Source organism: Denticeps clupeoides, chromosome 11 (assembly GCF_900700375.1).
Source record: "Denticeps clupeoides chromosome 11, fDenClu1.1, whole genome shotgun sequence".
NCBI lineage: Eukaryota > Metazoa > Chordata > Actinopteri > Clupeiformes > Denticipitidae > Denticeps > Denticeps clupeoides.
In genome coordinates, this window is record NC_041717.1 from 4,588,068 (window position 1) to 4,659,638 (window position 71,571).

The following is a 71,571-nucleotide window of genomic DNA, read 5'->3' on the forward strand; positions in this document are numbered from 1 at the left end:
GACGGTGTGTGTTTTGTCTTGAAAATAATGAAATCATTTTTTCCCATCTATTATAAATAAACATTTTATTCGCCAATACATATTCGTTGCTGTTCGATTATATTTTTAAAATCGTCCTATACATTTTCATTACATCTTCAGATAGAATATTTCTTTAAAGCCATAAAGAAGTGCTGTCCAAAACAAGTATAAGTCAATATAAAAAGCTCTTATAGGTTTTTAATAAGGTTTGTCGGGGTCGGTAAAGGCTTTAAAAACTCGAAGGTAGGGCCAAGTCCTTTTATCCCAGAATATTATAACTCTTCGCTCTCGAGATGACGGAGTGGCGGCAGGGGGGGGGCGGTTGCGCCTTCACGGTTCTCACCGCGCCTTTATCAGTCGGACCCGCGACCCCGCGCCCCGAATACCGGACCATGGCAGACGCGGCTCCAGCCCCGCCCGGGAAGAGACGCTCCACGGTGTCGGACCGCGTCCTGAGGGCGGTGGCGGCCTCCCAGGCCCGCGGCGGGGTGTCTCTGGTGGCCCTGAAGAAGGGCCTGGTCGCTGGCGGCTACGACGCGGAGTCGAACAAGGCGCGCGTCCGCCTGGCGCTCAGGCGCCTGCTGGCGAACGGGAGTCTTCTTCAGACCAAAGGCTCCTTCACAATCGGCGAGAAGAAAGCTGCGTCTCCAAAGAAAGCCAGGAAGCCGCGGACCAAGAAAGTCCCGAGGAAACCCAAACGGCCAGCCGCGGCCAAGAAAGCCAAAAGCCCGAAGAAGGCGTCCAAAGGGAAGGTCAGGGCCAGGAGGGCCAAGGCTGGGAAGAAATAAGGAGGACTTTACTTCGGCACCTTGGCACGTGACTGCGATTTAAAATGGAACATTTTAAAATGAAAAGAGACATGTTACCAATTCAGATCGACGAATCGAATCATTCCAGAAGAATAATAAAGAGCTAAATTCAATTCACTCTGTTGTTGCGTTGGTCTTGGGTATCACCACTGCACACCACGCACAGGCACAATTTAGGGATTTAATCAATTACTACACGAATTTGATTGGTTTGACTTGTATTATACATCTCTGGGTAATTTCTTTGACGATACTGGTCATTTTCTCCATGTCTAGAAAAATTCACAGAACCGGTAGACACTTACATTTTTTCGAGGGTTGGGGGTTAACGCCTTTGCGTCGCACGTCAGCAGCTAGGAAGTGAATGATAGTCTACTAGACTGCTTCAATGTGTAGATAAGCAGCGATACAGACATCTGCATGAACTGCAGATAAAAAGTCCAGAGTTCAAAAAGGTCGTTTCGTGCCGTGCACACTGAAACACTGTCAAGATTCTGAAGACTGAAAGAGGGTGTTGAGCTTCATTTTGGTCCATGCCACAGCAACAAACAGATATGATTTTAAATGGTTTTATCAAGTCAGACTGCTTCTCAGTATTATGCTGTTTAGCAGGGCTATGAACAAAGTTCCATTTTTGGTGGTTCATTTTTTATTTTATTTCAGGAAAGTGTCCAAGTCCACACCCAACACCCACAATCTTCAGGCTCAGCCTATACCAGGCGCTGGATTACTTTCCCAAGGAACAAGAATGTACATGTATACACTCTACTTCACCACTGAATGCAGGACCCTGGACAGCGTAATTCACACACTTGACCCGTCCATTATGTTACGATAGGGTCGGCTTATTTTCTACAGTATACAAATGATGAAACTTTATTGCTAATAAATATGATAGTTGATTTTTTTTTTAACAAATCTTGACTATCAACTCTGTGCTATGAGCATTAACGGTGCAACACTGAGGACTTTTTGCACAGACAATAACAGCTTGATACCCCAATACAAATGTTAAAACCAACTGTGAAACACAACTGGTTGTGTTCCTGCCACACCGGAATCTAACTATTTCCGTATTTCCTGAATGTTTTGCCATGTTGCTGGTTGCCAGGTGCCTGGGAAACTTCACTGGCATGAAGACTGAAGTCTGATGCAAGGTTCGCTGTTGTCGACCTTACTGTCTGCTGTGCTGCTTGACGTGTGAGCTGTGAACAATGCAATGCATAACATACAAGTTCTAGCTTGCTAACCATTTAATGCTTGCATTTAAGCTGATATAAAAATTAACATTGTTGAATATTATACTAATGTTGAAATGTATTATACTAATTTCTGACTATTTGAATTCCCTGTTACATGCTCCTAAACAGGTTTATTTAAACAAACAAACAGAAGAAATACAAAATTGGCCATCATAGGCATCAATATACACACACACACACACACACACACACACATATATATATATATATTTACAAAAGATAATAAGCTGCTGCAACAAAGCCATACACAGAGTCAACCAAACAACCATCTTGTCACACGCGCATTTGATTCTTTCATCCCAACCACTGTAAAGCTCTGTAGTCAGTCGCGACTTGAAAGAGTCCAAAGCCCACTGTACTGCCAGGCACTCTAGATCCACCACCGAGTACCTGGTCTCATGTGGACAGAGCTTGTGCTTATGTAAGCCACAGGCTTCTGCTCAACACCTACCTGCTGAATGAGGTCTGCCAGAGGCTCCACTCCACTTTAGTCTGTAAAGTACAACACATGGTCTACAGATTAAAGCCCCCTTGAGGTCCTTGAATGCCTTCTCTTGTACCTCACCCCACTGAATCTGACTGGTATCAGACTTCTGGGCCAGGCAAAGTTGGGAATAAAACGTCTGTACCAACTCACAAGCCCCAGAAAGGAACGCACCGCCTTCTTGGTCTATCGCCTGCATCCACCTTGTCCCTTTGTAGACGGCCCACACCACTCCCCAAGTAGTGTTGCTCCCATGTGGCACTGTATATAACTACACTGTCCAGGTAGGCCGCTGCAAAGGCACAAGTACAGGCTAATACCTGGTCCATTAGCCTCTGAAAAGAGGTGGGTGCCCCTTGCAGGCCAATCGGCAGTCATGTAAAAAAAAATAAAAAATCACCGCTGCCGCAACCCAGCGGCACACAGATGAATTGCAGCCAGTGAAAATTTGAGAACTATGGTTTGGAGGGCTATGGTCGCCAAAGTTAAATAAATCAACAGAAGTGGGACAAAGTCATTGCTTTTCAAGTCCCAAGTCAAGTGCCAAGTCAAGACAGGCAAGTGTCGAGTCAAGTCCAAAGTCAAGACTGATAAGTCTCAAGTCAAGTCCTAAGTCCTGCAGTTTGAGTTTCGAGTCCTTTCAAGTCTTTTCAACCGCAGAATAATAATATATTTTCACCGATCGTGTATGCTTTTAAAATCTATTGTTTTATTAAAACAAGTGCAATTGAAACTGCAGAAATAAATAGTGCTGACATTGCACTATTAACTTCATTTTTAACATTTAACTCATATTTTTTAAGAATATTCTTCATTTTAAACCACTGCTTTACAGAATAAACGCATCTGAAAAAACAAGTGCAACAGTAATTATTTGAACAAAAAGTGCTAACATTGTATTTCCATGACATATTGCATTTCAATGAGTTCCACAGCAGTTTGTCCTGTCCTGTAACAAACACATGAACATAACAGACTTAACTGCGGGAAGTGGAAAATAAGATGTACTTGTGTTTATCAACTGTTTATTCAGTTAAATAGCTGCATCCATGTTACACGTCACGTTTGATGTGGTAATTTCACAGTTTGAAGACTCGTTCTCGCCCCCTACAGTGCAATTTGGCTAGGTATACATCCGCGCTAAAATATCAAGGTGAAAGTCATCATAGTGTAGCGGTTCTTCTTCTGCGTTGTGGAACTTTTTGATTTCGTTTCTTGATGAGCTGACACCCAAGAGATTTTCTGTGCAAAGTGTATTCTGTACAAAAAGCAAGAGCGCATCGGAACATCGCGTCACACATCGCGTCTTTCTGCACCTCTCTCTACAATATACAGTATTAAAAGAACATAAAAAATATTCACAAAATAACACACATGCAAAATATTCCTAATATGTACATAAATTAAAATGAAAGAAATAACTTTTTGCACACAAACCCCACGCACCTCTCACAGCTCACGCCATGTGTCCAAGATAACCGGGTCTCAAAAACAAAATAAAAGTCTTTAGAAAATAAGAACATAAAAGACACAAGAAAGAAGAAATATACTTCTAAATCTAGTGTAACCATTTAACTCCGGCACAATAGCTTTCGTAGTATAGACCCAGCTCCCAACACAACTTTGTGAATAGATTAACGGCAATATTTTTTTATCACCAATAAGAGTCTCACGTTAACGCAGATAAGAGTCCCACACAGCACGTTGGTGTATTTTGAAGACCTGGTGGTAAGAGTCAATAGCTGACTCCCTGTTTCTCAGATAACATCTGTAATCTGTGGTGTTTGGCAGTGGAAAGGCTGAGGAAAACTTACAGTTACAGTTTTGAAAAGCAATGATCAAGAATGTTCAAAGTAGACCACAAGTTATCACACACAAATATCCAAACATTTACTTATGAGACAACCAGAACTGGCGTTTAATACTCAGATATGCACAGAGACACCGAGTTTTATAAGAAATTAAATAAACATTTTTGTGAAAAAGTATATGTAATTTTACCTCAACTATAAATATATTCAGCAAGCTTTAAAGGCCACACAAACATACGAAGACATTAGATAATGACAATTAGCTGGATCTCAGTTACAATATTTGAGCTGTATTGTAGACATTGTCCTGACGGCTGTAGGAAGCGCAGAGGCGGGACATACTGGGGACAAGGATTTATTAATAAACACAAATAATCAAGGCACGATGGCCGACAAGGGAAATAAAGGGGATCAACATAAACAAACCCGCAGGCGTGTGGCGATTGCCAGAACTCAAAAGCAAAGTTGCTCCAGAGGGGCGGAAATCACCTGCTTATTAAAAGATGTCCTGATTGGCTGTGGCCAATCCTGACAGTATGGCATTTGATGGTGCTGACGCCTTTCAGTAGAATATTGTGAATGCACAATCCTGTATTAAAATAGACTGGGACACTATATAAATAAAAAAGATTGATGTTGATATAGCAATGATTTTCATCATTTCAGAATTCCAGAATTTCATTCCAGTTACACTGGCACTGTGCATCCTACCCATCACTGCCCTGCAATATGTCTTTTTAACTTAACATTCACATTCTACTTCATTGTCATTGGTGTATGCATAGCCACTGCCCAGTGATGTCTGTGTCTTTTGTTCTCTTTGAACATAAATATTTGCATTTCTAGCTTACTTCCCTTTTTTACTGGCCTTGTTCCTTTTTATTCTGTTTTTATTTTATATCCTTTATTTATTTTATATCCTCTATCTACACACAGCCAAAAATCAGGATCATTTCACTGCATGTTGTACTGGTATAAATATGCATGTGATTAATACAATATTGACTCTTAATCCATTTACAGTTTGAATTCCTGTGTTTTTGAGTCTAAAATATTAAATAATACACACAGTAATTTGTAATTATAATTAGCTGGATCTCAATTATTGTAGACAATGATAGTGCATTTGAGGCAGCTGACGTCCTTTTATGGCTGGGAATTTCATAAGATTTAGCCTTTCAATGGAATAAATTGAATACATGCAGTGATCTGATGCCCCGCCCTGGAAGAGCACCCATCATGCACCCAGTGTCCTGAGATGAGCTCTGGAAGCCAAGAACCAGTCTTGGATTCAGCAGTAAAATATAGTATCTGAGTGAGAAATCATTGTCTGAAACAGACAATGTCTGTGATTGTCTTCATGATTTCACATAAAAGCAGTAACCTGTCTGCAGTGATGCTTCAAAATTTGTCAAACACTTTTTCCTAAAATGACATTAGAGCTGAACTCATGATTCTTGGACCCAGTGTTGTCTCCTCTCCGTCTCGAACCCCCCATGCCACTAAAGGCCACCATCTGCACACTGCATGTATAGACAGTGTGGGCCTTTTCTGCATGTGGTTGTTTTGTAGAAGCACCTGAATGAGCTCCATTGTTCTTCTCCTGTACTTTATAATGCATTCAGCAGTCAACACCGGTTCTACATTCAGAGACACTTGCTGATCATCAATCTTACCAAATAAAAAGCTATGTACGTAATTTCACTTTTTGGTATGTTTTTTATGATATATGTATGCTTTCTGAATGTCCTGAATGTGTTTTGTCTTTTTTATGATGTGCCATAATTGCCTAATTATGAACTAAGACTGTTATACACAACACACAAACACTTTAAAAACTAACATAAGACACTTGGGTGTTTGTTATATGTGTTTACTGCCTGGCATTCTTTTTTTGTGTTTTAGTTTTTTTCCGCATAAATAGCCTGTGTTAGTGAAACCATATATAAAATCATCAGTTGGTTCCTTGTTTCCCCAGATGAAAACTGATCTCGAGTTAATATGACATCATAATCTGCCATAGATCTTGTTTTTTTAGGATAGCCATTCTGATATAACAACAATGGAATGAAATGGATGGGCTGGACGCTATCTTCAAATTCATCTAAACCCCCAGAAACACACCCACACCCACACACCAAGGCCACATGAATATGGGAGGCAGCATAGCTCACCACTGCACTACCAAGCAACTATAGTAATTAAGTTCTTTATTTTTCCATATTAAAATGGCTCAAAACAATGTTATCAACGTTAAAAGCAGAACAGGAACATGAACACATTAACCTCACATGGGAAACTTTTTGTTCAGTGAAGTGAAAGTAGTGACTGTCAAAGAGGAAGTGAAACAGAAAGACCATGACGACCCAGCCTCATGACTTGTTTCGACTTGTCTCAGTAAAAAGCAGCCATGGAGCAGGGAGGAATTACCTTCCTGCTGCTCTCTGCTCTCACCTATGGCAGCACTCACCCTCTTGCTCGTCCCAACAATGGGCTTCGAGAGTGCAAGAAAACCTCACCAATCCCAGCTCTGGAAGTTCTCCCGGGAGGAGGCTGGGACAATCTGCGGAATTTGGACATGGGACGGGTCATGAACTTCAGTTACTCCCTGTGCCAGACTACAGAGGACGGCGTCTACCTCATCCCGGACGAGGTCTTTGTCATTCCACAGAAGGTGAGCGGTGTAGAGGCAAACTCCGAAATCATCTCCTCGTGGCTGGATCAGCGCAGCTCGACGTCGCATTCCATCAACATGGACGCGTCCTTCTTCTCCGTGCTCAATGCAAAGTTTTCCGCGGAAAACAAGCGAACCAAGACTCATCAAGTCAAAGAAAGTTCTGTCACTACTCGTGTGCAGGTGAGCTTCATATATATTGATTTACTGAAATGCAACTTTTTTAACATTTACATTTAGAACCAGCCATTCTGTCCGGTCTTTGTCCTCAGGTGCGCAACCACTTGTACACCGTAAAATCGTATCCAGACTTCACGCTAGACTCCAGATTTGCGCACCAAGCAGAGGAAATTGCCGACGCACTGGAAAACAACCAGACCCGACAAGCGGCGTACCTCTCGGAGAAGCTGGTGTTTGACTACGGAACCCATGTGGTGACGAGCATCGACGCCGGGGCTTCTTTGGTGCAGGAGGACTACGTGAGGGCATCGTATGTGTCCGACGGTGAGACGACGCAGTCTTCAGTCACGGCCTCGGCGGGAGTCAACTTTTTCAACAAGGTCAACTTCAACTTTGGCAGCAAGGACGCGCAGGAGACGTCTGAGACTCGGAGTTACGAGGGAAACATCACCTACTCTCTCATCCAGAGCCACGGCGGGGCTCTGTTCTACCCGGGAATCACGCTGCAGAAGTGGCAGGAGAGCACGCTCAACAACCTGGTGGCCATCGACCGCGCCGGCCTCCCCCTGCACTACTTCCTCAACCGCGCGGCGCTCCCTGACCTGCCAGAACCGACCGTCCGCAAGCTGGCGCGCTCTGTGCGCAATGCCGTGGAGCGATACTACACCATCAACACCCGTCCGGGGTGCGTCAAGCCCGACTCCAAGAACTTCAACTTTCAGGCCAATGTCGACGACGACTCCTGCGAAGGTCCAGCAACGAATCTCAGCTTTGGTGGGGTTTATCAAACCTGCTCCAAGCTTACCACGGACGCCGGACCAATCTGTGAGCAGCAGGCCCAGAAGAACCCAGACACGGGTGACTTCTCTTGCCGCGCGCCTTTTCAGCCCACGCTTCTACAGTCTCAAATGCAGGAGGAAGGCTACAGCCAGTACGAATGTCACCAAAGCTGCCATGGATGCTGGCTGTTTTTCGAATGCTGTCATCAAGTTTGCGGCGACTCCTACCACGTCAGGCGGGCTAAACTCGACACTTACTGGTGCGCAACCAGTCAAAAGGTTCCAGACTATTCAGGGTACTTGTTTGGAGGGCTTTACAGCCCAAATCTACAGAACCCTACGACGAAGTCTACAAGCTGCCCACCCAACTTCTTTCCCCTTAAAATGCTGGCCAATGGCATGATGGTTTGCGTGAGCAACGATTATGAGATGGCAACCAGGTTTTCTGTGCCTTTTGGGGGTTTCTTCAGTTGCAAGGCCAACAACCCTCTGGCACGTTATCAGCCTCACTGTCCACCAGGATTCAGCCAGCACTTAGCTGCTATTAGTGATGGCTGTCAGGTTCTGTACTGCGTTCAGTCTGGGATTTTTACAGGCGGAGAGCTGTTGCCCATCCATCTACCACCCTTCACACGATCTCCGGTGATGGCCATGGTTGCCACCAACACTGTGGCTGTGATGACCCAAGAAGACAAAGCCTGGGTTCGGATCAGCGGGACGAAGATGTGGAAGCTGGCAAAGCCAGAAGAAATCAACAAGTTATCTGATCAGTTTGGGAAGGAGATGTCTGGTGGACAGAAGCTTGGCACCACTTTTGGTGTTATTGCCTTTGTAGCCCTGGTGATTGGGGTTGCTGTTGTCATTGCAGTGAAGAAACGGAAGAAGGGATATAAGGAGATCGACAAGGAGGAAGAGGTGGAATCTCAGACTGAGTCTGAACCACAAAATCCATCCCAGCCTCTTCTGCCATAAAGCCATACTTCTAACTCCTACTGAATTTAGATTATTCCTCTGTGCATTGTATTCTACTCATGCAATGAGAGATCCCACAAATGTAGTGGATGAAGATTTTAGATAAAAAGTTTCATGTATTTCCTGTAAATGTCTTGAGTTTCCTGCCTTACATAGATGGCCCTGCTAGAAAGTTATATCACTGTACCTTCATTACATTCATAAAAATGTTAATGTTATTGTTAAATAAAACATTACCAATTTTTTCAGCACCCAGTGGTGGTAAAATCATATCTGTGGTTCAGTAAATATTCTATAAAACAGACTAGCATGTCAAAAACCTCTACAAAGAAGCTTGTTCTCATTGTTCTCATTTCAAATATTTAACAATGTATGCTGTCCATCTTAATAAAGGGTTTACACATTGCAGTGGTTAAAACATAGTTTACCCACAGTGCAGTGCTAATCTGAGATTTTCTCAAACTTTTAATTATGCATTTATTAGAATGTATAATGTGTATATGTACAAAGGAATCTTAACTCCGGGCTAAACGTATTCAGTGTCATATAAAGAAGCTCTATTGAATTGGGACTGCATGGTTGTGAACATGTTGTCAAGTGTTGACTGTACAGCTTGGCAGCAGTGAGCAAACAGAAGAAAAAAAAATATCTGCAGGCGACGTATAACTTGACGTATAACAACAGTGTAGTTGACTTTGAGCAGTGATAATGAAAGTAATTTCCTGTGCTTGTCTATGGGGTGGAACGCCGTCTTTCTCTTACTTGCTCTGCTTTGACTCGGGTTTTCTCAGCATGTGACATTTGCTGCTAACATTTACATTTACATTTACAGCATTTATCAGACGCCCTTATCCAGAGTGACTTACAATCAGTAGTTACAGATACAGTCCCCCCTGGAGCAACTTAGGGTTAAGTGTCTTGCTCAGGGACACAATGGTAGTAAGTGGGCTTTGAACCCGGGTCTTCTGGTTCATAGGCAAGTGTGTTACCCACTAGGATACTATCACCCAGTGATGCTTTCAGTCCAGTACAACTTTCGCTTTTAAGGCCAAGAATTACTGTCAGGGCCCATAAATTATTTACACAGTTACAGGCTTTAATCCACAGACTGCTGGATATGAATCTGTGTATTTAAAGTAAAATCTCTACTAAATACAGACAGATGAAATGGAATTAAAATAAATATGTGTGTCTGTATTATGATAGTTACTTATATTAACGATATTAGTGACTGAACAGCTTTTAATGTGAGATGAAACCTAAATCCAGCACTAATTCAACCTAGCCCTATACTTAAGAACCTCCCCCACAGCTCTGCGGGAGCTGATACATTCATTCCACGGCCATCAAAACAAGGCCACTGAGGCGAGGAGTACTGCCTGACCACAGAAAGAAGCGAGGCAGAGGACAACGCTCCGCTCCCAACACAGAAGACATTACCTCTCGCACCACACAGACCATCTGCAGCCGCAGCCTTTCTGCAAGGTCACCGATTCCAGAGAGAACAAGAAGGGAACGCACTGAGCGGGTAACTGAGAATGCATTTCTGAAAAACATGGTGTAAGAAAAATATAGATATCTTTTTTTTTGTGGATGTGTTCATTTCTATAAGCTATTTTCCCATGCATTTCCCTATGTATTTATTGAGAGTTGATATGAATATTGTTTTGACTGCTTATTATTCCGATTATGGCTGTGATTATAAATAATAGCATACATAATTCAGACTACAAAACAAAGCACAAAGGCACGTCCTCAGCAGGATGTTGTTCCTTCGGCCCCCGGCGGTTGGAATGTGATTTTTTTTAGGCCTCTTTAAAAAAATGTGAAACAAGTGGGTGTTCAGCTCCAAAGTAAAGGGGGAAAAAAGTCCTCTTGCTAACAAAGGTTGAAACACATATACCCTCACATAGAATTAACATTCCAATTTTACAGCAATCCAAATAAAGGAATGAAATGATGGAGTTAAGGTGTCTGTGGTTATATAGCTCTTCTGCTGTTTTTTTTGCACTACCTGCTAATGATTCTGTTCCTTGGCTCTGACATACCCTGAGCTTAGCACCAGTCACAAATTCATCCAGACTGGTGACAAATTTGGGGGCTAAATTGAAATGCAATATAATAGGGAGTAATTGTGGGTGATCACCCTCATCCTGTGATGAGTGTTGACGATGATGCCAAGTATGTGAGTGAACAAATACAAGAAATCAACCGTCCAGTTGACAGTTTATACAACAGTATAACAACAATAATAGTTCTTAATAGTCTAATCTCATATACAGGAAATATAAAAATTATAGTATACAGGGCAGTTGCAATGCAGTAGGTGTTTAGCAGTGTGACAGTTCAGCTGTTTAGGTGATGGCAAGGGAAAAGATACTGGTCCTGAGATGGCTGAACTTGGTCTGCAGGGTTCTAGATTGACTGCCAAGTGGGTCAAAAGTCTGTATCCAGGGTGTGACTTTCCTTGCCTTCCTGTCCTGTTTAGTGGCGATTGAAGTGATTGTTAAACACTGAGGCCATTATGTGATTCCCCAACCAGCAGCCATCTTATTGCACCGTTTTCATAATACCAGCTGTGGCATAATGACATTAATTCTAAAAATCTCCAAAAGCCAAAGTGAAAGAGAAGTGATTGTCATTGTCAAACGCAGCACAGCACACAGTGACATAACGAAATGTGTCCTCTGTATTTAACCATCACCCTTAGTGAGCAGCCATGACAGGCGCCAAGGTGCCACTGAGGTACCACTGAGCAAAGCACAATCCCCACACACTGCTCCCCGGGCGCCTGTCATGGCTGCCCACTGCTCACCAAGGGTGATGGTTAAAAGCAGAGGACACATTTTGTTGTGTCACCGTGTTCTGTGCTACGTTTCACAATGACAATCACTTCACTTTCACTTTGGCTTTTAGAGATTTTTAGAATCAATGTCATTATGCCACATATTTTAAAAACGGTGCAATAAGATGGCTGCTAATTGGGGAATCACATAATGGAAGAATTAAGCACCAGAAATTCCAGAAGCACTTGTGTATAAAAAATATAGTTTTTTTTTATTTAATATCAAATAATATTTTTCCTTTTCATACAGAATCATGTACATGCTGACGTTCCAGCCGATTCTAAGTATCCTCTCATTAGCAGTCTTGAAAGCATCCATGGCCTGCAGCACAGGCTCTGCTTCTGAGTGTGAGAAAGCTCCGTTTGTGCCGGGATACAACCTGGCGGGGGAGGGATTCGACGTGGTGAAGATGCGTCGCACCGGGGCCTACCTGATCAATGTGAAGGCTCACATGAGGGAAAACCAGACCTGCACGCTGTGCCAGAACCGCTTCAATGGCCAGGTACAGAAGCTGCCCTCCGCCGTTCTGGACTGGCGCTCATTCAGCCGCTGCAGCAAGCAGATGTCCAGCGCCCTGCACCACTCGGTCAGGTCCCTGGTCCGCAGCTCCTCCTCTGTCATCAGCAACAACTGGAGGATGGACCTTAGCCTGGACAACATTGGCCAGGGGCTTCTGGGTGGCAGTAGATCTGACATTGCCATGTTTGCCATGTCTCAGAACTCTGTAGACAAAGCAACCTTCGCCCAACATGAGATAAGCTGCACGTATTACAGGTAAATAATTACAGGTAAAAAAATTAAGAAATATCTTTGCTATGCACTGTAACATGTAAAATAATATGTACTCTTGCCTTTAAAACCTGTCAATCCTGTCAATTCCAGCCAATCCTGACAAAACCATTCAGAAATAACTAGGACTATCAGCTGAAGAACACCAAGGGAACATGAATAAACAATAAAGTTCTGCAATCAGTGGGGTCGTAGTAGCCTATTGGGTCACACACTAGAAGATCCAGGTTCAGGCCCCACTTACTACCATTGTGTCCCTGAGAAAGACACTTAACCCTAAGTTGCTCCAGGGAGACTGTCCCTGTAACTACTGATTGTAAGTCGCTCTGGATAAGGGCGTCTGGTAAATGCTGTAAATGTAAATGTAAATGTAAACAACATCAAACATGTCAAGATATAGTATATTTATGCAGAGAGGTGCAGAATCTGGGGTTCAACTCCTGTGCAGTTCGCATCATTCTCCATGTTGACGTTCCTCCAGGTTCACAGGTTTCCTCCCGCCATCGAGTGGCATGCATGCTAGGTGGACTGGAGACTCTTAATTGTCCGTAAGTGTGAGTGACAGGTGACTGACTGGTGTGTGTGTGTGTGTGTGTCTGGAAGCGGGATGGCACCTGCCCTGGGTGAGTCCTTCCTCCATCACCCACAACCCCAGTGCGGATTAGGCTGGTATTGATATATCCATTAATAACCGTCCTTTTTTCACTTCAAATCTGATGGCAAGCTTCATTTCAGTTCAAATCACAGCAATTTGTGGACTCAGTATAATTTCCTAACAACTTTCTGGGCTCAGATGTACCATGTTTCCTCTGCAGCGCATGTGATTCAGTGAAATAAAGCAAGCAGATATAGAAAGAAGGCAGTTCTGCAATCAGAACTAGGTCATAGAATGTTATTTAGGGTGAATGAACAGGAAACTGCTGATTTCAATATCATTTGATTATGGTGAAGTGAAACCTGCAGTCAGAGAGGAAGTGACCACAGGGCAGTCAATAATGGAAATTTTGTTTTTTTATCATTATATGTACCTGAGAGGGGTACATATCTAGAAGCAAATATACGTTTGATTTAGTTTGCCTCCTGCCTTTTATAATTTCTCCTGTTACCACCCTTGAAAGTACAATTTGAAACAGGTGACAGGTAGGTGGTTTGGAAAGTCCCTTTTTGGATAAACAATGATATGCTGGTCCAATGGCCTTTCCCAACCAGACAAATAATAAGCAAATTATATTGTTCAGTAATGTCCTAATGACTGTTTGTGCTAATAGGCATGCTAGATAGGGATTTGGAAGAAAGATCTAATTCAATCCACTATTGTCTGCAGTTACAGGCTAATGGATCAGCCAGAGCTGAGCTCTGAGTTCAGCAAGAACATCCAGAGACTGCCGCAGCAGTATGATGAGAAAACCCAAGCAGTGTACCGTAGGACAATTGACACCTACGGCACACATTATATCCGCCACGTGCACTTGGGAGGGAAACTCAGACGAATCACTTCCTTCCGGACGTGCCTGGCAACACTCAAGGGCTTCACTGAGACTGAGATCAAGAACTGCCTCAACCTGGAACTGAAACTGGTGCTGGGATTCCTCCCAGCCAACACTTCCTTTTCCAATAAGTGCCTTGACATTCTGAAGGACAACATGAGCATGGGATTTTACCAGGGCTTCATGACGCACAAGATCGAGGTTCTGGGTGGAGAAAACTACATCCCCGACATCCTGGTTCCTCAAAGTTCGTCAGATGCGTACGCCAGCTGGATGAACAGCCTGCAGGAGAATCCAGAAGTAATCTCCTATGCCATCTTCTCCCTGCATCATCTGGTGAAGGACCTAGAAATCCGTGCCAACCTCAAGGCAGCCATTTCTGATTACATACACGAGAACATGCTTCCCCTGGACCGCAAACAAGACCAGTGTGTACAGTCACCGAACCTGGACCACAATTGCTGTCCTCTTCGGGCTGGCAGAGCCTCTTTGTTCGTGGAGGTGCACAGAGCCTCAGGCCTAAAGGCGGACACCTTCACCGATACAGACGCCTATGTGAAGGTCTGGTACAACCAGATGTACCAGGAGACCGAGGTCATTGAGAACAACAATAACCCCATGTGGAATGCCAGCTATGACTTTGGACCAATCGACCTTGGTCACCAGTTGGTGTTGGAGGTGTGGGACACTGATGTGATTTACAACGACATGGCAGGGAGATGTGTGGTGTTCCCTGAAAACGGAAGTTACTCGCATGGTTGCAAGCTGAAGAGAGGAGTCCTGTACTTCACCTACAGCGCTCAATGTGACGCCTATCTGACAGGATACAGGTGTGAGAAATACTCACCCAAACCATAACAGGTTATGGACCGTCTCTTCAGAGACTTGCATTAGCCAGGAAGGGTCTCAACATTTGTTCCATGATAAAAGGTTGCAAATTGATGTATGAGGATTTTATTGCAGATTTTAACATTTTATTGCAGTTTCAAACATTTGGTTAAAAATTAGATTTCCTAGAGAAATTTGTGCTACAAGCTCAAACATGACCAGAATTGCCAAATGTCAAAAACATTTGAAAAAATGCCTTGAAGAGGGCACAAGGGTTAACCATGGAGGATGTGATACTTCATTGGATTCATTGCAAGTTGTATGGAAGATTTTAAGCACAAAAATTCAAATGGCAATTCAGTTGGCAACTGGCAATGCAATATTCAATCAGAGCATGCAACTGTCAATTCTATATTCAATCTGAGCATGTAATTTGATGTTTCGTTTTGCAATTCAATGTGCAAAATGCTGATGTAATCCTTAGTTAATTTTAGTATTTTGAATAAAAATAGAATAACAAATCACTGAATTGCATTCCGTCATGCCATGGGTTTTCTGAACATTTATTCAAATTCAATGTCCAATTTTAACATTTTTAATAATAAATAGAATAACGAATGACCGAATTGCAATTCCTTTTGCAACTGTCACTGTTCATCAAGGCGTGCCTTCACTAACTATGTCACTTCCTTGTTCACGGCCTCACCACTAGAACCCATTCAACAGAGTGATTTGTTCATTTAGTGATTTTTGATTCTCAAAGTGAGGACGCGAGAGACCTTGGGTAAAGTCATACAGAATCAATGTTTAACATCCGAATTATTTCCACAGTGGAACAAAGAATTTGCAAAAAACTGAATACTGGGAGAGGTGGTGGTACTGGCCTCTTACTGTCTCAAATTGGTCCTTCACTTTACTGCCTCTCACACATCTTAAAATTTCTTCCTTTGAGTTCCATAAGTCTCAGTTTATTCTCAGGTGAACATCCTTCTAATCGCCCTCTGGGGTCACATGGAACCTTTATTGGTGACTTCAACACTCTGTTCAGCAATCTCTCCATTTAACTCTCCTAGCTGACTTCAACCTTCCAGTTGACAAACTTGAATCCTCAACTTCATTGACACAAATTCATGTTCCATGACAAACTGGTGAATTCTGCAGAACATGTTAATGGATGGTGCCGTTTGCACTATATTTCTGCCCGTGCCCACCTTGCTCAGCAGCAGTCATGCACTGTTCCAGTTCCAGCTTCTCCTCGCCCACGCGCAGCATGCAGTCCTCAGTCGTATCCTTACTCACCAGCTTTATTACCTGCACTGTTCTGAAACACACAGCAGTATACTTTGAAATCCAGAACACATATTTTTAAAACAATTAACATAAAAATGATGTCAAATGATGTCACACAATGGAAAACGTCACAAGTTCTCCAGCACCAACATGGCCTGCTTGTCATTGTACAGGTTGCAGTCGATGTCGTGCAGGATCACAATATTGGCTATCGCCAGGTTGATTCCCTGGCCTCCAGCTCGAGTTGAGCAGGAACACAAAGATCTCCTTGTCATTGTTGAAGCTGTCAATGAGTCCAATCCTGGGTAAACAGGTGGAGACTTTACTTTACTTCATTTTGCAGACGCTTTTATCCAAAGCGACTTACAGGAGGAAGACACCAGCAATTCTCGTTCTATTTCTATAGATTTTGAGTTTACAAAAACTAAGAGCCCCGATAAGGCCTAACTTGTCAGCAAAGATCATGCTCGGAGATTGTTAAGTGCTAGACAAAGAAAAAATGTATATATATTATTATTATTATTATTTTGTGCTGTGTGTAAGTGTTAGATTTGTCTCAAATACTTTTTGAATAAGTGTGTTTTCAACTGCTTCTTAAAGGTGGTGGTAGTCTCGGCTAGTCGAATGGAGCCGGGCAAATTATTCCACCAGCCAGGGACAACAACGGAGAACAGAGTTGATTGGGATCGGAGACCCCGTGAAGAGGGAATTTTCAGTCTCATTTAATTTGGAGATCTGAGAGGAGCTAGCTAGTAGTGTATAGGAGGGTGCAGTTCCATTTACAGCCCTGTAGGCAGCATCAAGGATTTGAACTCAATGTGAGCAGCTACCGGGAGCCAGTGGAGAGGGGTGAGAAGAGGCGTAACATGGGTGTATTTTGGCTGATTGAAGATGAGGCGGGCTGCCATATTTTGGATCATCTGGAGTGGTTTTATGGTGACTGCAGAGGCTCCAGCCAAGAGAGAGTTACAATAGTCGAGTTTCGAGATGACCATTGCCTGGACGAGGAGACCTCGTGGAGACATTTAAAAGCTTCCATACAGAAAATCTGAACTCATCCTACTGAGTCACATCAGGTCTGTGCACGAAAATGAAAAGAAACAGCAAATGAAGCTTTGATGAAAGATGGTATGCTTAAATGGATTAAACTGGTTAACAAATGAGTTTACTTTACTATGCTGCATATGTATGTATGCCTGTGCACAAACCGAATAAATCAGATTGACTAATAAGAACTTGTATTTGCATAAATTCAGAAGAAAGAAACCAGATATCTATACATATTGCTGTCATGTGTTTCCACATTTCTGTAAGTCAGGAACTTGCTGTGTGTTTTTAGTTTTGACCCGTTCCATTTTTATTAAGAATAATGGCCTTTTGCAGAATGTACTGGAGTAAAAAGTAAGATATTAAAAATGCTTATAAAACTCTTGAGTACAGTAGTCTTGAACTGAGGCATCTTTACTCACCTGTCGGCCATGGGCGTGGATCCATCCAGCAGGACATACTGATGCTTCATGAAGATTTCTCTGATGTCCAGCACCATTGTAAACTGGCTGAAGAGAACCACTTTGTCTCCCTGTGGATCAAACACTCTAAGGTTCCCAAGCTAACAGGAAAATGCGTGCACATAAGGATAAAACAGGAGTCCTTCATACCTTCATATAGTTCAGTTTGGACTCACCTTCTCATTCAATGTGTTTTCTTTATTTTCATGACCATTTACGTTGGTAGATTCTCACTGAAGGCATAAAAACTATGAATGAACACATGTGGAGTTATGTACTTGACAAAAAAAGGTGAAATAACTGAAAACATGTTTTATATTCTAGTTTCTTTGCTCTGATTACTGCTTTGCACACTCTTGGCATTCTCTCGATGAGCTTCAAGAGGTCGTCACCTGAAATGGTTTTCCAACAGTCTTGAAGGAGTTCCCAGAGGTGTTTAGCACTTGTTGGCCCCTTTGCCTTCACTCTGCGGTCCAGCTCACCCCAAACCATCTTGACTGGGTTCAGGTCCGGTGACTGTGGAGGCCAGGTCTCCCCTTTTTGTTAAGTACATAACTCCACATGTGATCATTCATAGTTTCCTTCAGTCTTGCTGGATTTGAGCTTTCTGTACAAAGATGAGTAGAGCTGCTTCTGTCTGTCACTCATACCACACAATTCCACTCTTCTCCTTTGGTGGCAGCTGCTTCAGAACCTGACAGAATAACAAAAAGGCACAGGAGGTATAAAATATAATGAAGCAGAGCAAAAATGAGCGTGCAGATGGACGAGAACGTGAAGAGAACCACATGTAGGATGAGGACCGGCTCTTACTTGCTAAGGATGAAGGGCTTCATGATGAACTTGGCCTGGGTGATGCGGTCCTTGTGAAAGCTGCTTTCCTCCTCTGGATATTTCTGAGAAACAACCACCATTGACAGGAAGTTACAGGGCAGTCCTCAGAAAAACTGTGCTCTTACCGACGAGAACATCTTTGCAAGCTGACTGGTGCTGCTGGAGAACGTGGACGGCATGATAAAGTTGAGCAGAGACATGAGCCCCAGGAGATTGTTCTGCACTGGCGTCCCCATCAACAGCAGCCTGTGCTGTGCCTGCAGACAGACATGGTGAAACGAACCCAACGTCTCACACAGGAGCTTTTACTGTAACCCGGTAAGATTGTTTCCCAGATTTCCCAGTTTTTTTTATTAATTGACATTTTTATTGCACTTTCTATTTTAAAACAAACAGTAAATGAACAAGGCCTCAAATAAAAATCTCATAAATAATACAGCAAAATTTACCCAAGACAAAGGGCTGACAAAAAATAAATAGCAATTGCAGAGTACAATGATAAAGTGCAAAAATGACGGGTCGGGTCACTTTTATATTTAGTAAGAAGATCCATTTACCTGCTCATTTGGAAAAGATAATTATAGAGAGGGCAGGTCCATACACTGAGGCATTTTGTATAGAATTTATCAAGAACTATAGACAATGAACTAAATATACAATATATATGGGGTGGGAAGACAGATCCTCTGGTCTGTAACATGAATAACGTTATTTGTCAAAATAAATTTCGTAGAATACAAGATGCTAAAATAAAATCTAACTTAATTCTATGCATTGAATCTTCTTTCGCTCGTTATTACAGCCACACGTGGCACAAAAAAAAATCTATTTTTGCTCGTACCTTCAGAGAAGCTGGTTGAATGAGTTTGGAACTAGAGCTGTAATTCTTTGGCCGCTGGTGCTTGGCTGATTATTGGTTGAGAAAGTGCTTGATTTGATATGCAGCAGAGCCGCTATTCATATGTTAATATCACCGACGATCATCTTAATTTAATAATTCCTAGGACTAGATTTGTAGTTTTAAGAAGGTCAAAAAGAAATGAATTAAAGTGCAACCCCTTATGCCTGTAAAATCATTCATTGTTATTGTCCAGTAGCTCAGCCTGCACACACATGCACTTACACTAACGCAACGAGCTCATATTCTTCAGCATGTGACCTTCATCAAATACGGCGTAGCTCATCTTGAGGAAGAGACTGCGGTCACTTTCATTCCCGATGGTGAGGTAATACCTGCAAAGAGGAAATTAAATACATACAAGCTTGTCAGTTTTATACTATGGATGATACGTTATGAACAGCTCAACAGTGATAAAGTGAAGTGATTGTCACTTGTGATACACAGCAGCAAAGCACACGGTGCACACAGTGAAATTTGTCCTCTGTATTTAACCATCACCCTGAGTGAGCAGTGGGCAGCCATGACAGGCGCCCGGGGAGCAGTGTGTGGGGACGGTGCTTTGCTCAGTGGCACCTCAGTGGCACCTTGGCGGATCAGGACTCGAACCGGCAACCTTCTGATTATGGGGCCGCTTCCTTAACCGCTAGGCCACCCTGACATCGATATTCAGGAAGTATTTATTCAGGCCTATTATTCGGATTAAACAAATCCATGTATTTGATTTTATATTAAAATTTCTGTATGCATTTGAACACATGTTTGTAATGAATTAATAATGGGAGTAGCATTATTCCCAAAAACATAAAAAAAAAACCTCACCATCTCATCTGCTAGTATGCCACTCAACTTGTTCTGATGAAGGAGAATGAGCCACTTTAGACCAATGAGCTGGTAAGGCTGCATCTTGAAGCTGGCAAAGTTATTTAAAATAATTATAAATTTGCCAGACCATCTATCGTCAAGATTAGAAATGATTGCATCTGAAAAAGACATATTTGTTCTACTGACTCCGTCCAAACTGACACGACTTCCTGCTTCACCAAACATGAGCGGCATCAGAGATCAACAGGACACAAGTGGACTCATACCTGCGATTGAGGACTGATAGCTGTTTAATGGAGCACAAGCCCCTCTTGATGACCCCAGATTCCCTCACACTTGCCCATCAGCTGGCGCACCACCTGCCTCTCTTTCTGCACCACCTGACAGCCTGACACAGGTCCAGGGACAGGCCGTTCTCCTTATCAAACACAGACTCCTGAGGGCAACACATGGAGGGACGAGACGGGGCAGCAATCCCTAGCAGTCCCTAGACCAGTGCTCCCAGATCTTCTTTCCCCTGAATCTGGGCAGAGTCTCTGGAAAAGTGGGTGTGGAAAGTATTCAGACAAAAGTATTTCATATTTTGTCAGCAGATAACATTCACGTAATGTGTAAAAGTAGAATCAACTCAGTTGAAGTGCTTTTGCAGTTAATGTATATTCATGTCACAGGGTGACTTTGGGGTACTCCGGATCTGCGTGCCAGAACAGAGTTTTCAGGTGTCCATGTTGTCTTTTCCAAATTGTATTCGCCTGTATTTGCTTGAATTTAATCCTATCATGGCTAGTCTTCACCGGGTCATTGTTTGTCTGTCTGTGTTGATGCATGTAGTCCTGTATGAAGTGCCTTTGTTTCATATTAAATCAACGGCAAGTCCTGCTTTCTGTTCCTGTCACGCCCATCGCCATCGCCCGTGACAATTAAGCAATAGCAATTTAATTCAAATTAATTTTGTTCAAATTCAATACAGAACTATATAAGATGATATATAAGATAACTACAGATCAAAAAAGGGCATTTAAACACAATGAAATTAAAAGATTATTGAGAACAATGTGAATCACTTTAGACAATGCAAACAGGGCAGAGCGGTTCTTTGTCCACGGCTGGAGAGTTGACGCATCCCTGATGGAACCACTTGTTGAAACTGTTAATTAAAAACAGGTTAATTTTTAAAATGTTTACATATTTCTTTTTTCATGATGTGCTTTAAGCAACAACATATCTGGAAATACATTTTATATAAAATTTTATATAATTACCCATTGTAGGTCATCTGTTTCCGCAAATCCGCATTGACAGCTAAGCTTATCCAGGATGTCTAAACACAGATACATTTACATCAACATCTCGACATACTTCTATTCCCTCCTCTGCTTCTTTGTCCTTCAGATTAATTAATATTTAAATTAAACATGTAATATTGGTCAAATTTACTTTCTGTTCATTCATTTCAATAGTTACTCATTGAGATAACCACAAGGGCAATAGAAATATAGAAAATGGGGCTCGGATAATAAATGGTTCATGAATAGAGGCACCTCCTCTAAATTTGTCATAAAACGTTCTTATGCTCAGACCCACTTTATAACTTTTCATGTTATAGATCAGACTCATTTTCCTACTTTAAAAATAATGTTCAGAATAAGAACCTTTTTTTTTTATCTTAGGTTGTGAAGTGCTCCAAACAATGTGTGAGGCTTCCAGCTTTGCTGTGTAGAAAGCAGAGTTGAGGTTAATGGAGAATTTACATAGAAGATTTGGATTCTGATAAAAGAGTCGGGGACAAGCTGTCTCTTTTTAAGTTCACAGTGTGTCAGATGGCCAGGGAGCAGGGGGAGAAGTCCTTTTGGGTTTGGACAGAGATGATCCGTAGAAAGGGAAAGTGAGGAGAGGAGAGAGTTAGTGGTCAGGAATAGAAAGAGTCAGAGGTTAGAGGATGTGTTAGCACCCGAGAGGGTAACACACACGTCTATGAACCAGAAGACCCAGGTTCAAATCCCACTTTCTATCATTGTGTCCCTGAACAAGACACTTAACCCCTAATTTGCTCCAGGGGGGACTGTCCCTGTAACAAATGATTATAAGTCGCTCTGGATAAGGGCGTCTGATAAATGCTCTAAATGTAAAATGTAAATGAAAGAGTGCAGGAAGATATAGATGAAGGTGAGACAGAGTGAAGGTTCTGTCGAATGAATGATGGATTGTGGTCTGTTGCTGCTCTCATCTTGTACTGTCCACTTCCTGCCATGACAATGTAAATTGGACTTATAAAGGATCATCTTATCTTATCTTACCTTATCTTAACAGAGCCACATTTATACACAATAACCAGTCAGTATGTAACAGTGGAAGAAAAATTTATTACACAATTTCAAATAAAATTATGTGGTTAATAACACTGAATTCTTTTTTAATAATTGTCAGAAAGGGAAATTCGACACAGAACTATATACAGTTTAAATAAGATCAACTGAACATACAGCAAAATATACATAAAATATACATATACATAAAATATACATTTCAACAAAATGAAATTAAAAGATTAATAAAAACACTTTACAATAATTTGAAAAGCTTGAGACAGTGCAAACAGAGCAGAGGTATTCATTGTCCACTGCTGGAGTGTTGACTTGTGCCAGTGGTGGGGCGCACCGAGTAAACAGAGGTGTAGGTGTTTCTGGGTACATCCTGCAACACAGAAATAAATAAAATAAAATCAGAACCCATCCACAACAAAACTATATTTCTCAATGTATTATGTGACAATCAATTTCGTGTGTATTCATATACCGTGAGTTGTACAAAGTAATATATGTTGATACATTCTATAATAATATATTTTATATGTAAGCAATATATAAATGTATGAATATATGACAATATATGAAAATACTGCAATTATAGCCATTTTCATGTATTGAATAAATAGTATAACATTGTTATACTATTTAAAATATTATTATATATACTGAAAAATGTCCTACATTAAATGTGAATATATTTTAAAACGGCATTGCAAAAATATGGGAAAGTTTCTCATATATTGAAATATATTTACCAATGTAAATATTGCAATATAAATTCTAGCGTATAGCAATATACGTTTGTTTTGTAGGGGTAACATCACGGCAGAAAGAGTTTCGGGCGGAACATGATGGGAAATTTACCTGTTAGTTTTAGTCAGCAGGCCAAATGCCACCCCATGTTGTTCTGGTGAGTGGCTCTCAGTCCCAATCTGCCTCTCCTCCTCCTCCTGGTCCTCGGGAATGACTGTCTGCCTGCTTTTCTTGGAAAGGATGACAGAAAACACTATTACTATGAACACTGTATTAATTCCTACTGAGAACAGGTTTTGGATGTTCTCTTGTTATGTTCCAGATTTTTTCTGTGAACAAGACTCACAACAAACTGGACCACATGAGAGAACATTTTGCTTTAGCTCCACATGCAAAGGTATAATTTTGTTAACAATATTCAAATCATCCACCCCACGTCCACAGAACCTTCTTTCCTTCTGTCAATTCTACAATCACAGCATTATAGCAGAACCAGAGGACGGGACAGAGGACCTGCTCAGAAGAATAAAAGCAGGTCTGGACAGTTTTAGTCAGCAAACCAAATGAAACCCCATGTTGTCCTGCTGAGTGTCTCTCAGTCCCAAGCTGCCTCTCCTCCTCCTTCGTCTTATCCAGCAGCACCACCATGAGGCTACAGGATTACTGAATGTGTGTAAGAGTTTGAGGTTTATTCCTTGCTGAATGTATTTTTATGTTACACGTAAAATATTCTCACCAGTGATGGTTTTATCAGGTGAAGATTTTAAGTTGAACTTCTGGTTGACGTCACAGCTGCTAGAAAAAATAGCACAAAAAAATGATCATATTTACATTTACATATTTACATGCTAATTTGTCTTTAAACATAAGTAGCATCTCTAGTTATTTCAGTAAAAAGAGAGGCGGTGAAACAATAATTTAATAAACGTGTCAGGCGCTTGCGGAAGCGGTGGCGGCGGCGTGGACGCTCAGCCGGCACTGCGCAAGGTGGCCTGTAAACCAGTTCTTCATGTTGTGCTGGAGGGTCACTGGAGCAGGGCAGTTGTCTCGCAGGATCTTCTTGTCCTTCTTTTGGGGTGACTTGTGGTTCCTGCTGCTGAGGAGACTCCAACCGTGAAGGACTGTCCAGGTCCACATCTGAAACGATTCCAGGCTCAGCATCTCTGGGTGCATCCTGCAAAACACACCAAGTAATAGAGTCAGTCCTGCTCCGAATAATCACAGCAGAAAGAGTTAGGGACAGGGACACAACGCTGTCTTTACCTCCAAGTTGACATTGTTTCTGTTGTCCTGTGGGCAGCTGCAGTCCTTGCCCTCCTCCTCCTTCTGGTCTGGGGGCTGGTTTTCTGGCCGATCGACTTCTAGGGAGGCCGGTGGGTGGGGGTCCTGCTTCAGCCAATCAAGCAGCTCCAGCAGGAGACTGCAGGATAAGTGTGACTGAGCCACAAATGTGTGCTGCAAAGACACAGAAAACGTGAGGAATATCGTCACTCTTACACTCAGACTGTGCTGCTGTGATCACATGAGGGAAATCTTACTGAGAGCAGCTCCTCTGCACTGGGTCTGTTCCGAGCTTTCTTCTTCAGGCAGGCTTTAAGAAAGCTGGCGAACATCTCGGACCTGATGAGAGAAAAGTCAATGTTTTCTTAATACCTATCGTGATTTTTTATACTGACCATCCCACACAAGTGTACAATAGACAATTGTATTTAAGCACTTAAAGTTTGTGATAGTCTCAAAGCTCCATGATAAACAGTATCCGGTGTATGGAAGCTTTGAGAGGATGAGTGGATATAAATCACATCACCATAGTCCAGCACATACATAAATGTAGACGCAACAAGCCTCTTTTTGGCCTCTTTGCTGACCAAAGAGGTCGATATTCTAAAATAAAGACTCAGACTCTCAGTTAAATTTGAACATGAGCTGTAAAGGAAAATAAATTATACAAAACCCAGTGTGTGTGTCTGTTAACAAGAAATGTTAATAAGAAATTGCATGTTATATGTGTACGAGAGCCCATTTTGTAGGAGCAGGGATTCTATCACTAATGATCAACAGGGTTCATGATGGACAAACTCACCTATAATTTTCGGCCTTTAGTGTTGGTGGCTTAAAGTGTTTAGATGATCTTTCAGCAAAAAGCCTGCAAGGAAAAACACATGAACATGAATTGAGCCACCGACAGGGACTTTTTTCACGTGACACTTGTGTTAATGTGAATGTGTGACTTGAATGCAAGTGTTACTCAGTGTGTGTTATGTGAGTTAAGAAGATAGAATACACGCACATGTGTGTGGGGTGGGTTAAGGGCTTGATTTTTACCTGTCGACCTTCATATCGGTATTGGGAGGTTTCTTCTCTGCCATTTCAATAGCAGTGATGCCCAGTGACCAGATGTCACAGAGACAGTTGTAGGGTCCTTTGGTCACGGCGACAATCACCTCCGGGGCCATCCTATACAATCACAAACATATAAACACACGAGGTCTGGAAAAGAGACCAACACACTCAGTAGTGCCTTCCTCTCAGGAGGACTCACCAGTGGGGAGTACCAGAGACATTTCTTCTTCTGTCCATGTCGCTGAAGTTGATTCCTGATCCCAAGTCACCTGTAGAAAGAAATGAGAGAACATTACACTCACTTTACATAAGTTCTTCTCTCTGGCAGTATAATTGGAATTGGAGGACCAGGGCAATACTCACCAATTTTTATTGCACCCTGCCTGCCAACCATGATGTTGTCGCCTTTCACGTCGCTGTGGATCACCTTCATTTGGTGCAGATAAGCGAGTCCCTGAAACACACACTGTTAATCAAACACTGAAAACCAGATGAATGTCTGTTGAGTGCGAGTGTTCATGTGCACTTACCTTCAGTGTCTCTCTGCACACAAATGCTATTTGGTGGTCACTAAAGGCACCAGCTTCTATCAGTACAAACAATAAGCAGTAATCAGGATGAGTAGGCCAGTAGATCACACAATGAAAACTCCACAGTCATGTTAACACACATCATATGCACATAAGTGCTGCAGTACCTTTGTAAAGATGTTTGATGGAGCCCTCGCAGTACTCCATGCAGATCCACAGGAGATTGTTTCTATAATAACAAAACAATGATTTCATTTATCTTCAGATGTAAACCAGCCACCTACATCACTCGTTACATTTCTCCATCACTTCACCCATTTCTCTCCCTCCCTCCCTCTGTATTTTGCCCCGTGAGTGGGTCTTACGCTATGAAGCTGTCTTTGAATCCCACAATATTGGGATGATGGCATCGCTCCAGAAGGTGGGTCTCTTCCAAGCGCTGTTCTGGGTTCCATCCTGGAAACCGAATCATCTTCACAGCTAAAAGCTCCTGTGTCTCTTTATTCTTAACCTGCAAAATAAGAAGTAAAGTAAATAAAGATCACATACCATCTTATAACACACACGGTACACACACACGACACATATTGCACTACTTTAAATTACCTTCCACACTCTGCCAAATGATCCTGTCCCCAGGATCTGAAGAAGCTCCATGGTGTTGGTGGTTATCTTCTCCCTCCGCTGCAGAGCTGCTGCGATTGCTGGCTGTAGAAAAATAGTACAGTGACAGCTTCAGCATCTCTGATTTTTAACAATGTGTGGACATGCAAAACAAGCACATTTCTAAAGCTTGCAAGATGGTCTATTAGAGGATTTCACAATGTCTCCCATGCTCCAATCTCTCAATATGTTTGGTGACGTTTGTGCTGATTGTAAATTCCACTGGTGCGAACCTTTTAACATTCATAAGCAGCCCAAAAACTTTGTTCAAGTCCGCAGAATAAAATATGATCATGAAGCCATGAACAGACTGACCTGCTGGTGCTGCTCCGCTGACGCCCTCTGGCGGTCGGTGGTGTTCCGTTCTGCTCTGAGGTAAAGAGCAGAAGAAAAGTGAGCAAAACCTTCATATTTACACACACAGGTTATGTCGAGCGAGAGTCCAATGTCTGTGTGGCTAGTTAGTTAGTTGTAGCATTGCTAACTAGCGACTCCCCACTTTTTGTAGTAAAATAAAACAGGATTCAAGTTTAAATTAATTCTCACCTCGTCTGGTGCATCGCACAGTAGCTTCGATGACTATGTCGCTCCAGCGTCCTTCTCTTTCGCAGTAAAGTCGAAAAAAACGCCAAACTCCAGAGACGAACAGTCACCAAAAAATACAGGACTCTGTGTTTTGTGTACAGTAGTCATGGTAACCTGTCATGTCATGTTGGCGGTGTTGTTTTTAATCAAATAATTTTGTCCATTTAGCATCTTCAGTCCACTTTTTACTTAACCGTCAAATTAGAACTTGTGCTTTAGCGCCCTCTGCTGACACAGTTTTATCATGACAGTCGATTAAATAAAACCAGGCGCTGGGGTCATGACGGATATATATATACACTACTCGCAATAAAATAGCGATATTTTTATTTACATGAGTGCTTTTCCTATTTGCTCTGAATTTTAATGAAATAAGTAAAAGTTGGATTTTAGTAATATTGTATGAGAAGAAACACAATTTTTATGGTCTTTAACATTTAAACACAATAACCAATCAGTGTGTAACAGTGGAAGGACAATTTTTTGCACAGTTTCAAATAAATCAAACACACACAAATAATTTATTTTATGGCAAATAAAATTATGTTTTATAACACAGTGAAAGAAATGTAATATAATGGTCAGATAGGGAAGTGTAGACACTCAGATTAATGGATATTTAAATTAAACATGTAATATAATATATATACAAACTCCCCACTTTTCATGTTGTTGACCAGACACATTTCCTACTTTAAAAATAATGTTAAGAATAAGGACCTTTTTTTTAAAATCTGAGGTTATATCAGTTGTGAAGTGCTCCAAACAATATGTGAGGCTTCCAGCTTTGCTATGTAGAAAGCAGTTTTAGCAGCGGTGAGGTTAGTGGAGAATTTGCATAGAAGATATTGATTCTGATAAAAGAGTCGGGGTCAAGCTGTAATTTCTTATATTTTCTCTTAGTTTCACAACGCGTCAGATAACCAGTGGTGGAATTTAACAAAGTATTTGTACTTTTTTATTGTACTTAAGGTCATTTGTACGTATCTGCACATTACTTAAGTAAAAATAATAATGCATAACTTTTATTTTACTCCATTACATTTTGTGGCAATTAACATGGACATTCAACATGGACCCGGAGCCTGCATCAACTGAGTGTGAACAAAGAAATCCTTGGCCGTATTTAAGAAATTTATTTGAGTACAAAGGAGCAAAGAATGTGTCCTTGCGATTTCTTTGCATCCCATGCCTGCCTCAACATAAAGAATTGTTGGCATTTAAAAACTCCCCTTCAAATTTGAAAAAACATATAGAGGTAAGCTATGCTATGGTAAGCTATGCTTTTGGGTATGTTATGACATGTTATGATACTATTATCTAGCAAAATGTATGTTGACATAAAGAAATAGTATAAAAATGACACCAGTGTAGCTTCATTATTTTTTTAACACGGTGGTAGGATAAAACTGGTTTATTAGCACAGAGAAGATAGCTTAATGTCTTTGCTAGCATAATGTCCAGCTCAGTGTTGTGCCAGTTCAGAGCTCAAAAAATGAACTAGTTCACGTTCATTCTTTATTTTATTTTATTTTTTTCATTTTTTAACATTTTCAATACAACGTCCTTCTATCCGAACCTCCTTCATTCTTTTCCTTCTATCTGTCATACAACTGAACAATCACAGATATGTTACATTAAAACCAATTTTGAGGTTGAGAATAGATCTTACCACTTAAGCAACACATTGTGTTATGCTGACAGTGGAAAAAAACAAGGTGCAAGTATACTGTATATGGACATTTTATTCAGACAACATTAACACGAAATGTTAATGTTAAACTTACAGTGCTCAGAAAAGATCAGAAAGTAAACAATCAGTAACACCTGCTGTCTTTCAGTCCGTTTTTTAACCTTATCCAACTAGTGAAAATGTAGACAAACTGCTTGTGCAGAGGCGTCCGGACTCGAAGCACCAGCCATGCTAGCCTGTAACCAGCAAACTTTAAAACGTGAGCGGCGTTCAGTCTCGCCAGAGTGAACGTCACTCACGTTCACGTTCATAATATTTAAACTGATTCGTTCAGTTCAGCGTTCACGAAAAATAGGAACATGGAATGCGTTCATGCACAACACTGGTCCAGCTTGGCTGGAAGTGGTGCTTTCCGCCTGAGGGTTCTTCAATAAAGCAGCAGAAACTTGACAACCCCAAAGCCTCTCTACAGACTGTTGGACAGCTCATAGGCAAAGCTTCATTGGGGTTACTGCCCTCTGGATTGATTCAGATAACCTAGAAAGACTGAAAGGCTGCAAAAGGCTGAAAGGGGCACATACTTATGACATGCTAGCCAGTACTCTCAATGACATTCATACAGAATGTCATTTTCACAGCGTGAACAAATTGTTAGGACCATGACAGATAATACCTCAAACTTTATTAAGGCCTACAGAGTTTTTGCATGTGAAGATGAAGGAAGTTCAACTGAAGAAGAGAGGGAAGATGTAAATGACAGTGCGGAGGAAGATGATCCAGAAGAGGAGACAGAGGGTGTTGAAGTTGAGGCTTTGATGGAGGAAGAAGATGAGTGCTCTGAATATCAACTCTCAAAACATCACCGTTGTGCCTGTCATCTTTTGAATTTGATCTCAACTGTGGATGCTAAAAAAGCTGAATCGAATGTTGTGTACAGGAAGATGTCTCATGCAGCATTTGCCAAGTGCTCAGCTCTTTGGAATAAGACTGCCCGCTCATCTATCGCTGCGGAGGTTATTGAAAGGGAGTGCAAACTGCAACTCATCCGTCCAGTTGATACCAGATGGAACTCTCTCTTCCTTGCAGTTGAGCGGCTACTGAGGATATTTAGAGAAAGTGGAGAAGGAGCTGTCAGAGCAGTGACCATTGCACTTAAAGTCCCCATGTAAGTTTGACTTGACTTGCTTACTGACCCTGAACTCATTGCTGCTGCAATTTTACTTCCGGAGTTTCGCACATCGTGGACAAGCAATGAGGATTTGCTAAGGTTGGGTAAGTAATTTAAATCATTTATTTCATTGGCAAGTGTTTAATTGATAAGGAAACCTTGCAAAGAACCTTTTCTGATCCTGCCAGTTAATATAAAAATATGTTGTTGCAACTAGGAGACCGTGGGAAATTCCAAAGTGATAATTATGGTTTTTACAAGGTTAGAGAGAAATACAGTTGTTACGTCCTCTGACGTACTTATGTTATGTTTATTATATTGTAAACATGAATTGTCATGCTACAGTATGTTGTGTTTCTCTCTCTTCTTTTTCTCTTTTGTCTTTTCTTTCTCTCGTCTACCACACTGCCAGCTTGGTGGAGCTCAGCTGTGCCTAACTGCACCAATCACCGCTGGATCCACATTGGCTAATGAGGGGAGCTCTGTGGAGTTAAAGGCTGCCGACACCTGAAGGACACGGGAGGGTGTTTTGTGGACAGGCAGAGCAGAGCAGAGCAGAGCAGAGCAGAGCAGAGCAGAGCAGAGCAGAGCAGAGCAGAGCAGAGCAGAGCAGAGCAGAGCAGAGCAGAGCAGCTTAGGAGAAGGTGCCCTCCTGCTTTCTGACCCGCTCACTAGAGAAGATTGTGTTTTCTCCTGCCTTAGACATTAGCTTGTGTGCTATTGTTTGTGCTATGTGTTAGCTTATTATTTGTGCTAAGGTGCTAGCCTTAACTTCAACTTCACCCGTTGTCATCTTATAAGTCATTACTACAACCCCATTCCTACTCTTTTCTGAAACTTGAGTTCGTTGTTTTTGTTTACTTACTTATTTTAAGAAGGAGCAGTAGGGAGGAGGACGCCATTTACTTTTGGTCATCTTTTCTCATGTGTTGAGTTAGTAAGGGAGCCAGGTAAGACTTCTGTCGTTTATTTGATATTTTCTTTTGTGAGGTTACCTGAGTTTCTTTAACACTAAGTTAGAACTGTTATGTTTTTTATTTTGGCCTTGTTCCCTCCTGAAGTTTGTTTTGCTCCCTGTTTTGGATATTTGAGTTATAAATAAAATCTTTTCGTTTAGCATTTGAGATTAGTGTGATCTTTTCTGAGTGTTGGGACAGGGGAAAAGCAAATTAGACATTGTATTCAGGTTTGTAGATAAAAACGCTGCATTCTTAATTTGTTTTGTTACTTCTCGTCCACCCCTAGACATGAGGAGAACGTAACACAGTACTCTTCATATAAGCTTAATGGTTCCTTTATTCTGTGTTTGGGTTGTTTTTATGTAGGCATGGAGGAGTACCAAGCCTCATCACCAGACAGCCATTCTGGGTCAGAGGAGGAGAACTTCTTTGGCCATATGAAGGGAAACGTCCAAGAAACCACAAGACAGCTGGATGCCTACCTGGCCAACTCGGTTGCCTCCATAGACACTCGTCGGTGCCCTAAGTTTTTTTTTTTTTTTTTCTGCAATCAATAGATCATTGACAAGATTTACAATTACATCTGTTTTTCATATAGACTTGTCTTTTGTTAAAGAAAAAACTCTTAACAAAAAGTATTGATAATGCTAGGTTGATCAGGGGTCTGAATAGCATTTATACTGGCATATTCTTAAGAGAGCCACACCCCAGCCAACGGTCAAATTTTATTTTCAAGGTCTTTTTTTTTTTTTTTTCTCATTCTAACATCTGCCTTTTGTATTGACTAAGTGTTGTGTTATCCATTATTAGGCCAATGTTTTTTGCTTTTCTGCAATCATTGGAACATTAACTTGGTATTTACCAGTTTTACAGTTGCGCTACATTTGGTTTTTCATGCAAGCCAGGATAAAGGACTTTGGTAAGCAACTCTTGTTGAACAGAATGTTCTGGTGATACGAAGCTGGTGATACGTACTGCCATATTCTTGAGAGCGCCACCCCACCACTGGTGTTTGGTTACTGTTGTGTTTCCCTTTTACTGCTCTTAACAGAAGTGTTGAATAGTTTTGCAAGTACATAAATGATTTAAAGATATATCATGTCCTGATTGGTTTATCTTAATGGTATATTAGTGGGTAATACCTAGTAGATAACTTGTCATCCACATAATTCTAAGGTACACACAGTATTGCAGAGTGCACGCACAATAAGCACACCAAACTTTCCAATACACATATACTGTATAATTACTTGTAATTATTACGAGCAATGACATCAGTACAGGCATACGTCACTATACAGGGAGTGCAGAATTATTAGGCAAGTTGTATTTTTGAGCAATAATTTTATTATTGAACCACCATGTTCTCAATGAACCCAAAAACTCATTAATATCAAAGCTGAATGTTTTTGGAAGTAGTTTTTAGTTTGTTTTTATTTTAGGGGGATATCTGTGTGTGCCGGCGACTATTACTGTGCATAATTATTAGGCAACTTAACAAAAACAAATATATACCCATTTCAATTATTTATTTTTACCAGTGAAACCAATATAAGATCTCCACATTCACAAATATACATTTCTGACATTCAAAAACAAAACAAAAACAAATCAGCGACCAATATAGCCACCTTTCTTTGCAAGGACACTCAAAAGCCTGCCATCCATGGATTCTGTCAGTGTTTTGATCTGTTCACCATCAACATTGCGTGCAGCAGCAACCACAGCCTCCCAGACACTGTTCAGAGAGGTGTACTGTTTTCCCTCCTTGTAAATCTCACATTTGATGATGGACCACAAGTTCTCAATGGGGTTCAGATCAGGTGAACAAGGAGGCCATGTCATTAGTTTTTCTTCTTTTATACCCTTTCTTGCCAGCCACGCTGTGGAGTACTTGGACGCGTGTGATGGAGCATTGTCCTGCATGAAAATCATGTTTTTCTTGAAAGATGCAGACTTCTTCCTGTACCACTGCTTGAAGAAGGTGTCTTCCAGAAACTGGCAGTAGGACTGGGAGTTGAGCCGAAAGGCCCCACAGGCTCATCTTTGATGATACCAGCCCAAACCAGTACTCCACCTCCACCTTGCTGGCATCTGAGTCGGACTGAAGCTCTCTCCCCTTTACCAATCCAGCCACGGGCCCATTCATCTGGCCCATCAAGACAGTTATTTTGGCAGTTATTTTGCGCCTTGGTTTTTCCACACACTTCTTGCGACCCTGTTGACTATTTTGAATGAAACGCTTGATTGTTCGATGATCACGCTTCAGAAGCTTTGCAATTTTAAGAGTGCTGCATCCGTCTGCAAGATATCTCACTATTTTTGACTTTTCTGAGCCTGTCAAGTCCTTCTTTTGACCCATTTTGCCAAAGGAAAGGAAGTTGCCTAATTATTATGCACGCCTGATATAGGGTGTTGATGTCATTAGACCACACCCCTTCTCATTACAGAGATGCACATCACCTAATATGCTTAATTGGTAGTAGGCTTTCGAGCCTATACAGCTTGGAGTAAGACAACATGCATGAAGAGGATGATGTGGACAAAATACTCATTTGCCTAATAATTCTGCACTCCCTGTATATACTATGCTTTTACAAAATGGTACACCCCAGATGTTGAGACAAAGTGAGTACTTTTACTTAAAAAAAATACTTTAAAGTAAATTTCAAAGTAAGTACTTAGGACTTTTACTTAAGTAAGATTGTTGATGTAGCACTTCTACTTTTCATTTCACTACTTTATCGCTGTCTGTCTCATTGTTGTCTACATGTTTTGTTTGTATTCACTTTATGTCAGTTTGTAACGTTGTTTCAATGTTACATGTAACACCAGGTTCTGGAGAAACGTTGTACGGTCTGACACGTATATAGCTGAAATGACAAAGCTCAACTTCAGATTGTGTTGGTCCACTTCCATGAAGACTCGGGGTGATCGGGGCTCTTCTCTCAGGCAAGGTTTGTGGGTGCATATGTGGTGGATTCGAAGTTGAATGAGACCAAACAGGAAACTGAAAACTCGAGTGTGCCATATCAACATGCTGAAAAGCTACGTTGAGCGAGAGAACATAGTGGTACAGGACGAAGCTGCAGAATAGTGAAATTCTGCACGATTTAGAAGCTCATCTGTCCCACAGACCGCAGGCAGGTTATTGGGTTAATTCAGCCACATGCCGCTTTGTTCTCTGACACATCTGGAGGTACGTCTACTTGTTGGAGAAGTCCATGCCTACTGGTTCATAAGCCTGATGGGACATTTCGGTTCGGTACTGATAACTGAAAGGTTGATGCGATCACTAAACCAGATTCATTTCCATTTCCTCGAATGGAAGACTGCGTAGACAAGGTTGGTGCAGCCCGAGTTGTCATGAAATGAGACCTTCTGCAGGTTACTGGCAGGTTCTGGTGACTCCTCGTGCTGCTGAGATCTCTGCACCTGATAACTGTCTGCAGTGCTCGGTGATGCCATTTGGGTTACGTAATGCGCCTGCTACCTTCTAGTGCTTCATATGTCACTGGAGTCCCTTTCTGTGAAGGTTATTCAGATTATAATATAATCTATTCATCCACCTGGACCAGCACATTGAGAAATTAGAACTTTTTTTTAAGCGCCTTCAGCCAGTGTAACTAACCCTCAAGCGAAAGTGACCTACTTAGGAGAAGAAGTGAGTCAAGGTCAAGTTCGACCCATGTAGGCCAAAGTTCAGGTTGTCATGAATTTCCCTGTCCCCAGTTTGAAACAGGAATTGCGCTGTTTGTCTTTTTTGGAGAAGGCTGGATTCTATCTGGGTTTTTTGTCAGAACATCTCAGATGTGTTCTGCCGTTAACCAAGCTGCTTCTTGGCAGTGCAACCTTGGTTTGGTCTCAGGACTGGAAGGAAGAGAAGGGAGGAAATACACGAGACAGACGCCCTGTTCACAGTAGCAGTCTACCCTGCACTTCTTCTTGGCCACACTGCTTTGTCTTTGTGTCAAGGATTAATTTTACATCTTTCTGTTTATTAAAAGTTGGTAAAAATGTTTGTAGCGTTTTCCTCCCTGTTTCCTGGACCAGGACTCTCCTGATCAAGAAGAATTAATTATATTGTCTTCGTATTTTGTAGCAGTCAGTCAATATTGAGAAGGCCAGAACTGATGGTCAAATGATGATTTATTGAAGCCGTCCGTGTCATCAACCAACGTAAGAGCTAAGCAAGAGCAGATACCAATAATTACGATCACATCCCCAGTCATGCACAGCACCTTACGTTAGTATATTTCTTTCCCTTAGCATAACAAATCACGTCTTTTCTCACAAACATTACAAGATGCTCAAATATACTTTAGTCATCGTTACAAACCTTGTTCCCTTATCAACTGATGCTAGATTTGTTGCTTTTAACTTTCTCAGTTGTCCTTTTCTCTGCGTTCCCACTGAGCCTTTCCTGCTGTTGAGCCGTTGAGGTTTTCATTGTGACAAGGTGGTTTGGAGTAAGAGGCTGTCAGTCTGTCAGCGTCCATTCCACTTTGTGCTGTGTTCAGCTCATTTTTGGCACCTATGAAGTTGGTACCCTGATCACATTTTATTTGTCTGACTGAGCCTCTTATGGCAATAAAACATCTGAGTCCATTTATAAAAGTATCTGTTGACAGATCCTCTAACATTTCAACATGGACTGCACGTGAATAGAAGCATGTGAAAAGGAGGCCATACCTTTTGTGTTCTTTCCGTGCTTGTTTGGTCAGGAACGACCCAAAAACGTCCATACCACAGTATGTGAAGGGTGGAGTGTGTTCAATTCTCTCTGTGGGTAGATCTTTCATTTTTTGTCCTTCCACAGGTCTCCTTTGTCTACGACAAAACACACACTGGCGAATATAGGATGCAACCTTTTGGCTTAACCTTGGAATCCAATACCCACTGGATCGTATCTCATTCATCGTGAAGCCTTTTCCTTGATGACTGACCCTTTCATGGCATTGGGCAATTATCAGTTTTGCGATGTGATGTTCTCTGGGAATGATGGTTGGATGTTTGAATGAATTTGGGAGAGATGAATGTCGTAGTCTTCCTCCCACCTTAAGCACATTATCTTTGTCCAAGAAAACATCCAAGTTGTGCATTTTGTTGTTCTTTGATAGTTGTTTGCCTTTGTTTAGTGTATCTATTTCATTTTGATATGCTTGTCTTTGTAAGTCCTTGATAATGACAGTTTCTGCATTTTGTCTTTCTGTCACAGTGGTGATCGTGTTTGATTTGTCTTTAAGCAGGTATCGTCTGAGACGTGCTACTGCACTGACTGCGCGGGACCAGGATGAGAACTTTCTGAGGCGGTCACTAAGGCTTGCATGTTCAGCAGTTTGTGTACTTAGTGTCTGCACCTTTTTCACTTCTGGGTCTCCTACTAGGAGTTCAATATTTTCCTTTGGTGGGTGTTGTATTTCTCTTTCCCATAGGAATTTAGGGCCAGTAAGCCAATTGGATGAGAGTAGTTCGTTTACTGACATGCCCCTGGAAGCCATGTCTGCTGGGTTTTCGGCAGTAGGCACATGAAACCATTGTTGTGGTGTGGTATTGTTGCGGATTTTCTGCACTCTATTCGCGACAAAGGTGTGAAAACGCCTTGCCTCATTATTTAGGTATCCTACAGTCACTTTAGAGTCAGTCCAAAAGAACTCTTCGACATTGTCATAAAGTAGTTCCTCTCTCAGCATGTTGCTCACGGTGACTGACACTGTGGCTGCGGTAAGTTCCAGCCTTGGAATTGTGGTGATTTTTGTGGGTGAGACACGTGCTTTGCCCATAATGAAGGCACAATGAACTTCCTTGTCTTTGTTTAAGAGTCTGAGATAAGAACATTGTCCATATCCTGTGGTGCTTGCGTCAGAAAAGTGATGTAATTCTCTTTTCACCACATCTCCAAAATCTGCAGGAACATAACATCTGCTTATTTGTAATTTTCTCAAATTGTGAAGATCTCCCTTCCAGCGCTCCCACCGTGGCCTGAGATGCTCTGGTATCGGGTCGTCCCAATTCGTTCCTTGGCGGCACATTTCTTGGAGGATTCCTTTGCCATTGAGCACGTAAGGAGCTATGAATCCAAGGGGGTCATATATTGCCGCAACTGTGGATAGGATGCCACGCCGGGTTGGTGGTTGGTCTTTTAGTGTGATGTTGAACGTGAAGCAATCTTCCTCCACGTTCCAATAAATGCCAAGTGCTCTTTCAGTCTGTGCTTCATTAAATGTCAAGTCCTTTGTTTTTGTATCTGTGGCATGCTCTGAGGTCGGAATACTATTCAGAACGTTGATGTTGTTGGACACAAACTTGTGTAACCTTAATCCACCCTTTGCGCACAATTCACGTGCTTCTTTTGCCAGTTGTATAGCATCCTTGACTGTCTCTGCGCTGGTGACGCCGTCATCTACATAGAAGTCTCTTGTTATGAACCGTGAGCCCGCAGGATATGCAAGGCTGTTCTCTTTGGCTAAATGTTTCAGTTCAACAAGGTGACGAAACAGCGCCAAAGAGAGGAACTGTCATTCTGTATGCTTGCGGTTGGCTGTTTATGTCACCATCTTTCCACCATAAGAAGCGCAAGTAATTGCGATCGCTTTCTTTGACCTGAAACTGGTGGAACATTTTCTCGATGTCACACATCAGCGCTATTTGGTGCTGTCTGAAGCGCACAAGAACACCCATAAGACTGTTGATCATGTCGGGGCCAATCAGTAAATGTTCATTAAGACAGGTACCTTTGTGTTTGGCGGAACAGTCGAAGACCACACGTAACCTGTCAGGTTTCTTTGGATGATAGATGCCATGGTGTGGTATGTACCATGTCTTGCCAGGGAGTCCGATATCATCAGTCTCTTCTGCATCACCTCTTTCAATGATGTCATTCATGTATTTCCTGTAATCCTCCTTGTATTTTTCGTCTTTCATGAGTTTGCGTTTGAGCTGGTTTAGTCTGTTTTCAGCAAGTTGTCTGTTCTCTGGCATTTGTGGCTTTTCTCTAAATGGCAATGGCATCTCCAAATGTCCCGTTTCCGTCTGTGTTATGCCTTGCTCAAGCTTCTGGAGGAATATTAAATCCTCTTGTGATACAGTCTTTTCGTTTCTGTCCGTCTCTTTGAAATCTCTTTCCAGAGCAAGTATTGCATCTGCTGGAGTGGAGTGAGGGATTTCTTTAACTGTGACTCTGTGGCAGAGGCTGCTGTCTATAACTGTTTCATTGCAAAGCGCTGCGTTGCCTACTATGCTCCATCCTAAGTCCGTGCGAATAGCATAGGGCTCACCATCTTTTCCTAAGATTATTCGTTTAGGTGCAAGAGCCCTGGGACAGGTGTAACCTATAAGGAGACCCACTTCACAACTGAGGAGTGGAGGGATCTCATCTACAATAGGCAGTAAATGACTCCACTGTTTGGCTGTTTCACATGTGGGTATGTGTTCCCTGTTAGCAGGTAAGCAATCCTTGGAGTATGCCGTGGGGAGCTTTATGACTGTGGCTGAGTTGTAACCTCTCACCAAGAGATCAGACACCCTTCCACTACTTACGACAGCATTCTTACCCATCATGGTAGTCAATTTCAGTTTTACTGGACAAACATCTGCCTGCAGCTCCTGCGTTACATCCTGATCCACAAAGACAGCATCGCTCTGAGTGTCTAATAATGCATAGACCAATTTTTCCTTGAGTGGATTGGTGGTGGTTGACAGCCATACTGGGACTATCATTGAGGTGCTGACGGTCTGTTCTGATCTGGCAACATTAAGTGACATGGCTGTTGCAGTAACAGGTGAGTTACCTTGATTTGCATTCTCCGTACTCCCACGTGTTTGTCTTTGCAAACCGTTACTGTAGTTTTCATCATGAAGACACACAGGATGTCTCTTTGTGCAGGTTTCGCAAGTGAGGCGGCGTCTGCAGTCCTTAGCACGGTGTCCTTTTTTCAGACAGCCATAACAAAGTTTATTGTCTCTCACATATTTCTTTCTATTTTCTGGAGACATCTTTAAGAAGTCTGGGCATTTGTGAAGCTGATGTGCGTGCTGGCACAACATGCATGGAGAACTGTTAGGTGTCTTTGTTACTGTCCGTTTGTCACTTTGTACAGTTGCATTTGTGTTAAATACACCTGCTTTACTCCCACTGATTACCCTTGTACTCCTTTTATCAAAATTTTTTCAGTGCGGCGAAGTGCGTGAATGGAGGTGACTGGGTTGCAAGCAACTTCCGCTTCTAATGAGAGGAAGGAAGCAAAATCACAAAAACTTGGAAACTCACCACCCTCCATCAAAGTTTTTGTTACCTGTCTATTCCATCTTGCATTTATCCAGTCCGGTAGTTTGTGCAACAATCTTTGGTTTTCTTCGCAGTCGTTGAGTATTTGTAGTCCCTTTACGTGAGGCATAGCAAGCTTGCATGCATTTATGAAATCTGCAAGGTTCCTTAATCCATCAGCGTCTCTGGACTGCACCTTTGGCCAATTCGCTAGCTTCTCTCTAAATGCCTTTTGTATCATGAAAGGTTGACCGTATCTTTGGTTTAGTTTATCCCAAGCATCTTTGTATGCCTCTTCATCGTTTCTGAAGAAAGTTCCTTCAAGACATTTGCGAGCCGACCCAGTTACATATCTTTTTAAGTAGTACATTTTATCTGCCGCTGAGAGGCCCTTTCGTTCAATCACGGACATGAATGTGGATTTCCACTCTGAAATTTATTGGATCACCACTAAACACTGTTGGTTCTGGCGTGGGAAGTTTGTTCATTTTTATGCTGTCTTGCACTGCTTGTGCTAGCTCAGAGACATCCGAGTGAGCTGTTTGCACAGGAATGAAGGGGAGAGCTGGTATGGGCTGTTTGGGTGTGAAGTTTGGGCTAACTGGTTCGCCTTTTATTGACTGTTCATCCTCCACCAGTGATAACTCTCTATCATATGCTTCCAACCTGGCTCGAGCCGCTTTTACTTCCTTCTGCGCTCTTAAGCGTTCCAGCTCTGAATTTTGCGCTGCCATTTGTTCCTTGTGCTCCTCCTCTAGAGCCTTTATCCTTTCTCTTTGTCTTTGTTCCTCTAATACAACCTCATATTCTGCCTCTTTTGCTGCTAATTCCGCTGCTGCTTCGGCTCGCTTTGCGGTAAGCTGTGAAGCTGAGGATCGTTGGCTGTGGTTTGATGCCGCGGTCGAGCCATATATGGACAAGGCATAGTCACGCTGTAAAAGTCCACGTAAACGAGTTCTTTCACGCTCTGCATCAAAATCTCCATCAACACCACTTATTCTCTCCAGAATTATTCTTACAACTTCATGAGTTACTGCTTCACATGCATCAATCTTTCTCCTTATGTCAGATGCTGGTGCCACTTGGTTTCTCATTTCTGAATAGAACATCAATATATTGTCTCTCCTTTGTTCTATTATGTCTGCAAGTTCTGACATCTCTTCATCTGTGATATCTGTCTTTAGCTTTTCTCTTGTTTCTCGAACTTGCATTTTCCATTATTCATAAAGAGTTGTTAGTCTCCTTTCCTTTTGGCTCAATTCTTCCTTTCGGTATGTTAGCATCCTTTCAGTTTGTACTTTAACTCTTTCAGAACGTCTTGGTAAGTCTGACATGCTTTGAGCTTTATCTTGAAGCTCACTTAACATTTGTTCTTTGCATGTGATTGGATTTTTAATGTATTGTTGTGAATTTGTGACCGTTTGACTTGGTGATGCAGCTTGCACATCTTCCATTTGAGACTCTTTCGATCCGTTTCGTCTTCTGACCAACTTCTGCCACCTGCTGGACGTCGCGGGTATTACCTTAAACCACGTAGTGCAGCGGGAGGCGGCGGTCAAGCTCTTACTGTAGCAGTCAGTCAATATTGAGAAGGCCAGAACTGATGGTCAAATGATGATTTATTGAAGCCGTCCGTGTCATTAACCAACGTAAGAGCTAAGCAAGAGCAGATACCAATAATTACGATCACATCCCCAGTCATGCACAGCACCTTACGTTAGTATATTTCTTTCCCTTAGCATAACAAATCACGTCTTTTCTCACAAACATTACAAGATGCTCAAATATACTTTAGTCATCGTTACAAACCTTGTTCCCTTATCAACTGATGCTAGATTTGTTGCTTTTAACTTTCTCGGTTGTCCTTTTCTCTGCGTTCCCACTGAGCCTTTCCTGCTTTACTTCGCGTCTTCTGTCTTACCTCAAGCTCAGTTCCGTTACCGTACTTCCGCTCACAAAGGGGTTATCAAAATAAGAGCGGGTAACATTACATTAATGTAAATCTTACGTTTTTTGGTCTTTACAATGCTGTTGTGAATTGTAGTTGTGAACATCACTTAGAGGTGACTTTTACAGATTGTTTCACAAGAGACTGCAGAATAACCTCCCCTGAATAAACAGTAAATTCCCCTCCTCTTTAACAGAGACACATTTAAACACAATAACCAGTCAGTGTGTAACAGTGGAAGGACAATTTATTGCACAATTTCAAATAAACCAAACATACACAATGGTCAGGATCAAATAAAACTGTGTTTCATAACACAATGAAAAAAACTTAAAATAATTGTCAGATAGGGAATCTATGAGCATTCAAAAAAATCTCAAACCAAAATCAACATTTCATGTGTTTTAAATATAATACTTAAATTGAACATATAATATGGGTCAAATATAATTTCCCCATATATAATATAGGTTAAAAAATGTCTGCTACAGCAATTAATTAAGCAACAGCAATATAATTCTGTCACAGCCAATACACCTCCAGCCCACCAGAGAGCACCAGACCAGACAGGAAGACGGCGACCCGGAAGCGGAAACGAGAGCGGGCAGCGTAGAGTATAAAAGTCAGGTAACCCCGAGGAGACGCTGCCCGCTCTTTGAGTTTAATTTATTCCCAGAGACGCTAGCCTTGTTTTCTCACGCCCAGCTGACCAGAATCCACGACCACGAGCCTTGTCTGCCCCCTTTGTTACGACGATCTCCTGACTGATTCTACCTCGACACCACGACCTTCGCCTGCCATTGACACCGAGTTTGCCTGACCCTTGTGACAAGACGATCTCCCCGCTACCCCCCACGAAGCCCTAGTTCCCTCCACGCCGCGCTACGGCACGTCCACGACTACACTCCCATCCCAACTCACCTCCGGCCTCCCTCTCCCCGACCAAATGCCTCCGGTCCTCCTCCCCAGCGCGTCCTATGTCTGCTCCCCGTTTGACGACTTGTCCCCTTGCTCCCAGCATGCCTGCAAATGCGTCCCCGAACTCCAGCAGTGACAGTAAGAGCAGGCCATCTCCTGACGCAGCAGGCATGTCCACCATGCAAGAGACGCTCGGTCAGCTGACCGCGTTCCTACAGCTGCAGCACATCGCCATCCAGGATCACCAAGACACGCAGCTCCAGCAACAACGTGCACTTCTCCAGGTCAGCTCCGCTCTCGCTGACCTTTCGGTACATATCCACGCGCTGCAGTCCCGGCCCAGCTGTCCTGGTCCTGCAGTCTCCACTCCAGAGTCAGGTATGTCCACCCTGGCGGGATTGGCCCCCCCTGCCACTTTTTGACGGTGATTCCAAGAGTTGTCGCGGATTTATCACGCAGTGCCGGCTGCTTCTCCGCCTCCAATATTATTACGCGGCTGACCGAACGCGCGCTGGAGTGGGTCACGCCGCTGGTAGAGCGACGCGACCCGATCTGTCTGTCTGTCCCCGCCTTCCTGGACCGCCTCCAGACCGTGTTTCAGGGAGAGACCGGGCGACGCGTGTCGTCTTTGCGGCTCATGTCGCTACGCCAGGGAAATCGGAGCGTGAGTGATTACGCGATTGAATTCCAAACCGTGGCGAACGAGCGCGACCAAGAACGGTGTAGCCACGCCCCTTTCCACTGTGGCCCCGCCTGCATGACGCCCCTAGGGCTCCGCCACCCCGTGGATCCTACGAACCCATGCAAATGAGCCGAGCCCGACCCCCACTCACTCCCCAGGAACGAAAGCGGCGAGAAGAGCAGAAACGCTGCCATTACTGTGGAGAACCTAACCACCTCAGCGCCGTCTGTCCCAACCGTCGAATCAAACCACACCCATCTGGAAAAAACCCACGCTTCCCTGAGGTCCGGAGCCCCCTGGCGAGGACCAAGGCCATTCCCAGAGCCACCACCCGCTGCTCACTTCCCATCATCGTCTGCTGGAATAAACCCAGACCCGGCCACCATCAGGGGCGAGCGCTGGTGGACTCCGGGGCGGCCATGAACTTGATCGACGTCGATCTGGCCACCCGACTCCAGCTCCCTGTCTCCCGGTGTGATCCTCCCCGTGCGGTTATGAGACTTTTCCAAACCAAACCCCTACTAATCTGCCTTGAGCCCAATCATGTGGAAACCATGACATTCTACTTAACCACGACCCCCCATGACCCAATTGTGTTAGGATACCCATGGCTGACCACCCACGAGCCCCACATTGACTGGACCACAGGCACCATCAAACAGTGGGGACGCCAATGCATCCACCACCAACCCCGACAGGCCACTCCCCTGAACCGCTCTGGACCCACACATGTAGCAACGGTGAGACTCGGCCACGCCCCTCAACCCATGCCATGCTCGCTGCCTAGGACCAAGACCCCGGTCCAAAACTGCAAACCACGCCCATTAGCTGAAACCACGCCCCTTAGAGACAATGTGACCCAAAAGCTGCCAGAGACCACACCTCGATCTCCACATGACACCACCTCCTCCTAACTGGGAGTCCCTGACTGTTACCATGACCTTGCTGCGGTCTTTGACAAGGACAAGGCAGCAGAGCTGCCCCCCCATAGACCTTATGATCTGGCGATTGACCTGCTCCCTGGCGCCTTACCACCACGAGGCCGACTGTACTCGCTCTCACTTCCAGAGCGAAAGGCGATGGACGAGTACATCACAGCATCCCTGGCTAGCGGCATAATCCGTCCTTCCACCTCTCCAGCTGCTGCCCCGTTCTTTTTTGTGGGTAAGAAAGACGGGGAACTGCGGCCATGCATTGATTATCGGAAGCTGAACGCGATAACTAAAAAGAACCGGTACCCCCTACCACTTCTGAACACCGCCTTTGATCTCCTGGCAGGGGCCACCGTCTTTACCAAGCTGGACCTCCGGAATGCATACCACCTCGTTCAGATCCGGGAAGGGGACGAGTGGAAGACGGGTTTTATCACGCCATCCGGACACTATGAGTATTTGGTAATGCCCTTTGGTCTCTCAAACAGCCCAGCCGCCTTCCTTCCGTTAATGACATCCTCAGAGACATGTTGGATCAATTTGTGTTCGTCTACCTAGATGACATTCTAATTTACTCACCCAACCTCTCGACCCACATCTCCCACGTCAGAAAGGTCCTCCAGCGCCTTCTACAAAACCGTCTCTTTGTGAAATTGGAAAAGAGTACTTTTCACACAGCGGAAATCTCCTTCCTGGGGTTCCAAATCAGCCCCCAAGGAATTGCCATGGATCCCATCAAGACAACCGCAGTCACGGACTGGCCTGTACCCACCACCATTCGTCAGCTACAACAGTTCCTCGGATCCGCCAACTTTTACCGTCGCTTCATACGTAACTTCAGCAAGGTGGCACAACCCATGACCTCCCTCCTTAAAGACCAACCAACCCAACTCCACTGGAACCCCCAAGCTCAACAGGCATTCAGCCAACTCAACAGCTATTCACCACGACCCCCATCTTATTCCACCCAGACCCCCAACTCCCATTCGTCGTTGAAGTCGACGCGTCTAGTCTAGGCGTGGGGGCGGTACTATCGCAACGCAACCCCCTGGACCACAAATTGCACCCATGTGCCGCCTTCTCCCGAAGACTAAACCCGGCGGAGCGGAACTATGATGTCGGGAACAGGGAACTCCTGGCCATCAAACTGGCCCTGGAGGAGTGGCGCCATTGGCTGGAGGAGGGAGTCCATCCATTTTTGGTACTGACAGACCACAAAAATCTGCCGTACCTGTCAAGTACAGCGGCTTCTAGTGCAGTGTTGTGGGTTGTAAGGTGTTTTGGATTTTGCTGACTGGTGCTCGTTGGGTGGATCCTCGTTGGGCGTGTTCGCGGGATCCTGGACTGCGTGATCCGGCGCAGCTGCGGAGTGGAGCGCACGGAGACCGACGTGTGAACACTTCCGGTTTGACTATTCGTGCGACCATTCGTTTCGTGGGTTGGGTAGACTAGTTTTCATACTGGTCGGGGGGAGCCGACCAGTATTTTTAAGATCTTTTCTTATTAGATAGGTATATGTTTTAGGTAATTAGTAATGCTGTGTGTATGGGGGTTAAGATAACCAGCCTGGTTGGTCACCATACTGATTTTATTACCCACCCAACCCTCTTAAAATGTGCATTTGTGGTGCTTCACTTGCGGTTTGAAAACATGTGTCTTGTGTGATCTCCGATTTCTGATGAATTGTGGGTTTGTATGTGTGCTCTGAATTGTCACGATTTGCTGTGTGTACCGGGAAGGGTGGCTTTAACCCGGCAGTACTAGTGAGGAGTAACCGTTCCTGGCAGTGTTATTCTCCTGCGCCCCCAACATTCATTTTGTCTGATGTTATTTAAATATTAAATAAAGTGTATTGTTTAAATCATACTTTGCGTGTTGCCTGTGTCTGGGGTGGACAAAGTGGAAGTAATAAGTAACCTTACGGTCACGACATACCTCCAAAACGCCCAACGCCTTAACCCACGGCAAGCACGGTGGGCCTTGTTCTTCACACGGTTCAAATTCACCGTATCCTACATCCCCGGCACCAAGAATGCGAAGGCTGATGCCCTGTCCCGCCGGTACACCCCAGAGGCTGAGGACAATCCGTCCTCCCCCATCCTCTCCTAGCCGTTCCTACTGGCCCCCGTACGCTGGACCCTCATGCAAGAGGTGATTGCGGATCACACACACCACCCCCCACCTAGGACCACGCCTCCCAACCTCACGTACGTGTCACCCCCTCTCCGACCACGCATCCTACAATGGGGGCATGACACTCCATTGGCCGGACACCCTGGACGTCAGCGCACCCGGGCCAACATTCAGCAGACGTTCTGGTGGACAGGCCTGGCCTCAGACGTACAGGCATACGTTGCCGCTTGTAACACCTGCGCCTCACACAAGGCCGACACACAAAGACCCCAATGCCTTCTCCTTCCCCTGCCTCGCCCCCATCGCCCATGGTCCCATGTCTCCATGGATTTCATCACGGGACTGCCACGATCAAGAGGGATGACCACGATTATGGACTCGTGGACCGTTTTTCCAAGATGGCCTCCTCTCTGACCGCGGCCCCCAGTTCATCGCCAGGTTCTGGCGTTACTTCTGGGGACAACTGGGAGTATCGGTCAGTCTGTCGTCAGGGTACCACCCCCAGTCCAATGGCCAGACCGAGAGGGTCAACCAGGAGGTGGAGACCTACCTTCGCTGCTACTGCTCGGCCCGACCAACCTCCTGGTCCCAACACCTCCTCTTGGCAGAGCTTGCACGGAACCAGACACTGAGTTTATAATATAAATAAAGTATAAAAAAAAGGGCATTTCAACACAATGAAATAAAAAAAACAATGAGAACACTTTACATTAACAACGAAACGTGTCTTCTGTATTTAACCATCACCCTGAGGGAGCAGTGGTCCTGAAATGATCTCTGCACTCCAGACGTCCGTCTGATTGCCCAGCTTCTCTCTTACCTCCATTAAAACCACCATGTCACGAATTCCATAGAACAGAAATTGTGTTGGTCAGTCATGAATGGTCTACTTGTGTCTGGTTCCGGGGTGTCACCTTCCTGATCCTGCTGCCCTAATCACAGCTTTTGACACGGACAGTTTATGACGGTCTAAGCTGCTGTCTCACCGACCGAAAACATTTCATCACATTGGCAGCAACGTATTGCAGCATGAAGCTAATTACAATCCAAAAAAACGAACCAGAATCACAGAGAAGAATTGTCAATCTCAGCTCTCCCCTTGTTTACAGCCCTTCTTCTTGTGCCAGTGGTGGGGCGCACCGAGTATACACTCGGCAAACTGATGCAAAAGAAAACGAAAGACCTGCTGCCATTGGCTACAGGAATGTAGACAGAAGAGGTGAACATCCTGCAACACACAGCCAGAAATAAAATCAGACCTGATCAGAAACATCACGGCAGAAAGAATTTGGGGCGGGACATGATGGGGGATTTACCAAATGCCACCCCATGTTGTTCTGGTGAGTGGCTCTCAGTCCCAATCTGCCCCTCCTCCTCCTGCTGGTCCTTGGGAAGAGCTCACTTCTTCTGTCTATGTCGCTGAAGCTGACTGCTGCTCCCAAGTCACCTGTAGCAAGAAATGAGAGAACATTACGCTCAAATTATTTGGAGTTGGAGGACCAGGGCAATACTCACCAATTTTCACTTCACCCTGACTGGTAACCATGATGTTGTCACTGTGGATCATCTTCATTTGGTGGAAATAAGATAGTGAGTGGGCCACCCTCATCAGTCATATCAAGTTTGATTCAGATTGGACGTTGCATGTGCAACTTACTGTTATATGGCGAGTCATGTTAATCCTAGGAAGTTTGGTGCAGATTGGGTGTTGTGGGCAAATGACACAAACGTCCTCTTCCATTGCAAATTCTTGATATTTTAAATTACTTCTTGTGTCCACGTGATGGCGCTGTGAACATTCCAGAAATATAAAGCCCCTACGTTTTTCAGATCGGTATACTTACCAGTCTTATCGAGATTGTATAGAGACCCAGGACCCTCATCCATCATATCAAGTTTGATTAAGGTTGGACGTTACATGTGTGAATGACAGCAATTAAAATTATTCAATGATTCCATGTGCAAACCACGTAACAAAATCTCCCATCACAATTTAACATCACCATGGCATTAAGATGTGACTCACCAAAAACCATATAGAGCTGATATATTTTCTAAGAGTTTGTTAATTTGACAATTGTTACCACTAATTGTAAACCATTAGCAGTACAAAACAATTGTTAATACTCAACAATACTGCAACTGAGCTTATAGACAGTAAACAAAGTCACAATTCATACCTTCACAAAACACAATATTACTCTTGATTGAAACCACACAATTGTTGAACAAAATCCACACTTACCTGCCTGCCTACCTCTATTTTTACCTAAATTCCTGTTTTCACACTGACCTACCTCACTTTTTTCTGAAATACATATTTGCCTACCTCAATCCTGCAAATTAGCTCATAAATACAGTAAAAAAGGTCACGATTCATACTTTCACTAAACAAAATATTACTTTTGATTGACAATTGTTAATAAAACTGAAACCTGCAGCTAAGCTTTTAAATAAACAGTCATCCTTACAGAGCTCATTACCTGCATACCTACCTACCAACTTTAAGCACTATGAAGACTCATCTGACTGCACCTTCACAAAGACAATATCACAATATCACCTTCACAAAGTCAATATGCCCTGCCCCTAATTCACACTTCAGAAGACCCTGAAATTAAAATACTACATAATGTTACACTTAATTGACACCCCATATAAAAATAAAAATCATACATTTACAAAACAATAATACTCATGATACATCCCTTAAATTATTATTACTACAAATACCCATTTTACCTCTGTGCATACCTCTATATTTCCCTAAACGCATTCCTGTTTTCACACTGACCCTCCTCACATTTTTTTCTGAAATACATATTTACCTTCCTCAACCCTGCAAATGAGCTCATAAATAAAAAAATAAAAAAAACACAAATGTTGCTTTTGCTTGACACAGTTGTTAATAAGAAAGCACAACCCTGCAACTAAGCTTTAAAAAACACATAATTAAACTAATTAAACTAATTAAAAGAGACAAGTGTTAATACTACAATCCAGACACAAAGCTTTTAAATAAAACAGTAAAAGATTAAAAAAACAGATTCATACCTTTCCAACCATGACCAACATAAAAATGGACGTAAAGCACTGAGAAGACTGATCTGACTACACAGTTCACAATAAAAAGAAAAAAAAAAATCATACCTTTATAAAACAGTAAGACTCATAAAACACCACTTAAATTATTATTATTACAACAAAAACGTAAAAAAATTTACGTAAATGCATTCCTTTTTTCTCACTAATCTACCTCACTTTTTTCTGAAATACATATTTACCAAATAAAAACAGCTCATAAATACAGTAACATAGAAAGTAACACTATGTTACTTTTTCTTGACACAGTTGTTAATAAGAAAACACAACCATGCAACTAAGCTTAAAAATAATTGGTAAAAAAAAAAAGTCTTAATGCCATTAAAAAACAAAATTAAACTTATATGACAACAGACAAGTGTTAATCCAGCAACTAAGCTTTTAAATAAAACAGTGAAAGAATAAAAAAAAAAGATTCATACCTTTCCAACCATGACCAACATAAAAATGGACGTAAAGCACCGAGAAGACTGATCTGACTACACAGTTCACACTAATAAGAAAATAAAAAAAGATTCATACCTTTATAAAAAAGTAATACTCATAATACACCCTTTAAATTATTATTACAAAGAAAACACATTTACCTGCGTGCATACCTCTATATTTATGTAAATGCATTCCTGTTTTCACACTAATCTACCTCACTTTTTTCTGAAATACATATTTACCTATCATGCAAATAAATACAGCTCATAAATACAGTAACATAAATAAAAGTAACACTATGTTACTTTTTCTTGACACGGTTCTTAATAAGAAAACACAACCCTGCAACTAAGCTTAAAAATAATAAGTAAAAAAAAAAAAAGTCTTAATGCCATTAAAAAACAAAATTAAACTTATATGACAACAGACAAGTGTTAATCCAGCAACTAAGCTTTTAAATAAAACAGTGAAAGAATAAAAAAAAGATTCATACCTTTCCAGACATGACCAACATAAAAATGGATGTAAAGCACTGAGAAGACTGATCTGACTACACAGTTCACAATGAAAAGAAAAAGATTCATACCTTTATAAAAAAGTAATACTTATTAAACACCCCATAGATTATTCTTATTAAAAAACACACACTTTTACCTGCCTGCATACCTCTATATTTACCTAAATGAATTCCTGTTTTCACACTACCTCACTTTTTTTACTGAAATACATATTTACCTACCTTAATGCGGTAAATGAGCTCATACATGCAGTAAAAAACATTGAGATTCATATCAAAAAAAAAAAAAAACGATAAAGCACATAAAGCACTCTAAAGACTGACCTGACTACACAGCAACAAAGAAAAGAGAAAAATGAGCTCATACATGCAGTAAAAAAGGTCACGATTCATACTCTCACAATATTACTTTTGATTGACAATTGATAATAAAACTCAAACCCGCAACCAAACTTGTAATTAACAGTAATCCTTACAGAGCTCGTTACCTGCGTATCTACCTACATACTTCAAGCACTATGAAAACTGATCTGACTCCAACTTCACAAAAACAATCAATACACCCTGCCTCTAATTCACACTTCAGAAGAACCTGAAATTATAATACTACAAAAAAAAAAACACACAATATTACACTTAATTGACACCACACAATCACTGCAAATCATGCAAATGAGCTAATAAACACAGTAAAAATGTTGAGATTCATCTTTCCAAATGTGATCAACATAAAAATGAACATCAAGCAATCTGAAGACTGATCTGACTGCACATTCACAAAGAAAAAATAAGAAAAAAAAAAAGATTCATACCTTAACTAAACAGTAATACTCATGTAATACTCATGATACACCCCTTAAATTATTACACCAAAATCCAAAATTACCTGCCTGCATACCTCTATGTTTACCTAAATTCCTGTTTCCACACTGACCTACCTCACATTTTTTATAAAATACATATTTTCTCACCTCAATCCTGCAAATGAGCCCATTAATACTGGTATTTTTTTTAATACCATAAAAAAAACAATATCAAACTTAATTGACAACAGACAAGTGTTAATACTACAATCCAGCAACTAAGCTTAAAAAAAAAAAAAAAACAGTAAAAGAATAAAAAAAAGATTCATACCTTTCCAAACATGACCAACATAAAAATGGATGTAAAGCACTGAGAAGACTGATCTGACTAAAAAGATTCATACCTTTATAAAAAAGTAATACTCATAAAACACCCCTTAGATTATTATTATTACAAACAAAACACTTTTACCTGCCTACCTCTATATTTACCTAAATGAATTCCTGCTTTCACACTGACCCACCTCACTTTTCTTTCTGAAATACATATTTACCTTCCTCAATCCTACAAATGAGGTCATACATGCAGTAAAAAAACATTGAGATTCATACCTTAACAGAAAAAAAACTATATTAAAATAGTCATAAAGCACTCTAAAGACTGACCTGACTACACAGTCACAAAAAAGAGTAAAGAAAAAAAAACCTTAACAGTAATACTCATAATACACCCTTTAAAAAAGTCGAGATTCATATTTTTCCATAAGAGACAAAGATGGACTTCAGGAACTCTGAAGACTGATCTGACTTCACCTCCTCTATAAATCTCACAGCCTTGTCCCCTAATTCACCTCTTTTTTAAAGTCTGTCCTCCACCTGACCTGGTTGTTTTTCCTGACGTCGCGTCTCGTAATTCTACCTGATTCCTCGGTCGTGAGGGCTCCTCGTGTACGGCTGGGAAATAAAACCTGCTTTTTTGTGAGGTGAAACTGGGTGTTTTACCTGTCCAGAGACCGGACGGTTAGTTGGAGGGAAGTCTGGACGGTTCTGGTCGCCGTAAAAATAAGTTGATGACGAACTTTTTTTGTTATTCTTACCCACGACTGTAACCAGGACTCGTCTCCGTCAGTCGCGCGTTCCTTTTGTTCATCCATGAATCCTCGCCGTCGTGCACTGGGTGTCGCGGGGATCCTGTAATCCTCCTCTCCGTTCGGTCCTCGGTCCTGCTGCTCCTGCTACGTCCTTGTCCGAGAGAGGCTTCTCTGGTTTGGGGCTGAAAGGTATTTATACAGTAGAGCGATGACGTCATCGTTTTATCAGCCAATCACATGAGAGTTCTAAAAATCTGATTGGACGAAAACCGAGAGGGTAATATCCGCAGAACTAAATGGTTGAGATGAATATAAAAAAATAAAATATGTAAAGTAACGAACGTAACAAGACGTAACTGCAGTTTACAAAGACAGAGTGGAATGGTTTCTTTTATTTTGTGAATGACTAGACATATTTAGTATGCAGTTCAATATTTCATTTTATTTAATGCACAGTAATTTGATGAATTTCCCATTTGCATCCTAGATTTAGATTATATCTATATCTGTTGCAGTGTTTGTTGTGGCGTCCGTCTCCACCTACCGGCAGCTGTGGGTAATGCGTACGGAGAGAGACTGGAAGTGCATTTCAGCGGAATCTGAGCGGCAGTTGCTGCGTTTTGAGCTCTATTGTTCTCTCCCTTTCGCTCAGCATCTTCACTATGTTAAAATATTACTTCTATTCCAGGTAATTGGGTCTGTCAGGAAGACAGACCATTTATTATTGTGCTGAGAATGGCAAAAATGAACATTAAAGAATGTTAAAGACCGCCACGCGAAGACCGTCAAACGTAAAGAAACAACGGAGTGGTCAGGCCGAAGGCCTGACCACTCCGCACACGATGATATATTTTTTGTTTTGGTAGATCGTACGGCCCGGCCACAAATCGGGTTAAAACGTGTAAAAAGTACCGTTTACCATCGTGCCGGGAACGCGTTTTTGGCTCCCTGAGGCTAACCGTTGAAGCTAGCGACCCGAAAATCGAGGCGAGGCCGAAGGCCTCGCCGAGTCTTACGATCCGACGTATGGGACGAGTCGGTGGCACCAACGGGGGTTTGGAAAACCCGGGAAAAGCCGGAATACCGGGAAAAAGGCAATAAAAGGACACGTCTTACGTCCAAGGCCGCCACGATAAGACCGTGAAACACACAGAAACAAGGCCGAAGGCCTGACCACTCCGCACACGATGATATATTTTTTGTTTTGGTAGGTCGCACGGCCCGCCCACAAATCGGCTTCAAAGCGTAAAAAGTGCGGTTTACTGTTGCGCAGAGGAAGAGGTTTTCAGCTCCCTGTGACCAGCCGTAAAAGCTAGAGACACGGGAGTCGAGGCGAGGCCGAAGGCCTCGCCGAGACACACGATCTGACATATTGGATGTGTTGCTACCGCCAACAGTGGTCAGGAAAACATGGGAAATAGGGAAGAAGGCCAAAAAGGCCATGTCTCGCATTTGTGGCTGCCACGTTAAGGCCGTGAGACGCACAAAAAAAACGGAGAGGTCAGGCCGAAGGCCTGACCTCTCCACACACAATGACGTATTGGTTGCTTCTTTGGGGATTACAGGAGGGCCACAAATCACGTCCAAAACATTAAAAGTGTGAAAAAATCTGGTTTCCAAGAATTTGCGATGAAACGCTTCACAGCACACACACGACTCTCATATCAAATCGTGCGGCTTGTCGTTACGCACGGTTTGACGTATGGCTTGGCTCGGCCGGATTTACGGTCCGCGCGCAATTAGCCAAAAAGCGTTTTCGGAACGCGTTTATTATTCTAGCCCAAAATTGGACTTTTTTGGAGTTTGTGTCCAGACGGTTTGACATACAAAGAAGATATTGATGTCGTCTCGTAGATCTCGCCAAGGCCGACGATTTGACGTATGGTTTACCTTTGTCGGACTTTTGGATCATGCACAAATTTGGGAAAACAAATAAGTGTAAATGGGCGAAAAAAAAAAAAATTTATTTATTATTATTTATTTCAGCCTTTTTTCGGCAATTAATGCGGGTCGTACCGAAGCACGCACACCCGCGTGCTATATATCAAAAATTAGAACTTTGTTGTGTGAGGTGTGCTATTACTTTTATAAGCGATCGGACTGGGCCTGGCCGAGCTATTAACGCTGAAACAGGGTCATTTCCCATTGGAATGTATTGATCGCTAATTTTAGCATTGGTAGCATTTGTAAAATAAAACTTCTTTGAAGTGATACTGCAGTACCACAGTAAAGAAGCCCCATTTTACAAATTACATGCCCGCGGCTGTGACCAATGCCCGGACAGACCCATCAAAATTTCCCCTGGAATTTTGGCTTCTAGTTGGGTCTGTCAGGAAGACAGACCATTTATTATTGTGCTGAGAATGGCAACAAAGAACATGTCTTACGTTAAAGACCGCCACGCGAAGACCGTCAAACGTAAAGAAACAACGGATTTGTAAAATAAAACTTCTTTGAAGTGATACTGCAGTACCACAGTAAAGAAGCCCCATTTTACAAATTCCATGCCCGCAGCTGTGACCAATGCCCGGACAGACCCATCAAAATTTCCCCTGGAATTTTGGCTTCTAGTATTTTATTATTCCTTTATTGGAAGTGTGTATATAGCCACGTTCTTTTAATTAATATTGAGTCCTCGGTATTAATCTTAGGACTAGAAACGAAAATTCCAGAGGAAATTTTGATGGGCCTGTCCGGGCATTGGTCACAGCTGCGGGCGTGGCATTTGTAAAATGGGGCTTCTTTTAAGTGGTACTGCAGTATCACATAAAAGAAGCCCCATTTTACAAATGCTACCAATGCTAAAATTAGCATTCAATGCATTCTAATGGGAAAATGACCCTGTTTGAGCGTTAATAGCTCGGCCACGCCTAGTCCGATCGCTTATAAAAGTAATAGCACACCTCACACAATAAAGTACTAATTTTTGATATATAGCATGCCGGTGTGCGTGCTTCGGTACGACCCGCATTAAGTGCCGAAAAAACGCTGACATAATAAATAAATACATTTTTTCTCGCCCATTGACATTTTTTAGTTTTTTCAAATTTGTGCATGATCTGTAAGTCAGACAGAGACAAATATATCAAAACGTCGGTCTTAACGAGATCTACGAGACAACATTAAACACATTAACTTTTTTGTATGTCAAACCGTCTGGACACAAAGTCCAAAAAAGTTCAATTTTGGACAAGAATAATAAACACGTTCCGAAAACGCTTTTTGGGGAATTGCGCGCAGACCGTAAATCCGTCCGAGCCAAGCCATATGTCAAACCGTGCGGAACGAAAAGCCACACGACCTGACATGAAATTCGTGTGTGTGCTCTGAAACCAAAGTTCTTCACACTTTTAATGGTTTGGCCACGTTTTGTGTCATTTTGTGCGGAGAGGTCAGGCCTTCAGGCCTTTTTGTGCGTCTCACGGTCTTAGCGTGGCAGCCACAAATGCAAGACATGGCCTTTTTTGCCTTTTTTTCCTATTTCCTATGTTTTCCTGACAACTGTTGGTGGTAGCAACACATCCAATATGTCAGATTGTGTGTCTCGGCGAGGCCTTCATTACTTTTTACACTTTGAACACGATTTGTGGGCAGGCCGTATGACATACCAAAACATATTGTTATATGTCATCTTGTTATTGTTGATATATGTTATTGTATGTTATCGCATACTGTAATGTGATTTTCCTGTTCTTTCAGTTTCACCTCAATAAAACGACATTTTTAGAACCATAGAACCACGTCTCGTTGATGGGGAAGGCATTTAATAGACTGACCAATTACGCTGCTTAGTGAGGAGGGCAGAACAGTATATTATCCCGTTCTGAACAAATACAGGGAGTTCAGAATTATTAGGCAAGTTGTATTTTTTATTTTGAGCTATTTTAGGGGGATATTTGTGTGTGCAGGTGACTATTACTGTGCATAATAATTAGGCAACTTAACAAAAAACAAATATGTACCCATTTCAATTATTTATTTTTACCAGTGAAACCAATATAATATTTCCACATTCACAAATATACATTTCTGACATTCAAAAACAAAACAAAAACAAATCAGCGACCAATATAGCCACCTTTCTTTGCAAGGACACTCAAAAGCCTGCCATCCATGGATTCTGTCAGTGTTTTGATCTGTTCACCATCAACATTGCGTGCAGCAGCAACCACAGCCTCCCAGACACTGTTCAGAGAGGTGTACTGTTTTCCCTCCTTGTAAATCTCACATTTGATGATGGACCACAGGTTCTCAATGGGGTTCAGATCAGGTGAACAAGGAGGCCATGTCATTAGTTTTTCTTCTTTTATACCCTTTCTTGCCAGCCACGCTGTGGAGTACTTGGACGCATGTGATGGAGCATTGTCCTGCATGAAAATCAGGTTTTTCTTGAAGGATGCAGACTTCTTCCTGTACCACTGCTTGAAGAAGGTGTCTTCCAGAAACTGGCAGTAGGACTGGGAGTTGAGCTTGACTCCATCCTCAACAGCTCGTCTTTGATGATACCAGCCTAAACCAGTACTCCACATCCACCTTGCTGGCGTCTGAGTCGGACTGGAGCTCTCTGCCCTTTACCAATCCAGCCACGGGCCCATCCATCTGGCCCATCAAGACTCACTCTCATTTCATCAGTCCATAAAACCTTAGAAAAATCAGTGTTGAGATATTTCTTGGCCCAGTCTTGACGTTTCAGCTTGTGTGTCTTGTTCAGTGGTGGTTGTCTTTCAGCCTTTCTTACCTTGGCCATGTCTCTGAGTATTGCACACCTTGTGCTTTTGGGCACTCCAGTGATGTTGCAGCTCTGAAATATGGCCAAACTGGTGGCAAGTGGCATCTTGGCAGCTGCACGCTTGACTTTTCTCAGTTCATGGGCAGTTATTTTGCGCCTTGGTTTTTCCACACGCTTCTTGCGACCCTGTTGACTATTTTGAATGAAACGCTTGATTGTTTGATGATCACGCTTCAGAAACTTTGCAATTTTAAGAGTGCTGCATCCCTCTGCAAGATATCTCACTATTTTTGACTTTTCTGAGCCTGTCAAGTCCTTCTTTTGACCCATTTTGCCAAAGGAAAGGAAGTTGCCTAATTATTATGCACACCTGATATAGGGTGTTGATGTCATTAGACCACACCCCTTCTCATTACAGAGATGCACATCACCTAATATGCTTAGTTGGTAGTAGGCTTTCGAGCCAATACAGCTTGGAGTAAGACAACATGCATGAAGAGGATGATGTGGACAAAATACTCATTTGCCTAATAATTCTGCACTCCTTGTAAACAGTAAATTCCCCTCCTCTTTAACATTTGAACACAATAACCAATCAGTGTGTAACAGTGGAAGGACCATTTTTAGCACAGTTTAAAATAAATCAAACACACACAAATAATTTATTTTATGCCAAATAAAATTTTGTTTTATAACACAGTGAAAGAAATGTAAAATAATGGTCAGATTATTGGATATTTAAATTAAACATGTAATATAATATATATACAAACCCACTTTTCATGTTATTGACCAGACACATTTCCTACTTTAAAAATAATGTTGAGAATAAGAACCTTTTTTTTTTTTATCAGTTGTGAAGTGCTCCAAACAATATGTGAGGCTTCCAGCTTTGCTATGTAGAAAGCAGTTTTAGCAGCGGTGAGGTTAGTGGAGAATTTGCATAGAAGATATTGATTCTGATAAAAGAGTCGGGATCAAGCTGTAATTTCTCATATTTTCTCTTAGTTTCACAACGCGTCAGATAACCAGTGGTGGAATGTAACAAAGTATTTGGACTTTGTTACCGTACTTAAGTACATTTTTACGTATCTGTACTTTACATAAGTAAAAATATTTTTTTTTACTCCATTACATTTTGCGGCAATTAACATGGACATTCAACATGGACCCAGAGTCTTTGCTAGTATAATGTTCAGCTCAGTGTTGTGCCAGTTCAGAGCTCAAAAAATGAACTAGTTCACGTTCGTTCTTTATTTATTTATTTATATTTTCATTTTTTAACATTTTCAATACAACGTCCTTCTATCCGAACCTCCTTCAGTCTTTTCCTTCTATCTGTCATACAACTGAACAATCACAGATATGTTACATTAAAACCAATTTTGAGGTTGAGAATAGATCTTACCACTTAAGCAACACATTGTGTTATGCTGACAGTGGAACAAAACAAGGTGCAAGTATACTGTATATGGACATTTTATTCAGACAACATTAACACGAAATGTTAATGTTAAACTTACAGTGCTCAGAAAAGATCAGAAAGTAAACAATCAGTAACACCTGCTGTCTTTCAGTTCGTTTTTTAACCTTATCCAACTAGTGAAAATGTAGACAAACTGCTTGTGCAGAGGCGTCCGGACTCGAAGCACCAGCCATGCTAGCCTGTAACCAGCAAACTTTAAAACGTGAGCGGCGTTCAGTCTCGCCAGAGTGAACGTCACTCACGTTCACGTTCATAATATTTAAACTGATTCGTTCAGTTCAGCGTTCACGAAAAATAGGAACATGGAATGCGTTCATGCACAACACTGGTCCAGCTTGGCTGGAAGTGGTGCTTTCCGCCTGAGGGTTCTTCAATAAAGCAGCAGAAACTTGACAACACCAAAGCCTCTCAGAAGACCATGGACCTAGCGGTGGTCAACTTTATTGTCCAGGGTTTGCACCCTTTTGCTGTAGTAGAACAGCCTGGGTTCGTTAATTTAATGCAGCATAATCACCCACAACATTGAGAGAGAGAATAGATAAGCACACAAAGCGAATGAAAGATGGAGTGAAGAATGCAATGCAGACTGCTAAATACATCACCACAACTACAGACTGTTGGACAGCTCATAGGCAAAGCTTCATTGGGGTTACTGCCCCCTGGATTGATTCAGATAACCTAGAAAGCTCTGGCTTGCAAAAAGGCTGAAAGGGGCACATACTTATGACATGCTAGCCAGTACTCTCAATGACATTCATACAGAATGTCATTTTCACAGCCTGAAAAAATTGTTAGGACCACGACAGATAATACCTCAAACTTTATTAAGGCCTTCAGAGTTTTCGCATGTGAAGATGAAGGAAGTTCAACTGAAGAAGAGAGGGAAAATGTAAATGAAAGTGCGGAGGAAGATGATCCAGAAGAGGAGACAGAGGGTGTTGAAGTTGAGGCTTTGATGGAGGAAGAAGATGAGTGCTCTGAATATCAACTCCAAAAACATCACCGTTGTGCCTGCCATCTTTTGAATTTGATCTCAACTGTGGATGCTAAAAAAGCTGAATCGAATGTTGTGTACAGGAAGATGTCTCGTGCAGCATTTGCCAAGTGCTCAGCTCTTGGAATAAGACTGCCCGCTCATCTATCGCTGCGGAGGTTATTGAAAGGGAGTGCAAACTGCAACTCATCCGTCCAGTTGATACCAGATGGAACTCTCTCTTCCTTGCAGTTGAGCGGCTACTGAGAATATTTAGAGAAAGTGGAGAAGGAGCTGTCAGAGCAGTGACCATTGCACTTAAAGTCCCCATGTAAGTTTGACTTGGAGCAGATGCACAGTTATAATATGGTTGGCTATGGATTGTGTGCCATAATATTGTAGTTCACTAATCATTTACACCTCATTTAATTGAACTGCAGTAGTATATCCTATAATTATTTAGATAACTTAGAACACAATAAGCATATCAGTCATGTCTGTTTCATATCTATGCTGACAGGCCACAAATTCATATTTTAACAACTTTTTGCAGACACAATCTGAAATAATTAAAAATAGTTTGTTGAATGATGTGTGTAATAACATTATGTATATCTAGGTGTGTGACAAATTCCTTATGTCACTTGTTGACATTCTGCAGATTCCAATACTGTGTATTACAGGTTCAGCCCTGCAGAACCTGCTTTCTTGACAGAATATGCATCAACCATGAACCCAGTATCCAAGGCAGCCAACGTGTTGCAGGCAGAGGTGGATGTCCACATGGGATGGCTGTTACCAACTATAACCGTCCTGACTGTGAAGCTGGACCGCCTCCAAAAGCCATCCAAGTTCTGCCAGCCACAGATCTCTGCCGGACGGAGGTACTTCGGAAAGCATGCAATACGGGAGTTGGCCATATCTTTCCCATAGTGAGATACCGAGGAATGTTTAAAAGAGAACGTGAGGTTACGTAACCCCGGTTCTCTGATAACATGAGTGAGGTATCGCACTGCTTTCCCCTCCTTCCATTTGGCACGGGGAAGAGCATGCTAGAGAAGGCCGTTCCGGTGGGCGGCGGCACCTGATATAGGGAGGCGGGGCTCCCGGGGTGCAGCTGCCATTGGTCCGTCTGCGACGGACATGGTGTCATTGGTGCTTCCACGATCGGTCACGCTGAGGGCGTTCCCATAGTGAGATACCTCACTCATGTTATCAGAGAACCGGGGTTACGTCAAGTAACCTCACGTTTTTTCTGCAATAAATAGATCATTGACAAGATTTACAATTACATCTGTTTTTCACATAGACTTGTCTTTTGTTAAAGAAAAAACTCTTAACAAAAAGTATTGATAATGCTAGGTTGATCAGGGGTCTGAATAGCATTTATACTGGCATATTCTTAAGAGAGCCACACCCCAGCCAACGGTCAAATTTTATTTTCAAGGTCCTTTTTGTTGTTTCTCATTCTAACATCTGCCTTTTGTATTGACTAAGTGTTGTGTTATCCATTATTAGGCCAATGTTTTTTGCTTTTCTGCAATCATTGGAACATAAACTTTGTATTGACTAGTTTTACAGTTGCGCTACATTTGTTTTTCATGCAAGCCAGGATAAAGGACTTTGGAAAGTAACTCTTGTTGAACAGAATGTGCTGGTGATACGAAGCTGGTGATATGTACTGCCATATTCTTGAGAGCGCCACCCCACAACTGCTGTTTGGTTACTGTTGTGTTTCCCTTTTACTGCTCTTAACAGAAGTGTTGAATAGTTTTGCAAGTACATAAATGATTTAAAGATATATCATGTCCTGATTGGTTTATCTTAATGGTATATTAGTGGGTAATACCTAGTAGATAACTTGTCATCCACATAATTCTAAGGTACACACAGTATTGCAGAGTGCACACACAATAAGCACACCAAACTTTCCAATACACATATACTGTAAAATTGCTTGTAATTATTACGAGCAATGACATCAGTACAGGCATAAGTCAGTATATGTACTATGCTTTTACAAAATGGCACACCCCAGATGTTGAGACAAACCATTGTGTGAGTACTTTTACTTAAAAAAATACTTTAAAGTAAATTTAAAAGTAAGTACTTAATACTTTTACTTAAGTAAGATTGTTGATGTAGCACTTCTACTTTTCATTTCACTACTTTATCGCTGTCTGTCTCATTGTTGTCTACATGTTTTTTTTGTTTGTACTTTATGTCAGTTTGTAACGTTGTTTCAATGTTACATGTAACACCAGGTTCTGGAGAAACGTTGTACGGTCAGACACATATATATCTGAAATGACAAAGCTCAACTTCAGATTGTGTTGGTCCACTTCCATGAAGACTCGGGGTGATCGGGGCTCTTCTCTCAGGCAAGGTTTGTGGGTGCATATGTGGTGGATTCGAAGTTGAATGAGACCGAACAGGAAACAGAAAGCTTGAGTGTGCCATATCAACATGCTGAAAAGCTACGTTGAGCGAGAGAACATAGTGGTACAGGACGAAGCTGCAGAATAGTGAAATTCTGCATGATTTAGAAGCTCATCTGTCCCACAGACCGCAGACAGGTTATTGGGTTAATTCAGCCACATGCCACTTTGTTCTCTGACACATCTATAGGTACGTCTACTTGTTGGAGAAGTCCATGCCTACTGGTTCATAAGCCTGATGGGACATTTCGGTTTGGTCCTGATAACTGAAAGGTTGATGCGATCACTAAACCAGATTCATTTCCATTTCCTCGAATGGAAGACTGCGTAGACAAGGTTGGTGCAGCCCGAGTTGTCATGAAATGAGACCTTCTGCAGGTTACTGGCAGGTTCTGTTGACTCCTCGTGCTGCTGAGATCTCTGCCTTTGTTACACCTGATAACTGTCTGCAGTGCTCGGTGATGCCATTTGGGTTACGTAATGCGCCTGCTACCTTCTAGTGCTTCATATGTCACTGGAGTCCCTTTCTGTGAAGGTTATTCAGATTATAATATAATCTATTCATCCACCTGGACCAGCACATTGAGAAATTAGAACTTTTTTTAAGCGCCTTCAGCCAGTGTAACTAACCCTCAAGCGACTGTGACCTACTTAGGAGAAGAAGTGAGTCAAGGTCAAGTTCGACCCATGTAGGCCAAAGTTCAGGTTGTCATGAATTTCCCTGTCCCCAGTTTGAAATAGGAATTGCGCTGTTTGTCTTTTTTGGAGAAGGCTGGATTCTATCTGGGTTTTTTGTCAGAACATCTCAGATGTGTTCTGCCGTTAACCAAGCTGCTTCTTGGCAGTGCAACCTTGGTTTGGTCTCAGGACTGGAAGGAAGAGAAGGGAGGAAATACACAAAACAGACGCCCTGTTCACAGTAGCAGTCTACCCTGCACTTCTTCTTGGCCGGACTGCTTTGTCTTTGTATCAAGGATTAATTTTACATCTTTCTGTTTATTAAAAGTTGGTAAAAATGTTTGTAGCGTTTTCCTTCCTGTTTCCTGGACCAGGACTCTCCTGATCAAGAACAATTAATTATATTGTCTTTGTATCTCATTCATCGTGAAGCCTTTTCCTTGATGACTGACCCTTTCGTGGCATTGGGCAATTATCAGTTTTGCGATGTGATGTTCTCTGGAAATGATGGTTGGATGTTTGAATGAATTTGGGAGAGATGAATGTCGTAGTCTTCCTCCCAACTTAAGCACATTATCTTTGTCCAAGAAAACATCCAAGTTGTGCATTTTGTTGTTCTTTGATAGTTGTTTGCCTTTGTTTAGTGTATCTCTTTCATTTTGATATGCTTGTCTTTGTAAGTCCTTGATAATGACAGTTTCTGCATTTTGTCTTTCTGTCACAGTGGTGATCGTGTTTGATTTGTCTTTAAGCAGGTATCGTCTGAGACGTGCTACTGCACTGACTGCGCGGGACCAGGATGAGAACTTTCTGAGGCGGTCACTAAGGCTTGCATGTTCAGCAGTTTGTGTACTTAGTGTCTGCACCTTTTTCACCTTTGGTGGGTGTTGTATTTCTCTTTCCCATAGGAATTTAGGGCCAGTAAGCCAATTGGATGAGAGTAGTTCGTTTACTGACATGCCCCTGGAAGCCATGACTGTTGGGTTTTCGGCAGTAGGCACATGAAACCATTGTTGTGGTGTGGTATTGTTGCGGATGACAAAGGTGTGAAAACGCCTTGCCTCATTATTTAGGTATCCTACAGTCACTTTAGAGTCAGTCCAAAAGAACTCTTCGACATTGTCATAAAGTAGTTCCTCTCTCAGCATGTTGCTCACGGTGACTGACACTGTGGCTGCGGTAAGTTCCAGCCTTGGGATTGTGGTGATTTTTGTGGGTGAGACACGTGCTTTGTCCATAATGAAGGCACAATGAACTTCCTTGTCTTTGTTTAAGAGTCTGAGATAAGAACATTGTCCATATCCTGTGGTGCTTGCGTCAGAAAAGTGATGTAATTCTCTTTTCACCACATCTCCAAAATCTGCAGGAACATAACATCTGCTTATTTGTAATTTTCTCAAATTGTGAAGATCTCCCTTCCAGCGCTCCCACCGTGGCCTGAGATGCTCTGGTATCGGGTCGTCCCAATTCGTTCCTTGGCGGCACATTTCTTGGAGGATTCCTTTGCCATTGAGCACGTAAGGAGCTATGAATCCAAGGGGGTCATATATTGCCGCAACTGTGGATAGGATGCTTCGCCGGGTTGGTGGTTGGTCTTTTAGTGTGATGTTGAACGTGAAGCAATCTTGCTCCATGTTCCAGTAAATGCCAAGTGCTCTTTCAGTCTGTGCTTCATAAATTGTCAAGTCCTTTGTTTTTGTATCTGTGGCATGCTCTGAGGTCGGAATACTATTCAGAACGTTGATGTTGTTGGACACAAACTTGTGTAACCTTAATCCACCCTTTGCGCACAATTCACGTGCTTCTTTTGCCAGTTGTATAGCATCCTTGAGCGGGTAACATTACATTAATGTAAATTTTAAGTTCCTTGGTCTTTACAATGCTGTTGTGAATTGTAGTTGTGAACATCACTTCAAGGTGACTTTTATAGATTGTTTCACAAGAGACTGCAGAATAACCTCCCCTGAATAAACAGTAAATTCCCCTCCTCTTTAACAGAGACACATTTAAACACAATAACCAGTCAGTGTGTAACAGTGGAAGGACAATTGCACAATTTCAAATAAACCAAACATACACAATGGTCAGGATCAAATAAAACTGTGTTTCATAACACAATGAAAAAAAATTAAAATAATTGTCAGATAGGGAATCTATGAGCATTCAAAAAAATCTCAAACCAAAATCAACATTTCATGTGTTTTAAATATAATACTTAAATTGAACATATAATATGGGTCAAATATAATTTCCCCATATATAATATAGGTTAAAAAATGTCTGCTACAGCAATTAATTAAGCAACAGCAATATAATTCTGTCACAGCCAATACACCTCCAGCCCACCAGAGAGCACCAGACCAGACAGAGAGACGGCGACCCGGAAGCGGAAACGAGAGCGGGCAGCGTAGAGTATAAAAGTCAGGTAACCCCGAGGAGACGCTGCCCGCTCTTTGAGTTGAATTTATTCCCAGAGACGCTAGCCTTGTTTTCCCACGCCCAGCTGACCAGAATCCACGACCACGAGCCTTGCCTGCCCCCTTTGTTACGACGATCTCCTGACGGATTCTACCTCGACACCACGACCTTCGCCTGCCATTGACACCGAGTTTGCCTGACCCTTGTGACAAGACGTTCTCCCCGCTACCCCCCACGAAGCCCTAGTTCCCTCCACGCCGAGCTACGGCGCGTCCACGACTACACTCCCATCCCAACTCACCTCCGGCCTCCCTCTCCCCGACCAAACGCCTCCGGTCCTCCTCCCCAGCGCGTCCTATGTCTGCTCCCCGTTTGACGACTTGTCCCCTTGCTCCCAGCATGCCTGCAAATGCGTCCCCGAACTCCAGCAGTGACAGTAAGATCAGGCCATCTCCTGACGCAGCAGGCATGTCCACCATGCAAGAGACGCTCGGTCAGCTGACCACGTTCCTACAGCTGCAGCACATCGCCATCCAGGATCACCAAGACACGCAGCTCCAGCAACAACGCGCACTTCTCCAGGTCAGCTCCGCTCTCGCTGACGTTTCGGTACGTCCACGCGCTGCAGTCCCGGCCCAGCTGTCCCGGTCCTGCAGTCCCCACTCCAGAGTCAGGTATGTCCACCCTGGCGGGATTGCCCCCCCCTGCCACTTTATGACGGTGATTCCAAGAGTTGTCGCGGATTTATCACGCAGTGCCGGCTGCTTCTCCGCCTCCAAGCCGCCCACCTCCCTGACGAAGAAACGGCGGTCGCGTATATTATTACGCGGCTGACCGGATGTGCGCTGGAGTGGGTCACGCCGCTGGTAGAGCGACGCGACCCGATCTGTCTGTCTGTCCCCGCCTTCCTGGACCGCCTCCAGACCGTGTTTCAGGGAGAGACCGGGCGACGCGTGTCGTCTTTGCGGCTCATGTCGCTACGCCAGGGAAATCGGAGCGTGAGCGATTACGCGATTGAATTCCGAACCGTGGCGAACGAGCGCGACCAAGAACGGTGTAGCCACGCCCCTTTCCACTGTGGCCCCGCCGCGCGCCTGCATGACGCCCCTAGGGCTCCGCCACCCCGTGGATCCTACGAACCCATACAAATGAGCCGAGCCCGACCCCCACTCACTCCCCAGGAACGAAAGCGGCGAGAAGAGCAGAAACGCTGCCATTACTGTGGAGAACCTAACCACCTCAGCGCCGTCTGTCCCAACCGTCAAATCAAACCACACCCATCTGGAAAAAACCCACGCTTCCCTGAGGTCCGGAGCCCCCTGGCGAGGACCAAGGCCATTCCCAGAGCCACCACCCGCTGCTCACTTCCCATCATCGTCTGCTGGAATAAACCCAGACCCGGCCACCATCAGGGGCGAGCGCTGGTGGACTCCGGGGCGGCCATGAACTTGATCGACGTCGATCTGGCCACCCGACTCCAGCTCCCTGTCTCCCGGTGTGATCCTCCCTGTGCGGTTATGAGACTGGATGGCAGCCCGTTGGGCTCAGGGAGAATCCTTTTCCAAACCCCTACTAATCTGCCTTGAGCCCAATCATGTGGAAACCATGACATTCTACTTAACCACGACCCCCCATGACCCAATTGTGTTAGGATACCCATGGCTGACCACCCACGAGCCCCACATTGACTGGACCACAGGCACCATCAAACAGTGGGGACGCCAATGCATCCACCACCAACCCCGACAGGCCACTCCCCCGAACCGCTCTGGACCCACACATGTAGCACGGTGAGACTCGGCCACGCCCCTCAACCCATGCCATGCTCGCTGCCTAGGACCAAGACCCCGGTCCAAAACTGCAAACCACGCCCATTAGCTGAAAGGACGCCTCCGGTCCTCCTCCCCAGCGCGTCCTATGTCTGCTCCCCGTTTGACGACTTGTCCCCTTGCTCCCAGCATGCCTGCAAATGCGTCCCCGAACTCCAGCAGTGACAGTAAGATCAGGCCATCTCCTGACGCAGCAGGCATGTCCACCATGCAAGAGACGCTCGGTCAGCTGACCGCGTTCCTACAGCTGCAGCACATCGCCATCCAGGATCACCAAGACACGCAGCTCCAGCAACAACGCGCACTTCTCCAGGTCAGCTCCGCTCTCGCTGACGTTTCGGTACGTCCACGCGCTGCAGTCCCGGCCCAGCTGTCCCGGTCCTGCAGTCCCCACTCCAGAGTCAGGTATGTCCACCCTGGCGGGATTGCCCCCCCCTGCCACTTTATGACGGTGATTCCAAGAGTTGTCGCGGATTTATCACGCAGTGCCGGCTGCTTCTCCGCCTCCAAGCCGGCCACCTCCCTGACGAAGAAACGGCGGTCGCGTATATTATTACGCGGCTGACCGGATGTGCGCTGGAGTGGGTCACGCCGCTGGTAGAGCGACGCGACCCGATCTGTCTGTCTGTCCCCGCCTTCCTGGACCGCCTCCAGACCGTATTTCAGGGAGAGACCGGGCGACGCGTGTCGTCTTTGCGGCTCATGTCGCTACGCCAGGGAAATCGGAGCGTGAGCGATTACGCGATTGAATTCCGAACCGTGGCGAACGAGCGCGACCAAGAACGGTGTAGCCATGCCCCTTTCCACTGTGGCCCCGCCGCGCGCCTGCATGACGCCCCTAGGGCTCCGCCACCCCGTGGATCCTACGAACCCATACAAATGAGCCGAGCCCGACCCCCACTCACTCCCCAGGAACGAAAGCGGCGAGAAGAGCAGAAATGCTGCCATTACTGTGGAGAACCTAACCACCTCAGCGCCGTCTGTCCCAACCGTCAAATCAAACCACACCCATCTGGAAAAAACCCACGCTTCCCTGAGGTCCGGAGCCCCCTGGCGAGGACCAAGGCCATTCCCAGAGCCACCACCCGCTGCTCACTTCCCATCATCGTCTGCTGGAATAAACCCAGACCCGGCCACCATCAGGGGCGAGCGCTGGTGGACTCCGGGGCGGCCATGAACTTGATCGACGTCGATCTGGCCACCCGACTCCAGCTCCCTGTCTCCCGGTGTGATCCTCCCTGTGCGGTTATGAGACTGGATGGCAGCCCGTTGGGCTCAGGGAGAATCCTTTTCCAAACCCCTACTAATCTGCCTTGAGCCCAATCATGTGGAAACCATGACATTCTACTTAACCACGACCCCCCCATGACCCAATTGTGTTAGGATACCCATGGCTGACCACCCACGAGCCCCACATTGACTGGACCACAGGCACCATCAAACAGTGGGGACACCAATGCATCCACCACCAACCCCGACAGGCCACTCCCCCGAACCGCTCTGGACCCACACATGTAGCATGGTGAGACTCGGCCACGCCCCTCAACCCATGCCATGCTCGCTGCCTAGGACCAAGACCCCGGTCCAAAACTGCAAACCACGCCCATTAGCTGAAACCACGCCCCTTAGAGACAATGTGTCCCAAAAGCTGCCAGAGACCACACCTCGATCTCCACATGACACCACCTCCTCCTTACTGGGGGTCCCTGACTGTTACCATGACCTTGCTGCGGTCTTTGACAAGGACAAGGCAGCAGAGCTGCCCCCCCATAGACCTTATGATCTGGCGATTGACCTGCTCCCTGGCGCCTTACCACCACGAGGCCGACTGTACTCGCTCTCACTTCCAGAGCGAAAGGCGATGGACGAGTACATCACGGCATCCCTGGCTAGCGGCATAATCCGTCCTTCCACCTCTCCAGCTGCTGCCCCGTTCTTTTTTTGTGGGTAAGAAAGACGGGGGACTGCGGCCATGCATTGATTATCGGAAGCTGAACGCGATAACTAAAAAGAACCGGTACCCCCTACCACTTCTGAACACCGCCTTTGATCTCCTGGCAGGGGCCACCGTCTTTACCAAGCTGGACCTCCGGAATGTATACCACCTCGTTCAGATCCGGGAAGGGGACGAGTGGAAGACGGGTTTTATCACGCCATCCGGACACTATGAGTATTTGGTAATGCCCTTTGGTCTCTCAAACAGCCCAGCCGCCTTCCTTCCGTTAATGACATCCTCAGAGACATGTTGGATCAATTTGTGTTCGTCTACCTAGATGACATTCTAATTTACTCACCCAACCTCTCGACCCACATCTCCCACGTCAGAAAGGTCCTCCAGCGCCTTCTACAAAACCGTCTCTTTGTGAAATTGGAAAAGAGTACTTTTCACACAGCGGAAATCTCCTTCCTGGGGTTCCAAATCAGCCCCCAAGGAATTGCCATGGATCCCATCAAGACAACTGCAGTCACGGACTGGCCTGTACCCACCACCATTCGTCAGCTACAACAGTTCCTCGGATTCGCCAACTTTTACCGTCGCTTCATACGTAACTTCAGCAAGGTGGCACAACCCATGACCTCCCTCCTTAAAGACCAACCAACCCGACTCCACTGGAACCCCCAAGCTCAACAGGCATTCAGCCAACTCAAACAGCTATTCACCACGGCCCCCATCTTATTCCACCCAGACCCCCAACTCCCATTCATCGTTGAAGTCGACGTGTCTAGTCTAGGCGTGGGGGCGGTACTATCGCAACGCAACCCCCTGGACCACAAATTGCACCCATGTGCCGCCTTCTCCCGAAGACTAAACCCGGCAGAGCGGAACTATGATGTCGGGAACAGGGAACTCCTGGCCATCAAACTGGCCCTGGAGGAGTGGCGCCATTGGCTGGAGGGGGCAGTCCACCCATTTTTGGTACTGACAGACCACAAAAATCTGCCGTACCTGTCAAGTACAGCGGCTTGTAGTGCAGTGTTGTGGGTTGTAAGGTGTTTTGGATTTTGCTGACTGGTGCTCGTTGGGTGGATCCTCGTTGGGCGTGTTCGCGGGATCCTGGACTGCGTGATCCGGCGCAGCTGCGGAGTGGAGCGCACGGAGACCGACGTGTGAACACTTCCGGTTTGACTATTCGTGCGACCATTCGTTTCGTGGGTTGGGTAGACTACTTAAAATGTGCATTTGTGGTGCTTCACTTGCGGTTTGAAAACATGTGTCTTGTGTGATCTCCGATTTCTGATGAATTGTGGGTTTGTATGTGTGCTCTGAATTGTCACGATTTGCTGTGTGTACCGGGAAGGGTGGCTTTAACCCGGCAGTACTAGTGTGGAGTAACCGTTCCTGGCAGTGTTATTCTCCTGCGCCCCCAACGTTCATTTTGTCTGATGTTATTTAAATATTAAATAAAGTGTATTGTTTAAATCATACTTTGCGTGTTGCCTGTGTCTGGGGTGGACAAAGTGGAAGTAATAAGTAACCTTACGGTCACGACATACCTCCAAAACGCCCAACGCCTTAACCCACGGCAAGCACGGTGGGCCTTGTTCTTCACACGGTTCAAATTCACCGTATCCTACATCCCCGGCACCAAGAATGCGAAGGCTGATGCCCTGTCCCGCCGGTACACCCCAGAGGCTGAGGACAATCCGTCCTCCCCCATCCTCTCCCAGCCGTTCCTACTGGCCCCCGTACGCTGGACCCTCATGCAAGAGGTGATTGCGGATCACACACACCACCCCCCACCTCGGACCACGCCTCCCAACCTCACGTACGTGTCACCCCCTCTCCGACCACGCATCCTACAATGGGGGCATGACACTCCATTGGCCGGACACCCTGGACGTCAGCGCACCCGGGCCAACATTCAGCAGACGTTCTGGTGGACAGGCCTGGCCTCAGACGTACAGGCATACGTTGCCGCTTGTAACACCTGCGCCTCACACAAGGCCGACACACAAAGACTCCAATGCCTTCTCCTTCCCCTGCCTCGCCCCCATCGCCCATGGTCCCATGTCTCCATGGATTTCATCACGGGACTGCCACGATCAAGAGGGATGACCACGATTATGGTACTCGTGGACCGTTTTTCCAAGATGGCCTCCTCTCTGACCGCGGCCCCCAGTTCATCGCCAGGTTCTGGCGTTACTTCTGGGGACAACTGGGAGTATCGGTCAGTCTGTCGTCAGGGTACCACCCCCAGTCCAATGGCCAGACCGAGAGGGTCAACCAGGAGGTGGAGACCTACCTTCGCTGCTACTGCTCGGCCCGACCAACCTCCTGGTCCCAACACCTCCTCTTGGCGGAGCTTGCACGGAACCAGACACTGAGTTTGCCTGACCCTTGTGACAAGACGATCTCCCCGCTACCCCCCCACGAAGCCCTAGTTCCCTCCACGCCGCGCTGCGGCGCGTCCACGACTACACTCCCGTCCCAACTCACCTCCGGCCTCCCTCTCCCCGACCAAACGCCTCCGGTCCTCCTCCCCAGCGCGTCCTATGTCTGCGTCCCGTGTGACGACTTGTCCCCTTGCTCCCAGCATGCCTGCAAATGCGTCCCCGAACTCCGGCAGTGACAAATTCAAATCATTTAATTCAAAACGGAACTATGTACAGTTTTAATAAGATCAATTGAACATACAGCAAAAATATAAATAAAGTATAAAAAAAAAGGGCATTTCAACACAATGAAATAAAAAAAACAATGAGAACACTTTACATTAACAACGAAACGTGTCTTCTGTATTTAACCATCACCCTGAGGGAGCAGTGGGCAGCCATGACAGGTGCCCGGGGAGCAGTGTGTGGGGACGTTGCTTTGCTCAGTGGCACTTCGGTCACAACTTGGCAGATCTGTATTCGAACCAACAACCTTCTGATTACGGGGCCGCTTCCTTAACTGCT

At 43.7% G+C, this 71,571-nt stretch overlaps 4 protein-coding genes and 1 pseudogene across 6 annotated transcripts; 3 read left to right on the forward strand and 2 right to left on the reverse strand.

Annotated features, from left to right (window-relative positions):
• The first annotated feature begins 299 nt into the window (after positions 1-299).
• On the forward strand, positions 300-947 carry LOC114799779 (histone H1.4-like). The gene has a single exon (XM_028996646.1). The coding sequence runs from the start codon at positions 315-317 to the stop codon at positions 807-809; it is 495 nt and encodes a 164-aa protein (XP_028852479.1). The 5' UTR covers positions 300-314; the 3' UTR covers positions 810-947.
• A 3,692-nt stretch (positions 948-4,639) lies between these two features.
• LOC114799567 (macrophage-expressed gene 1 protein-like) lies at positions 4,640-9,243 on the forward strand. 2 transcript variants are annotated; one of them, XM_028996331.1, is made up of 3 exons: positions 4,640-4,703; positions 6,862-7,244; positions 7,334-9,243. In XM_028996331.1, the coding sequence occupies exons 1-3, from the start codon at positions 4,640-4,642 to the stop codon at positions 8,990-8,992; spliced, it is 2,106 nt and encodes a 701-aa protein (XP_028852164.1). In that variant the 3' UTR covers positions 8,993-9,243. The 2 variants fall into 2 exon arrangements, with proteins under 2 accessions (XP_028852164.1, XP_028852163.1); XM_028996330.1 differs by lacking the exon at positions 4,640-4,703 and having other exon boundaries at positions 6,755-7,244.
• Positions 9,244-10,324: 1,081 nt separating this feature from the next.
• Positions 10,325-15,463, forward strand: LOC114799772 (perforin-1-like). The gene is made up of 3 exons (XM_028996622.1): positions 10,325-10,520; positions 12,088-12,612; positions 13,952-15,463. The coding sequence occupies exons 2-3, from the start codon at positions 12,092-12,094 to the stop codon at positions 14,970-14,972; spliced, it is 1,542 nt and encodes a 513-aa protein (XP_028852455.1). The 5' UTR covers positions 10,325-10,520; positions 12,088-12,091; the 3' UTR covers positions 14,973-15,463.
• Positions 15,464-16,109: 646 nt separating this feature from the next.
• Positions 16,110-20,748, reverse strand: LOC114799623 (SWI/SNF-related matrix-associated actin-dependent regulator of chromatin subfamily A containing DEAD/H box 1B-like; annotated as a pseudogene).
• Positions 20,749-22,977: 2,229 nt separating this feature from the next.
• LOC114799930 (mitogen-activated protein kinase kinase kinase kinase 1-like) lies at positions 22,978-27,553 on the reverse strand. 2 transcript variants are annotated; one of them, XM_028996910.1, is made up of 15 exons: positions 27,442-27,553; positions 27,211-27,265; positions 26,839-26,940; positions 26,598-26,743; positions 26,400-26,461; positions 26,233-26,288; positions 26,066-26,156; positions 25,902-25,971; positions 25,685-25,816; positions 25,443-25,505; positions 24,898-24,979; positions 24,623-24,814; positions 24,096-24,533; positions 23,471-23,589; positions 22,978-22,991 (listed from the first exon to the last, which is right to left on the reverse strand). In XM_028996910.1, exons 1-13 carry the CDS (start codon positions 27,453-27,455, stop codon positions 24,219-24,221), a joined length of 1,380 nt encoding a protein of 459 aa, XP_028852743.1. In that variant the 5' UTR covers positions 27,456-27,553; the 3' UTR covers positions 22,978-22,991; positions 23,471-23,589; positions 24,096-24,218. The 2 variants fall into 2 exon arrangements, with proteins under 2 accessions (XP_028852743.1, XP_028852744.1); XM_028996911.1 differs by having other exon boundaries at positions 22,981-22,991; positions 23,471-23,584.
• Between the last annotated feature and the right edge of the window lie 44,018 nt (positions 27,554-71,571).

What these genes read in the sequence shown, in the direction of transcription:
- LOC114799567 (XM_028996331.1), top strand. Translation starts at nt 4,640, where the DNA reads ATGACAATTAGCTGGATCTCAGTTACAATATTTGAGCTGTATTGTAGA. An exon ending in TAGACATTGTCCTGACGGCT is followed by an intron (nt 4,704 to 6,861) that starts GTAGGAAGCGCA and finishes GCACTCACCCTC; the next exon opens with TTGCTCGTCCCAACAATGGG. An exon ending in CTGTCACTACTCGTGTGCAG is followed by an intron (nt 7,245 to 7,333) that starts GTGAGCTTCATA and finishes CTTTGTCCTCAG; the next exon opens with GTGCGCAACCACTTGTACAC.
- LOC114799930 (XM_028996910.1), bottom strand. An exon ending in CATTTGGCAGAGTGTGGAAG is followed by an intron (nt 26,744 to 26,838) that starts GTAATTTAAAGT and finishes CTTATTTTGCAG; the next exon opens with GTTAAGAATAAAGAGACACA. An exon ending in CATCAAACATCTTTACAAAG is followed by an intron (nt 26,289 to 26,399) that starts GTACTGCAGCAC and finishes TTGTACTGATAG; the next exon opens with AAGCTGGTGCCTTTAGTGAC.
- LOC114799772 (XM_028996622.1), top strand. Translation starts at nt 12,092, where the DNA reads ATGTACATGCTGACGTTCCAGCCGATTCTAAGTATCCTCTCATTAGCA. An exon ending in ATAAGCTGCACGTATTACAG is followed by an intron (nt 12,613 to 13,951) that starts GTAAATAATTAC and finishes TATTGTCTGCAG; the next exon opens with TTACAGGCTAATGGATCAGC.
- LOC114799779 (XM_028996646.1), top strand. Translation starts at nt 315, where the DNA reads ATGACGGAGTGGCGGCAGGGGGGGGGCGGTTGCGCCTTCACGGTTCTC.